The following is a 72,089-nucleotide window of genomic DNA, read 5'->3' on the forward strand; positions in this document are numbered from 1 at the left end:
AACTGATCTACTGTGTACCGACCAGGCTTGTCAGTTAACCCTTCTACTGCTGAATCCCTGGCTTATCTGCACCAACTGATCTACTGTGTATCGACCCGGCTTGTCAATTAACCCTTCTCCTGCTGAATCCCAGGCTTATCTGCATCAACTGATCTACTGTGTACCGACCCGGCTTGTCAATTAACCCTTCTCCTGCTGAATCCCTGGCTTATCTGCATCAACTGATCTACTGTGTACCGACCCAGCTTGTCACTTAACCCTTCTCCTGCTGAATCCCTGGCTTATCTACATCAACTGATCTACTGTGTACCGACCCAGCTTGTCAGTTAACCCTTCTCCTGCTGAATCCCTGGCTTATCTGCACCAACTGATCTACTGATCTACTGTGTACCGACCCGGCTTATCAATTAACCCTTCTCCTGCTGAATCCCTGGCTTATCTAGATAAACTGATCTACTTTGTACCGACCCGGCTTGTCAGTTAACCCTTCTCCTGCTGAATCCCTGGCTTATCTGCACCAACTGATCTACTGTGTACCGACCCGGCTTGTCAATTAACCCTTCTCCTTCTGAATCCCTGGCTTATCTGCATCAACTGATCTACTGTGTACCGACCCGGCTTATCAATTAACCCTTCTTCTGATGAATCCCTGGCTTATCTACATCAACTGATCTACTTTGTACCGACCCGGCTTGTCAGTTAACCCTTCTCCTGCTGAATCCCTGGCTTATCTGCACCAACTGATCTACTGTGTACCGACCCGACTTGTCAATTAACCCTTCTCCTGCTGAATCCCTGGCTTATCTGCATCAACTGCATATAAAACATTATTTTATATGCCATTATTTTGTTTTTCCTGATTGTACATTTACAAGTAACTACTTTTTACCTGTTATTATTCTACTATTTATATGCCTTTATCTTGTTTTTCCTGATTTTATATTTACCAGCAACTACTTTTACCTGTTATTATTCTTGCCTATTTCCATTATCCTTATTACCTCTCCTTCTATTATTCCTTGCCTTCCACGCCCTAATTGGTTATTTTCCTCCATCTTGCTATTGTCTCCCTGCTTATTCTTACCTGTTATCCGCTGTCCTTATTATCTTACTGTTCTGCTATCATTCTTACCTGTTTTCATTGTCCTTATTATCTCACTGTACTGTTGTTCCATGCCCTCCACGCCCTAATTCGTTATTATCTTCCACCTTTTCATTGTCTTCCTGCAATTGTTCTTACCTGTTTTTTACTGTCCCCACTATCTCACTGTTCTGTTACTCTCTCTCCCTACTATGCCTCCCCGCTCTCACTCCATACCCATACTCTCCCCCCGCCATACCTCTCCAGTTCCTCCCCGCCATCCCCCGCGCGCTGCTCATCTTGCTAACCTCATCCCCATTTCCCCCCTCTCCTCTCCCCCCTTCTTCTGTGCCCTCTGGAATGCCAGATCCGTCCGCAACAAGCTGACTGCTATCCACGACCTCTTTCTATCCAACTCCTTTAACCTTCTTGCCGTTACTGAAACCTGGCTCTCCAATTCTGATACTACATCCCCCGCTGCCCTCTCCTATGGTGGCCTCTCCTTCACCCACTCCGCCAGGCCTGGTGCCTGCCCAGCGGTGGAGTTGGCCTCCTCCTCTCCTCCACCTGTACTTTTCGTGTCATTCCCCCTGAACCCTCCCTCTCCTTCTCCTCTTTTGAAGCTCACTCCATCCGCCTCTTCTACCCCATCCACCTCCGCGTCAGTGTCATCTACCGCCCCCCTGGCCCCACCTCCCTCTTCCTTGACAACTTTGCTAGCTGGCTTCCTCACTACCTCTCCTCCGATCTCCCCTCGATCATTCTCGGTGACTTTAACATCCCCATCGACAACCCCACCTACCCTGCTTCCAGCAAACTGCTCACCCTCTCTTCCTCCCTTGGTCTCACCCAATGGACCTCCTCCTCTACCCACTGCCTTGGTCACTCCCTTGATCTTGTCTTCTCCTACCTATGTAATCTCTCCGACTTCTCCATCTCTCCCTTTCCTCTATCCGACCACCATCTCCTCTCCTTCTCTCTCTCCTCTTCTCCTGCTCCCCTCCCCCTGCCCAAACCTACTCTGTCCATACGCAACCTCAACGCTCTTGACCCTGCCTCTCTGTCCTCTTCTCTCGATACCCTCCTTTCTCCCCTTTCCTCCCAGGCCTGCCCCAACCAGGCGGTCTCCCTCTACAATCTCACTCTCACCTCCGCTCTGGACGCGGTCGCCCCTGCCCACTCTGTCCACCCCCGCTGCTCCAAACCCCAACCCTGGCACTCCAAATTTACCCGCTTCCTCCAAAAATGCTCCCGTTCCGCCGAACGTCACTGGAGAAAATCCCGCTCCCTGGCTGACTTCCTCCACTTTAAATTCATCCTTTCATCCTACAGCTCTGCACTCTCACTCGCTAAACAATCTTTCTTTAAATCCCTCATCTCTTCCCAGTCCTCTAACCACCACCGCCTCTTTGCCATCTTCAGCACTCTCCCTGCCCCCTCCCCTTCCCCCCCTCCCTCCTCCCTGACTGCCTCCGATTTCGCCTCCTTCTTCTCCTCTAAAATCGAGGCCATCCGACTTGAAACCTCCTCCTCCACTCTCTCTTCCACCCCTCCCACTCTTCTGTCCTCCCCCCCCAACCACCTTCCCCTCCACCCCTTCCATCCCACCACCGGCGAGAAAGTCCACTCTCTCATTTCATCCTCCCCCCAATACCTGTCCCCTGGATCCCATCCCCTCCCACCTTCTTCACTCCCTTTCCCCCACCACCTGCTCCCACCTTGCTCACCTCTTTAATCTCTCCCTCTCCACTGGCATCTTCCCCTTCTCCTTCAAACATGCTCTCATATCCCCCATTCTTAAGAAACCTAATCTCGACCCCACTTCTCTCTCGAACTATCGCCCCATATCTCTTCTCCCTTTTGCCTCCAAAATTCTCGAGAGGCTCATCTGCAGCCGTTTCACCTCCTACCTTTCTGAATACTTCCTCCTTGATCCTCTCCAGTCTGGTTTCCACCCCCTCCCCTCCACTGAAACTGCCCTGGCTAAAGTCACCAATGACCTCCTCTCTGCTGAAGCCAGGGGCCACTTCTCCCTTCTCATCCTCCCTGACCTCTCTGCAGCCTTTGACACCGTTGACCACCCCCTCCTCCCTCACACCCTCCAATCTTTCGGCCTCTCTGGCCCAGTCCTGTCCTGGTTCACCTCTTACCTTACTCACCGATCCTTCTCTGTCACCACCTCTGGGTCTCTCCCCCCCCATCCACCCTTCCAGTCGGGGTCCCTTAGGGCTCTGTTCTGGGACCCTTACTCTTCTCTCTATACACCTCCTCCCTGGGTGAACTCATCAGCTCCTTCGGCTTCAACTACCACCTTAACGGTGATGACACTCAACTATACCTCTCCTCTCCTGATCTCTCTCCCTCCCTCCTCTCTAGGGTGTCCGCCTGCCTCTCTGCCATCTCCTCCTGGATGTCCTCTCGATTCCTCAAACTTAACCTTGCCAAAACTGAGCTCATAGTTTTTCCTCCCTCTCATACCCCATCCCCTTCTGACCTCTCCATCACTGTCGACAACACCTCTATCTCCCCTGTCCCCCAACTTCGCTGCCTTGGTGTCATCCTCGACTCCTCTCTCTCCTTTGGCCCCCACATCCTCTCTCTTGCTAAATCCTGCCGCTTCCAGCTGCGGAACATCGCTCGCATCCGGCCCTTCCTCTCCCAAGATGCCACCAAATGCCTTATCCACTCTCTGATCATCTCCCGCCTGGACTACTGCAACCTCCTCCTCACTGGCCTCCCCCACTCTCATCTCGATCCCCTTCAATCCATCCTTAATGCTGCAGCTAGGCTTATTTTCCTCTCTCGCCGTTCCTCTTTTGTCTCCCCCCTCTACCTAGCCCTTCACTGGCTCCCATTCCCCTTCAGAATCCTCTTTAAGCTCCTCACACTCACCTACAAGGCCCTCGCCAACTCCACTGCGCCCTACATCTCCACCCTCCTCTCTATTCATGCTCCATCCCGCCCCCTCCGTTCTGCCTCTGACCGTCCCCTCTCTTCCCCCCTTATAACCTCCTCCCACGCGTGTATCCAAGACTTCGCCCGTGCTGCCCCCCTCCACTGGAACAAGCTCCCTCCCTCCATCAGAACTTCCCCTAATCTGTCCAGTTTCAAACGGGCCCTAAAAACCCACCTTTTTCTTAAAGCCTTTCTGTCTCCCACTTAACTTCCTACCTTATCTTCTGCCTCTGTCCCCCTACTCTCCCTCTCTCCCCTCTGTCTCTCTGTCTGTCCACCCCTCCCCTTAGATTGTACGCTCCTCTGAGCAGGGCCATCTCTCCTCCTGTTTCCACCACTTCTAACTCTGCTCTCCAACTATTTAGCCCTCCTCCTCGAGGGTCCTCCACCCCACGTCCACTCTCGCTCCCTCCTCCCCCCTGGGGGTCTCCCTTGTTTGCGGATCCTCCCTCCCCCTTCCCCGCCCTCTCTAGCTGTGCATTGAGCTTACTGAGTTGCTGTGTTTACTGTACTGTGCTGTCTCCCATTGTATTGTAATTTTGTTTGTCTCTGTACGGCGCTGCGGACGCCTTGTGGCGCCTTATAAATAAATATTATTAATAATAATAATAATCTCCCAGCAATCTCCGCTTTTGCTGGGGAGAGGTGGCTAAGTGGTTAGCACTTCTGCCTCGCAGTGCTGGGTTCATAAGTTAAATTCCCAACCATGGCCTTATCTGTGTGGAGTTTGTATGTTCTCCCTTTGTTTGCGTGGGTTTCCTCCGGGTGCTCCAGTTTCCTCCCACAGTCCAAAAACATACAGGTAGGTTAATTGGCTGTTATCAAAATTGACCCTTGTCTCTCTCTGTCTGTCTGTGTGTGTTAGGAAATTTAGACTGTAAGCTCCAATGGGGCAGGGACTGATGTGAGTGAGTTCTCTGTACAGAGCTGCGTAATTAGTGGCGCTATATAAATAACTGATGATGATGATGATGATGAGATGCCAGAGGATCAGTGGAGCCAGTCCAGTGTATATGCTGGCTCAAAGGGAGAGAAAAAAAGCGCCAAAACAGGGGTGCAGTCAGTGTGTGTGAGGAGAAATCTGGGTGTGTGAAGAAGGAGCTGAGGAAGGAAAACAGCAAAGTTGTAAGAGGAGAGAAAACAGCTGAATTAGAGAGAGGCAGTAATGAGAGATAGATACTGTGAGGAGAGAGAAAAAAACAGAAGTCTGAAGCTGTTATTTGGGAGTGTTAGACAACAGCCACTGAAGGGGAGTTCAGATGAGGTGCTATGGAGTGGAGGAGTTGCAGACAAATTTGGTTGGTTATTTAACTTATTTGCTGTTGGACTGAGATACTATTCTCAGTGTGAAGGGTTTAGGAATAGTGTGGGGAGTCCTGAAGATGTGGATTTGTTTTACACACTTTTGCTACAGCTGGACTGAGATATCTTATTCAAAGGCAATAGAGATTAAGCAGGGCCATCATAACAACATTATAGGCCCCCGGGCCAAGCAGTGCACTTGGGCCCCTACCTACACAACCACACACAGGAATAAAAATGTAAATTATCAATAAAATTAAATTTATATTTATTGGTACCTGCAACAAAAATCAGTGTTTAAACAGTGTTTAAATATTAAAAAAAAACATGCCGTAAAGCTGTGCCTTGATACATGGGTAAAAAGATTTTATTTTTCTATTGGGCCCTGCCTATGCTTGTGGGACCCCTGGGCAACTGCCCAGCGTGTCCATGGGAAAAGATGGCCCTGCGATTAGGGAAAGAGGGTGGTTAGGTTTTACATACCGAGTTTGACCTGCTTAAAGTGATTATAGATATATGTTTACCTATCATATTGCTACAGCTGTCAGAAGTTGTAGGAGTACAGGAAAAATAAAGTTGCTTTACAGAGAGAATTGAGCTTGCTTCCCACCATTTTGTGTGCATACAATTCAGCCCATGAGGGGCAGCCATTTTGAGATTACTGAGAAAGTTGTGCTATCTGCTATGCAAATCTGTAGCTGCATTTATTTAAGAGTTGTGTTACCTGCTGTGTGTTATTACACATCATTTATTCAAGTGACTGTGTTTAATTCAAGTTGCTCATCTGCATAGTGTGAGAGTGTCCAACTGTGTTATTGTTTCTAGGTAAGAACGATAACTGGATCACCATGAATGTAAGAAGTCTCTATTCAAAGTAGAGATGGGCGGGCTCGTTTCCCCGAGAACCGAACCCACCCGAACTTTGCCTATCCGACTAACGAGCAGAGCAGGCTCAGTACTCTCCCGCCCGCTCGGATTCCAAATCAAGGCCGAACGTCATCGTAACTTCGTCGGATCTCGGGGCTCGGTTCTCGCGATAATTGAAATCCATAAATACCTGCCTCCACAGTAATCCATCGCCATTTGACAGAGGTACAGAGCAGGGTGTAGTCACAGGCTGATTAGAGCAGGGACAGAGAATATACCTTATTCTTCATCCAATTCTGATAACAATTCTGATAACAATTGATAGAGAAGAGAGGAGGATAGAGGAGTCTTTTTTTTCAATATTTGGCACTCCAAGTGCTTTGGGGTGTCCCCCAATTCTTTTGCATTAATATTTCTGGCTGTCAAAAGTTCTATTTTTCAGCAGTCTAAAAAAATAATATTTAGCACTCCAAGTACTATTGGGGTGTCCCCCATTCTTTTGCATTAATATTTCTGGCTGTCAAAAGTACTGTTTTTCAGCAGTCTCAAAAAATAATATTTAGCACTCCCAAGTGCTTTTGGGGTGTCCCCCATTCTTTTGCATTAATATTTCTGGCTGTCAAAAGTACTATTTTTCAGCAGTCTAAAAAAATAATATTTAGCACTCCGAAGTGCTTTTGGGGTGTCCCCCATTCTTTTGCATTAATTTTTCTGGCTGTCAAAAGTCATATTTGTCAGCAGTATCTAAAACAATTTGTAGCACTACAAGTGCTTTGGGCTCATAATGGATTCAAAGCAGTCCACATATAAGCAGAATCAACAACCAGGTTCTGTCACCAGTCCTGATGGTTGTGTTCCCAATATGTCATCTGGGAAAGGCGATGTCAAACTACACAGTGTTATGAAATCAGTCAAAAAAACACACACCAAAAAACATTTACCGTGTTGAAGCGAAAAAGAAGTGTAACTGAGGAAAAGTTAAGTGCCGATAAAAAAAAAATTGCCAACATGCCATTCTACACACGCAGTGGCAAAGAGAGAATGAGGCCTTCACCTTTGTCTATTAGTGGCAGATCAAAAAATGTTACCGAGCCTACAAGTGGTGCACAACTACTGTTATGCGTCAAAGCCGAGCTGTAAGATAACAGTAAGGCGTTAGAGGATAATGTTTGCTCTGAATCAGAAATGACACCAATCCCTGTGGAGAGTCCATCCAACAGTGGGATGTCTAATCGTGAGCATTCTGTTAGTGTACCCATAAAGAAGGGCCCTTTCAGCAGTTCTGCTGATGTGTGCCTGAACAGCCTGAGTGTAGCCGATGATACACAAATTGAGGATGCCACTTTGGAATTAGAAGAGGATGAGGGGGAGATTTGTGTAGGCGACAAGGGCGCTAATGATGATGTTGATGATTATGATGCAGACAGATACCAAATTGCCTTTCTCAATTTCTATTTATATTCTAAATTATATAACGGCTGAATAGTTTTCTATTTTACTCCTAGTGGAGAGGGGATCTGATGCAGACAGATACCAAACTGCCTTTGTCCATTTCTTTGTATATTCTAATTCTACAGTCTATGCAGGCTGCTTTTGTTCTATTTTACTACAAGTGTATGGGGGGGGCTGATGTAGACAAATACCAAACTGCCTTTGTCCATTTCTTTTTATATTCTAGTTCTATAGTCTATGTAGGCTGCTTTTGTTCTATTTTACTACAAGTAGATGGGGGGGGGGCTGATGCAGACAGATACCAAACTGCCTTTGTCCATTTCTTTTTATATTCTAGTTCTATAGTCTATGCAGGCTGCTTTTGTTCTATTTTACTACAAGTGGATGGGGGGGGGGGCTGATGCAGACACATACCAAACTGCCTTTGTCCATTTCTTGTTATATTCTAATTCTACAGTCTATGCAGGCTGCTTTTTTCAATTCAACTACAAGTGGAGGGCGGGGGGTCATAGACAGCCACCAAACTACCTTGGTCCATTTATTTTTTATATTGTTCAGTCTATCCAGGCTGCTTTTTTTTATTCAACTACAAGTTGAATAAAATCAGATTCTAGCTGTCATTTTGTAGAATGCACTAAATGAATGACAAATTTAATCTGATTGGTTGCTATAGGCAACATCTTCACTTTTTCAAACCCACAGCTCGATAAATGTACCCATAAGTGAGAGATAAAGGTAGTAGCACAAGGAAATTAAAGGAGTTGCTTTGCTACTGGTAACCTTCTAATATTGAAGTAATCGTTGCCTTTATTAATGTATGTAGAATTGTTTTATGCGCTGTCACTATTTCATGTCAAACCTATATTTTTGCTATAAATAAAGAAAAGTAGTTGCTGCCCAATCCTCAACTAAGAAATGTGCCAGGGTGGTTTCTACTCCATTCTTGTTTCCCGCTAAAGTGTTTTCATGTTTTTAGTTATAGTGGTGGGCGAGGGTCCCTGTGGGGTTCAAGGTCCCAGAGACTGCCCAGAAGAGAAGCCACATGGCAAGATTTGGGTTGAGGCAGTGTTCTGAATAAGAGAGGTGAGAGGAAATCTTACATCCATGATATTTATATACATCAACTCCCAGAGGAGCCTGGAAATGGTATGCTACATCTTACTTGTCTACTTTTGGCAAGTTGTATCCGGGAGAGGAGCGTGGCTAGAGGTCGGGAGGGGGCAGGGTGCGAACAAACGTGCCATTTTGGCCCCGCCCCGCGACAAATATGCCATTTTGTCACTGGGGGTGGGGTCGAAATGACGTGATTCACGTCATTTTAGCCCCGCAATTACGGGATGCGGGAGACTTGCAAGTTCTCTCGGGAGTCCGTGAGACCGAACCGAATTTCTGGAGTCTCCCGGACATTCCGGGAGAGTTGGCAAGTATGTGTTACATTTAGAAAAAAAGAAATATAATTGAATCAGAAAACCATTCCTGTCACATGTCTGAGAACATTTTACTGCCCCCCCCCAAAAAGATTAAGACAAAAAAGGTGCATGAGACACCAATATGTCAATAGCCATATTTTAGTTTCTAAAATGTTAGCACTTTCTGATAAAAAAAAAAATAGTCTAAAAACATTAAAAATTAATAACTGCTTATTCTCTGTTTCCCATTGACTCCATGTTAATAAAAATATATAATAGTTAAAAGTAAATTTAAGGCCAAATACTGCAGCATGCATACATTACATTACCCTCTGCACTAATTCTCGTCCAGGCATGTTTGATTCTCTTTGATGCCCTTGGATATGACAATCATTATTCTCAGGTCTCTATGCATTGGGTACATTTGTATTCAAACAGCAGATATGTGCCTGTATCTCATACTTGCCAACTCTCCCGGAATGTCCGGGAGACTCTCGCATTTTGCGAGAGTCTCCTGGACTCCCGGGTGAGTGTGGCAATCTCCCAAATTCTGCCCACTTCACTAGGAAGTGCCCCACTTCCTAGTGAAGTGGGCAGAATTAGGTCCCAAACGCCGCAATTCCCGGTGAATCGCGGCATTTGGCCCCGCCCCCCGCTGTCAAATGACGCGTCATGATGTCACAGATTTTTGGCGCCCCGCCCCCTCACACCCACCTCCACTGGCAGGCTCCCGGAAAAGAGCTGAAGAAAGTTGGTAAGTATGCTGTATCTAAGTGCAATGAAAATAAAAAATCAGCTTAGACTATATAGTTCTCTGAGGATAAAGTTCCCGTTTAGCCTCTTCATTGACCCTAAATGGCAAAAAAAAAAGCTTTGAAGTGCATCACTAGTACATGCTCAATGAGAAAAGGCCCAAGGATTTGAAATTGGATTTTATATAAGAACGTAATCCTTTGTAAAGAAATCATCAGAATACCAGCATTACCACATCTTCTAGTGAGGGCAGACTTCTAAGAATTGATATCACACTGGATGATGAAGGAACGGCCAAAGTACAGATAATAGAGAACAGTTTATATCATTGCACAGATAAGATTGTCCACTTAAAGACATATTTTACTTAGATTACCTTTTGTGTTTATATAAAGAATGAGAACATTTTCCAAACATGTGTCATGATATGTTACAAGGGCTAAAATTCATAAATCTGTCCTAATAGTAGAAACAAGCCGTAGCTAATTAAAAGGGTAAAAAGGAACACAATAGTATTCTATTCTGTATAAAGCCCATTTTTAAATCCATAGACCAAAATTAATAATAAGATGATTTGCAAACATTGTTATTCCTCTTTTTTTCTGCTAGTGGTTAACTGTTTACTGGGCAGCATGGTGGCACAGTGGTTAACATTGCTGTCTCACAGCGCTGGGGTCATGAGTTCTTACTCTTTTCTTTTACAGATTCCAGTGCTGGTGGCAGCGAATCGGAAATGATTTGCTTCCAGCCGGTCAGTGGTCGAAGCGGTGAGCCAATCAGGGTCCACCACCGGCGGTTTCAATTTTTGACAATTAGGGTTCGCTCTGTCACCACTCTGCACCCACGCGACGGCTACTATATACTCGTCCCGTGCAGGGCAGTTTCAGACCGAAGGCGGAGAGAGACCTGCGTGGAGCTCTGGAGAACAGTCTGCGCCGTGATCAAGATAGAAGCCGGCGGGATTAAACAAGAAGAGCAGAAAAGACAACAGAGAGCGCCAATGTGACTGGATCACATATAAATAACTTATGGTATGAATTTATTTAAAGGAAATAGCGCGGGGCGCTTATTTATATAAATTGCCAATGCACTCATTTTTAAGTGCATTGTGTATATTTTGAGATAGGAAATCGTTATTTCTGAGACCAGGGTAGAAAATGTATTTTTTCTGTTTAGCCTCTCTAGAGGAAATGCATTATGTCTAATGTATATATCTGATACAATGAGCCTTTGTTTACAAAGCCTTGTGTATTGTGATGTGGGTAAATGGTTTGTTTTTGGGTTGTTGCTGCTCTGTTGGAATGTGTATTTGGTGACTGAAGTATTCATGTCAGTCAGACCTTTTGACTTGCTAGTGGGTCTCCTGCCTCTGAAATAAGATCCAGGATATCACAGCAAGGTTTTGAAGAATTTCATACTAAGTGTAAATATTAGTGGATTTGCAGTGCATGTAAATCCATGTTTGTGTAAACAGGTTATATCCTGATGCTAAAAATAGCCTGTGTTTAAATTGTTTAAAAGGCACTAGCTTGTATTGGAAACTTGTTCTTCTGATTTCAACATCTGACCTGATCACTGGTACCTCCAACCAGCGTAAGAGCAAATAAGCATCTTGCTTCAAAGACCTGCTTGAAAACACCTTCAGTATTGCTGTATTCCTGTGACCTGCAGATTCGAACCCTAAATCTAATCCATAGGCAGTCCATCCTGTCACAGTCGAGAACAAGAAAAAAGTTGATGGAAGAGGTAGAAGAAGAAAGAAATCAGCAACAGAGAGTGCAGAGTTGGGGAGCTACGGAATCAAGAAAGAAGACTGCTGAAGACTCCATCAAGAAGAAGCAGCAGGGGGAAGCAAAAGAGCCATCAATCACGGTTCTCCCTTGCTGTCGACCACAGCTGCTAGAGTCAGGTGAGGCCCATTGGGCATTACCTCTTCCAGGCCCACGCCTACACTCTATCTTTCTCTACACTTTGGGCACAAGGTCCTTTGCATTCTTCAAGCACTAGGCCCATGTTGCAGCAGTAGGCATAAGGCCCTGCAAAATTACGACTCTTAGGGAATTGTGTTTTCTCTGTGGGCGCATTAGTGTAAATTTTGGATTAGCCTGTGCCAGCAATTTAAAGTCAGGATTAGCTTGTGGTGCAAGTTAAAAGTCAGAGTAAGCCTGTGGGCCCATTTAATTCAGGCTGGGGCTGTGAGTTCAGATTGGGCCAGTAGCAGTTAGTAGGTACCCTGTCAGTGTGAGATTGCACCCGGTCTGTCCCCACTATACCTGATTGCATTACACTGTACTGTATTGTGTGTATTTGATTAAGTATTTTTCCTTCCAGGATTCAGAAGTCAGGTCCCCATTAAAGATATCCATATTCCCTGTCTGCATTTTGCGATTGGTGTTTGTGAACTGTGGGGTTTGAGCTAGGGTGTTACAGGATATCTAGTGCTAGAGTTATAGTTGCGCGGCTTCTGGTCACATAGTTTGGTTTTTCGGACCAGTGCGCTGTTTTGTGTTATTGTAGCTAGCACTAGTGTGGGATGTACATACTATCCTGGTAGACAGTATTGTGGGTGGGCTGTTTTGTGTCACCCCTGTTTCTAGACACCGATCCCAGGAGTGCAGACGACCATCAAGAGGAGGCGGCGGTTACCTGGTGAGTATCACCTCTCTGTTCTCCCGAATATTAGTAGTTCTGTACTCAGGCCTAGATCAAATCGAGGTGCCAGTGATAGAGGTAGAGTGCAGGGTATTTACTCCAGGCCCGCACTATGTAAACCCCCTTTCCTTCTACTCTGTTTCCATATCCTTCATTATTTTAGTGTGGTTTCTTCCTAGACTGAAGAGGTGTGGAGCCATGCTGAGGAGTCCGTACAAAGGCTAGGTGGACTAGCCGCGATGAAGGTAAGATCTTTGGGTGCGTCTGTCCGTTCCCCGCAGACGTTACAATTTGGTGTAGCCGGCATGATAGCTATGGCCCACTGGGTGAACATTTCATGGTACGAGGGGCCTAGCCTTGTCATCAAGCTGGGAGAGGTGGAAGCGTTCCTGAAGCAAGGCTTGGAGTGGCAAAGGTAACTGAAAAAGGATGGACATGCCCGGCAGACAAAGTTGTAAGAACCGCGGTGCTGGACGTGTGAGCTATCAGGACACTTAGCATGCGACTGCCCACAAGATGAGGAATTGACCACACACATAGGTGAACAAATTGGATGAGACCTAATCTGTCAACTGTTAAAATATTCAGGACATGGCTACAATATTTATCCAGTCAGTTTCGGCCAATTGCCCGTTATTGCTACAGATATTGCAGCATGTGTGGCTAGGTGCAGATTCAATTCTTTTCTATCTACCATTGATAGAAAGAGGTAATTATAAATATAATCTAAATATAAGCAATCTCTTTATGTTATAGATATGTTATATTTCATAGTAAACTGCAAATGCAGGAAAAGCAAATATACTGGGCCTAATTCATTAAGGAAAATAAAACAAAAAATTGAGCACCTTGGCAAAACCATGTTGTAATGGAGGGGGATATAAATTCAAATTGTGGGGGCAGATTTATAATTGGGGTAGGGCATGTCCTAGATCAATTTTAAATGTCAATGTAAAAATAAACCTATCAAGTATTTGTGTGCTACATGAAAAAACAGCCGGTATTTAACTGAAAAATAGTAAACTAATTTGCACCCCGTGCATTGTAACATGGTTTTGTCCAGGAGAAAACTTACTCATTTTTTTGCCTTACTTTCCTTAATGAATCAGGCCCACTGTATACAAGTGAATGTCTCTAACAGAGGGAGGGGGGACAGGAAAAAGGTGTGTGAATGTCTGAACTTGTAAAAAAGTGTATATTTTTACCTCAGATATTAGATGTCCTTATTGAGGCATGTAATAAAAAGTAGATATTTCCTTAAAGCCTGGTGGAGATCATTAACAGAGAGGTGTATTCTGGGTCTTCTGGGCTGTGGCATGTCAGAAAGACATTGATAGACAGCATCTTAAGCTGGGTACACACTACAGAAATTTCAACCAACCTTTTATGCCGAGCGATTGTACATGCAATCGATGTTCCGATCGCTCGGTCCATGGACTGCATACACACTAGCCTTGTTTAGGACGATAAAGGGATGAGCGGACGTCCCTTTAGCGACTTTTTACAGCCATGTTGTCGCGAGCAATGACTGTAATTTTGTACTCACTGTTGTGGATCGGTCGGAAGTTTATACACACTACACAGCGGAAACGAGATTGGAACGAAAATATTAAACGGTACGACCAACCAAATGAGGCGACAATCGTCCATTTGGGCAGATTTTCGACCATCGTGTCACTGCACACACTGACCCGACTTTTGAACGAGCGGTCGTATGTCGGCTGATTTAGCCGATTATTGGATGAAAACTGTGTAGTGTGTACCCAGCTTTAGTCAGTTCCATATTTCCTCAAACTAACGTTGCTGTTAATAGGTGCTATCCAGGTCTCCTATGAAAGTAAATTACATTTCCTGCCTTGCGTAGGTGTATTATGGAGCAATAGCAGCCAAGTCACCTGACAAAGGGAATAATCATCATCATCAGCTATTTATACAGCGCCAATAATTTAGCAGCACTGTACAGAGAACTCACATCAGTCCCTGCGCTGTTGGAGCTTACAGTCTAAATTCCATAACATACACACACATAGACAAAGAGAGAGAGACATTAGTGTCCATTTGATAGCAGGCAATTAACTAACTAGTATGTTATTTTTGGAGTCTGGGAGGAAACTGGAGCACATGTAGGAAACTCACGCAAACACGAGGAGACCATACAAACTCCACACAGATAAGGCCATGGTCAGGAATTGAACTCATGAGCCCAGTGCTGTGAGACAGAAGTGGTAAGCTAACCACTAATACCACTTTCATACTGCCGCCCCTGCAATATATTCATTCTCTCTCTCTCTCTCTCCCTCTCTCCCTCTCTCCCTCTCTCCCTCTCTCCCTCTCTCCCTCTCCCTCTAACCCTCTCTCCCTCTCCCTCTCCCTCTCTTCCTCCCTCCCTCTCTCCCTCCCTCCCCAAATTGTCTCACTAGAAAGGTAAGTGTATTGTACTATGTCATCTCCAAGATGGGATATTGAACTGTGGTATATACCAGTTCTAGAACAGTGGAGATCATATCGATATTTCTGATATTTTTACCTCTACTCAGCTATTAAAGTATACTATCCATGCCTCTCATGCTGTGTTACAGTTATTGCACTCTTATACATTGACCAGGCTCAAGAGACGTGGTGAACATACTTCTGAGCTAGCTATTTGGTCACTGACTTGTGTTTAACTGCAAAACACTGGGTCTCCACTACTAAAACTCAGAGGTTGAACATAAAAGAGTTTTCATTTTTAGCAATTAAAGATAACACTGACTTAAAGAAAACAACAATTAGCCACTGCCTCACTAATTAACCCCTTTGACTAATCTTGCCTGATGTTCCTATTTGTGTTCTCAGGTTTTGGTACTGAGCAGTCCGACCATGTACCATTTTCGAGGTAGTTGACCACTCTTCTTTTCCTGCCAGTTCCAAACATGGCTGGCAATAGAAGATGCACAAATTATGTTCTGACCTGGACACCAGGGGGTAAATTTATTAAACTGCGTGTTTGAATAAGTGGAGATGTTGTCTATAGCAACCAATCAGATTCTTGCTCTCATTTTGTAGAATGTACTAAATAAATGATAACCAGAATCTGATTGGTTGCTATAGGCTGCCTCTCCCCTTTTTCAAACACGCAGCTTGATAACTTTACCCCCAGGACTCTGATGGCCGCCATCCTGAGCAGAGGTCTCATAACGAGACAGAAGGGACACAACACTTATTCTCAACGTCTGAACGTCATCAAACTACATGTGAGTGTATACCCTTCTTTATAGTAACGACAGCATTGGCAGTACGACACTATTTGTACTTATATTTATTTCCATGGTACTAGCTCACTAAAATAATGGGGCACACAAAGTAAGCATCACCGCTCATTGGGACGTTCAGGGAGAAGTACCGGCATTGTCCTGGCATTCTAAACCGGCACTACACCAAACTTTCACTTTATCCTCGGACTATTATATTATAACAGGATCCGCTATGTATTCAGTGATTCTGGACATATGGCTTCTCTACAATCGGGAAAGAATATTGAATACAATGTACATTTCTCTGTTCTGCTCCATTGTGTTTTGTTTACCATTAGATTACATTGTATCCAATTTGTAAAGGAATAGTGTGTACAGTTACTATATAGATGGCTTTTTTTACTATTTCCTTTGTTACATCTATGTCAGTGTACAAGCACGTGTATATGGTTTTACTCAAAGTTGTCTTTTACCAGCATCACCACAGCCACTATATAAATTATATTATATTAACAACTGACTTGTGAATTGTAGCCCTTGATTTACTATTGTTTACATTGATTGGGCAGGAAATCTCTCTTATCAGCTGCTCACATGTCACCATCACCTATTTATATAGCGTCGCTAATTTAGCAGCGCTATACAGAGAACTCATTCACATCAGTCTTTGCCCCTTTGAAGCTTACAGTCTAAATTCCATAACATACACACATACACACAGACTAAGGTCAAATTTAATCACAGACAAATAACCTACCAGTAAGTTTTTGGAGTGTGAGAGGAAACCGGAGCACTCGGAGGAAACCCACGCAAACACAGGGAGAACTCTCACACTCATAACTCCAGTACTGTGAGGCAGAAGTGCTAACCACTGAGCCACCATACCAGAGAGCAGATTACCCCTGATAGATAATTGTAATTGTGTGCAACCTCTATACAGCCCTGGAGCAAGCCTGTACAGAGGTTACACAATTACAATTATCTAATTTTATACATCATCTTTAATTTTATGCCACCAGGATATCTAAATTTACAACTATTTAACATGCCCATAGGTAATACTACAAAGTGCTGCTGTGGTCTTTGGTTTTTCATTGCTTAATAATGCATTAATGTGTTAGCTAGATTAAGCATTTGCTTTCCCAGGAGAATATCTCTGTGGAACATTCATAACTGCTTCCAAGTCATGAAAGGATTTAACACTGACATAGGAGGAGGAATGCTAATTGTCTAACTGCAATTAAGGAAAGAGGAGCTGTTGTTAATCCTAATATAAAGAGACATTAAGTAAACATTTTTGGAATTAAACAACATGTTTTGTTAGGCCTAAATACACATTACATGAAAGTATTTATTGCCATTTGCTAAACGCAGCACAAGTATATATTTTTCACGCTTTCGTAATCAGGAGCTTTTAAGATAGTGTCTTCCTAGAATGCGCATAAATATGCATAAGATTTATTTATATTACTTTGCTACCCGTGTGAATATATCAGGTTTATCTGGCCCAATTCTACCCTCTTCATGCTGGCTGGACACCCAGGGGTGCCTTACTATGCCAGGGACGCCTACCCAGTACCTTCTAGGGTTCTTATTGTCACTCAGGCAAATGCAGTTAGAAAAGTACAACAGTACATTAATTGTAATAAAAACAATCACTGGAATATTATATATAAACAGTAAATAAATGCCAGTCAGGTTTATCACATTGTATAATAACCAAAAAAAGTGATTAACACCTGAGCGCTCCTTAAAGCTGCTGCCCGGGAGATGTATCTGGATTGTCACTCACTTACAATCCTTCAAATATTTTTTATTGCATACAGGTTTATCACATTATCTGTCCCTTACTCCACTAGCTTAAGCTTTCTTTCACCTGGCTGTCCTGACATGCAGAATCCAAGACCCATGGAGTTCACTGAGCTGCAGATGTACCAGCAGGATTCTCGGTACAGCAGAAGCTTAGACTTCAACGCTGGAGTTCTTCCTGGGATCAAAGAAAAACAAACACAACCTTCCCTGTCTCTCACTCTGTCCTCTATACCTTGGAGTTTAATCCGGCTCCAGGTGATGGGATAGGGTTGGCCTTAGATAGTGGGATCCTCTGAGAGTGACTGTCTGTCAAAAGGGGTTGTTACAGGGTTGTCCCGTCTCATCCCAATACCTCCCTTGGTCCCCTCCTGGGATGACACCAAGGGGTCTGGTATAATACAAACCGAGAAAATGGGGATATACTCAGGTTAATTAAGGGGAGAGGCCAATATGATTAAATGACACTTCCAGTATTAATCCCTTACAAGATTTTTCAGCCAGAACTAGCTTCCAGCTGATCAGGACTTTCTGAAGAGAAAGGAGGGGGGAAATGGATGTAGCTACAGCCCCCTGATCTCTATCCTGGATCTGGACCCCACCTGATCCTTACAAGTAACCCACCTGGCTTCAATTTGAGAACAATGCATAACAGCATCACTGCAATAACAATAAACACATTTTTGGGTAACATAGAATGTGTATATAGTCATGTCCACAATGTCCCCTTATTCCCATGTAATGAGACACTGCATTTACACTCTGGTGAGTTGGGGAACACTGACAGGGCCATAAAAAGTGTTGTTATTCTCCACATTTTGTGAGAAACGAGGGACAGCCTGTTTAAGGGGATATCAAACTTGTTTAGTCACAACCTTTGATGTATGTAATGGCATAAATACCAGAGAAAACAATAGATAGTCCAAATTCAGCAGCTCCTACCCAATTACCCACCTCCAACAGTAAATGGAGAACATGACATGCTCAGTCACGGCAGTGGCATTTGAGACTGGGCCCACGTTGTGCCTCTTTTATTCTCTGGCTACTATCGGCCTGCCGGTGTCTGGGATTTTTGGACATTCCTTTACTTCATGTCACATGACTAAGTGTGATCCAAGACATTGGCTTTTTTTTCTTCCTCTGAACTGGCATGTAAACAAGCATCAGTCATATATAGTTGCCTACTCTCCCGGAATATCCGGGAAACCCCTGAATTTTTGACAGACCTCACAGGGGAGTAGGTGAGTCAACCTGGAGGTGACTTACTGTAGTATGACGAGGGTGGGGACTTGTCACAATGACGCATATCACACCATCAAGCTCAGCCACCACAGTGATTAGATCAGTGATAATGCCATTTGTGGCATCATACACTTTGTCCCTCCCACTCCATAATGTAAATGGCCCGTGACCACTTTTCATAACTTCTCCCAAAAGAAAGGTATGAAAAATAGGTATGGTCAAAAAACACTCTGGCAAAGGCATGTAGCGTGTGGGTTACAGCCAGACAGGAGGGAGGTATTTGTGTGTGTGTTCTATGTGTGTATGTGATGGGTGGGATGACTGAAGGGAGCGTTAGGGCTGAATGTTGCATTGTTTGTTTTAGGATTATTCTTATATATACATTATGAGAGCCGATCCTCCCATGATGCATAGTGAGAAACTAGTGTCAGGGCGCAGTCAGAGGGACAGCAACAATACGATTCTCACATCGCCTCCTGTAGCATTTTCCATATAAAATGTAAATACAATCATTCCCCACATCCATTATTTAGGAATTTTTAAACCCAATGGTAATCCTTTTTTGCTGCAGTAGTCCAAATGGAAATGACTAATAGTTATTCAAAACAGACGGCGGCAACGTCAGCTGGAGGAGTCAATACACCAACAGCCAATCAGATCTGTCTTTGTATTGCTGCTGGTATTATCATCATCATCACCACATTTGTCCTCTGGTTCCAGTAAGGATGCAGCTCCTAAGAACCATATATGTAGATATGTCTAAGCCTCAATAGGTCCCATCTTCAGGGGGCTTGCTACACTTACAAGTACATAACCTTACCGTACCCAGCATAAGCTTGTCCGCCCCTATCTCTAGTTGTAAAAGGCCAGTCTAAGTCTAAGCTAAAATACAAATACTTTATTTTGTTATGAGTGAGCAGTACAGAAATGTGTATTTTTTTACCCCACAAATGGACATATGTCTAACTGTAAATAAGGCTCTAAATGAAGTATAACTTGGAAAATCTGAGACAGAAAGCAATTTAAACCACTGATAAGTGATGTGAATAACATTGATTATCTTGTTACCATGGCACCTGTTAAGAGTAGGATATATTAGGCAGGAAGTGAACAGTCAGTTCTTGAAGTTGATGTGTTGGAAGCAGGAAAAATGGACAAGCATAAGGATCTGGACGACTTTGACAAGGGCCAAATTGTGATGGCTAGATGACTGGGTCAATGCATCTCCAAAACGGTAGGTCTTGTGGTGTGTTCCCAGTATGCAGTGGTTAGTATCTACCAAAAGTGGTCCAAGAAAGGACAACTGGTGAATTGACGACAGGATCTTGAATGCCCATGGATCATTGATACACGTGGGGAGGGAAGGCTAGCCTATCTGGTCCAATCCCACAGAAGAGCTAGTATAGCAAAAATTGCTGAAAAGCTAATGTTGGCTATGAGAGAAAGGTATGGGACTGCATAGCAAAATACTGGTCAGGGTGCACATGCAGACCTCCATCCACTGCCAAAGGAGCAAAGAAAAAAGGTGGCCTGGTCAGATGTATCATGTTTTCTTTTACATCATGTGGATGGCCACCTGACGGGTATCTGGGGAAGAGATGGTACCAGGATGTACTATGGGATGAAGGCAAGTTGTCAGCGGCAGTGTGATGCTCTGGGCAGTGTTTTGCTGGAAAACCTTGGGTCCTGGCATTCATGTGGATATTAAGTTGGCACGCACCAGCTACCTAAACTTTGTTGCCGACCAAGTACACTCACTCCTTCATGGCAACGGTATTCCCTAATGGCAGTGGCCTCTTTCAGCAGGATAATGCACCCTGCCACACTACAAAAATTGTTCAGAAATGGTTTGAGGAACATAACAAAGAGTTGATTGGCCTCAAAATTCCCCAGATCTCACTCCAATCAAGCATCTGTGGAAGGTCCTGAAAAAGAAGTTTGATCCATGGAGGCCCCACCTCGAAACTTACAGGAATTAAATCTGCTAATATGTTGGTGGCAGATACCACTGGACACCTTAATACCTTGACGGTCCGGAGCTGTTTTGTTGGCACGAGGGGGAAATACACAATATTCGGTGTGAATGTAATTTTATATATATATATATATATATATATATATATATATATATATATATATATATATAATATATATATATATATATATATATAATATATATATATATATATATATATAATATATATAGGGCAGCACAGTGGTTAAGTGGTTAACACTTCTGCCTCACAGCGCTGGGGTCATGAGTTCAATTCCCGACCATGGCCTTATCTGTGTGGAGTTCGTATGTTCTCCCTGTGTTTGCGTGGGTTTCCTCCGGGTGCTCCGCTTTCCTCCCACACTCCAAAAACATACTAGTACAGTGGTTCCCAGACTTTTGCAGTTCGCGCCACCCTTACAGTCTCCATAATTTTTTCAAGTCACCCCTCCAAAATAATTACTGAGCAGTCCTGTTTTAGTTGGGTCAAAAAATTGTAATAAGTATTTAGGTCAGGACAGAAATACTTATTTAGTTGTATGCAAAAATGCCCCCTCTGCCCCCAGACACTCTGCCCCCTCACACTCTGCCCCAGACACTCTGTCCCCTCTGCCCCCAGACACTCTGCCCTCTCATGCTGCCCCCTCTGCCCTCTCTCACGCTGTGCCCCTCCTCTGCCCTCTCTCACGCTGTCCCCCTCCTCTCTCACGCTGTGTCCCCCTCCTCTCACGCTGTGTCCCCGTCCACTGTCCCTCTCATGCTGTGTCCCCCTCCACTGTCCCTCTCACGCTGTGTCCCCCTCCACTGCCCCTCTCACGCTGTGTCCCCCTCCACTGCCCCTCTCACGCTGTGTCCCCCTCCACTGCCCCTCTCACACTGTCCTCCTCCTCCTCTGTCCCTCTCACGCTGTCCTCCTCCTCTGTCCCTCTCACGCTGTCCCCCTCTGCCGCGCGTCAGCCATAGAAAAAACAAACACAAAAACTTACCAATCCGCGCGGCGCCGGGACCCAGCATCCTCCTCTCCTGCAGTGACAGCTGCGTGAGAGAGGAGGATGCTGGGTCCCGGCGCCGCGCGTATTGGCAATTTTTTGTGTTGTTTGGTTTTTTCTATGGCTGACCCGCAGCACCCCTGGGAGCCGCGGTGCACACTTTGGGAACCGCCGTACTAGTAGGTTAATTGGCTGCTATCAAAATTGACCCTAGTCTCTCTCTCTCTCTGTCTGTGTGTGTGTGTTAGGAAATTTAGACTGTAAGCTCCAATGGGGCAGGGACTGATGTGAATGAGTGCTCTGTACAGCGCTGTGGAATCAGTGGCGCTATATAAATAAATGGTGATGATGATGATGTGTGTTTATATATATGTATATATGTGTAGATGTCACTCATCGGACCGTGAGTGCCTCTTCTCCTGTTATTAGGAACCGTGGCCGTCCGCCATCCTGATGGTCTGCACATGCGCAGCCTCTATGAACCCTTCAGACCTGTTGCTTTTAGTTAATTGACTGATCAGGCAACACTCCCTATTTAAAGCACCTGTGGTCATTACCTCGTTGTCTGATCTTGGAGTCTCATTCCCTGTGAGTCTCTGAAGGTGTTCCTGTGTTTCTCCTCGTGTCTTCAGTTCCAGCTGATTCCTCTCTATTGCATTGCCGGTTTCCAGACCGCTTCAACTCTCCAGTGTTTCATCGTGTCTTCAGTTCCAGCTGATTCCTGACTATTGCATCGCCGGTTTCCAGACCGCTTCAACTCTCCTGTGTTTCATCGTGTCTTCAGTTTCTGCATGAATCATCATTGCTCCACTCATGTCAAGTTTTCTGCCTGTGTGCTACACAGACACGGAGTACCGCTACCACTCTCCTGTGGCCTCTACTCGTGTCGGCGTTCAGCCGCTCAGCTATCCCTGTGTTTCTCTCATGACAGCCTGCTCAACTGAATCGCAGTATGCTTACCTTCTATTGACTTTACTAGTTTATTGCATATCCGCTTGGACGGAGTCCTCTATCTTAAGAAGATATTGATGCTATTGACTTTGTCTTATTTGACCTGGATCTCAGTAGTGACTTTGTATCTCTCAAGCAGCGCTTGTCATTTGTTATTGTATTGTATATACCATTTGGGATCAAGTTCCTTGTGCTCTCCGTGTTACCTTCTATGTTCCACTCATCTATGCTAGTGCCTATCCTCACCTATAGCAGTGGTACAACTTGCTGAACGCAGACCACTGACTCCCAGTTTCCTATTGGCACCAGTTACTAGTTTCCTCTCTATAAGCAGTGATACAACTTGCTGTACGCAGACCACTGACTTCCCCGTTACCTACTTGCACCTGGAACCAGTCCCATCACTATAAGCAGTGGTACAACTTGCTGTACGCAGACCACTGACTTCACTACCTCCTATCTACTCCTGGACAATTCCTCTCACTATAGCGGTGGTACAACTTGCTGTACGCAGACCACTGACTTTCCTCATGTCTTCACGTCCATCAAGATCCTTGTGTTTATATTGTCTAATCCATAACCAGTTGCTGTTAGTCATAGACTTTCCTTTAACATCCTCTCACCATCTGCTGATTCTCCTGTTCCGTTAGTCACCCTGCTATCAGAGGACCACTGTGTGTATACACGACTCTGGTAAGACTACATCTGGTGATATCCTGGGCAAAGACTCCTAGTGCCCGTGACAGTAGAGCCCAAAAGTTGACTTATTTTGTAATGGAATAAATACTTTAACAATCTGAAAAGTCCTGTGAGTGCCTCCTAATTACACTTTACTATACTATTATATATATATATATATATATATATGTATGTGTGTATAGCAGATTCCGTAGCACTTTGCAATTGGAAACAAACAGTAATAAAACAATACTGGGTAATACATACATACGTAGAGGTAAGAAGGCCCTACTTACAAGCTTATAATCTATGGGACAATAGTTTGATATACAAGGGTAAGTGCTACATCATATTGAATATTTGTTTCGTTGGAATGCAAAGGTTACAAAGTATTTAGTGGGCTGTATGCTCAGTCACACAGCAATGTTGGTCAGAGGGTTTTTGTCTTGTGTTAGCTGTGTAGAGGGTGGTAATAGGGTAAGCTAGGGAGATTAAGAGGGTGTTAGAGGAATATCATAAGATTGTCTGAAGAGGTGGATTTTCAGAGTACGCTTGAAGTTTTGAAGACTAGAGGAAAGTTTTGTGGTGCGAGGGAGTGAATTCCATAAAGTGGTTGCAGCCCGAAAAAGTCCTGTAACCAAGAATGGGAGGAAGTGATGAGAGTAGAAGAGAGACGCAGATCTTGTGTAGAACGAATGTGTCGAGTTGGGAGATATTTTGAGACAAGTGAGGAGATGTATGTCGGTGCAATTTTGTTGATGGCCTTGTATGTTAGTAGAAGAATTTTAAATTGGATTCGTTGAAAAACAGGCGACTAATGTAGAGACTGACAGAGTGACTCAGCTGATGTAAAACGATTTGCAAGGAAAATCAATCTAGCCGCTGCGTGCAAAATAGATTATAGGGGTTGTTCTGATTTTGGGAAGACCGGTAAAGAGGGAATTAAATAGTCAATGCTAAAGATGATGAGTGCATGAATTAAAGTTTTGGCTGTCTCTTGTGTGAGATATATACGTATTCTGGAAATGTTTTTTAGATGTATGCAGCTTGATGCAAATAAAGAGTTGATGTGGGGAACAAAGGATAGTTGCGAGTCAAGGATTACTCCTAGGCAGCGAGCTTGCAGGGTGGGATTGCTGTCAACAGAAATAGAAATGTCAAACAGTAAGCTTCTATTGTTGGGTGGGAATATTATTAATTCTGTTTTTGAAAGATTGAGTTTGAGTTGGCGAGAGGACATCCAAAATGAAATGGCAGAAAGACAGTCAGTAACGCGAGACAACACAGATGGTGAGAGATCAGAAGAGGATAGATAAATTTGTGTGTCATCCGCATAGAGATGATACTGAAATCCAAAGGAGCTTATTAGTTTTCCTAGAGAAGTGGTGTAGATAGAGCATAGCAGAGGACCTAGGACTGAGCCTTGCGGTACTCCAACCGATAAAGGAAGCGGAGTGGACGTTGTTCTAGAGAAATTTACACTGAAAGAGCGATTAGATAGGCAGGATGAGGACCAGCATAGGACAGTGTCTTGAAGACCTAGGGATTGTAGCGTCTGTAGAGGAGAGAGTGGTCAACAGTGTCAAATGCAGCAGAAAGATCCAGAAGAATTAGAAGCGAGTAATCACCTTTATTTATAGCTGTGATCAGATCATTGACAACCTTGCTCAGCGCAGTCTCTGTGGAGTGTTGAGAGCGAAATCCTGATTGATGAGGATCCAATATGTTGTTTGCAGAAAGGAAGTGTATGAGGTGAGTGTAGGCAATTCGCTTGAGAAGTTTGGAGGGGCATGGGAGCTGGGAGATGGGGCGGTAATTTGAGAGAGAGTTTGGGTCAGAATTTTTTTTTATTTTTTTTTTAGAATAGGAGTAATTACTGCACGTTTGAATAGTAATGGAAAGATACCAGTAGAGAGAGATAGATTACAGATTTCAGTTAGAGGTGGAATGAGCACATGAGACAAGGACCTAACAATTTGTGAGGGTATGGAATCAAGAGGACAGGAGGTAGAGTAGGAAGATAAGGAGAGAGTAGAAACTTCCTCTTCATTTGTGGGATCACATGAAGAGAGGGTGTCAGAGGGTGCTGGGAAGGAATTTAGCTGATTGCTTGTCAAGGGAGATGACACCATTTCAATTCTGATTTTATCAATCTTGTCCTTGAAATAGGAAGCAAGATCCTGGGCACTGATGTTAGTTGGAGGATTTGGGGTGGGAGGATTGAGAAGAGATTTAAATGTGTTAAAAAGGCATTTGGAGTTAGAAGCCTGAGCATAGATGAGCGATTGGAAGTATTCTTGTTTAGCAGTGTTCAGAGCACTTCGAAAAAAATGGTAGATAGCAGTATATGCGCTGAAATCATTAGAGATACAAAATTTACGCCAGTGACGTTCAACTTTACGGAAACGTTTTTGTAGTTTTCATATTACTTTAGTGTGCCACGGGTGACAACAAAGTCTATGCGGAGTTTGAAGAGTCGCTGGTGCCACTTGATGAGGGGCAGTTGCTAGGGTTTAGTGAATATGAGGAACTGCCATATCAGGGGAGAGAAGGTGTTGGAAAGAGGTGTAAAACTGTTGAAAATCAAAAGAGTTAATATTCCTGTGTGTATGAGAAGGCTTGGAAGATTTTGACAGCAGGGAGGTTAAAGAACTGGGAGTGAGCGAGTAACTAATAAGGTGATGATCCGAGAGGGAGAAAGGAGTGTTAAGGAAATTAGAAATTGAGCATAGTCTAGAGAAAACAAGATCAAGACAGTGGCCATCCTGATGAGTAGCAGATTTAATCCACTGGGAGAGGTCAAGTGAGGAGGTTAGAGAGAGTAGTTTGGAAGCAGCATTGGAACGTGGATTAGCAATAGGCAGGGCCGGTGCTAGGGTCCACGGCGCCCTAGGCATTTTTAAAAAAGCGGCACCCCCCCCTGCAAAAATCGCCCCCCCGCCCCCCGTAAAAATCGCTGCCCTCCTCCCTCCTCTCCTTACCTTGTCTCACCACCGCCGCCTCTCTGCTCCGTCTCCTCCCCTCCACTCACTGACACTAGTAAGTGGAGGGGAGGAGACGGAGCAGAGAGGCGGCGGTGGTGACAAAATAGCCTCTTCCCCCCCTCCCCATGCATCTGAATGCTGTGCGGCGGCCATGACAGGTATGGTCAGCGGTCGCCGCACAGTTTTAAAGTATTTTAGAATTCTGTGGCGCCCTCCAGGCGCCCTCCAGAGCCCGGCGCCCTAGGCAAGTGCCTAACCTTGCCTAATGGGAGCGCCGGGCCTGGCAATAGGGATGTTGAAATCACCCATGATGATGGTGGGGATATCAGTAGATAAGAAGTGAGGGAGCCATGCAGAGAAGTGTTCAAAAAATTGTTGGTGAGGTCCAGGAGGGCGATAGATGACAGCAACACACATAGAAAATGGGTTAAAAATCCTAACAGCATGTACTTAAAAAGATGTGAATGTGAGTGATGGGACATTTAGGAGAACTGTGAATGTGCTCTGTGGGGAGAGAAGTAGTCCAACCCCCCTCCTTGTCTGCCTCCCGGTCTGGGGGTGTGGGTGAAATGGAGACCACCATGTGAGAGGGCTGCAGGTGAGGCAGTGTCTGATTGTGTGAGCCATGTTTCTGTTATTGCCATAAGGTTGAGGTTATTTGAGAGGAAGTGTATGGAGGTAAGATTGTTACAAACAGAGCGTGCATTCCAAAGGGCACATTTAAAGGACTTTGGAAGAGATGGGAGACAGGTGATGCGTTTGAGGTTTGCTGGATTTTGGTAGTGTTCAGATATATGCGTGTGTGGGAGAAGTGAGGGGGACTTGGATTAGGTGATATATCACCAACTAATAGAAGCAGGGAGGAAGAAAGATAAGAAAGATGATTGTAAGATGTGTGTCCTTTAGTTTCTGGCGACAGGGTGAGGCTGTTATAACTATTGAATTTAAACAGTTCATGAGTGTTAAGTAGAGATGAGGAAAGTAATGAAGGAGCAATGTGGACAGAGGTGTGTGTTGCAGGAAGGGTGAAGAAGGATATAGTTCTAAAGATAATGCCATGAAGGGAAAGCAAGAAAAATAATTTTTCAAACATCGGTATTTGGAAGGAAAAGCAGCAAATACAGGAATTAAAAAGATTTACCTAGTTGTAATGCCCTGTGCAATCAGAAGTAGCAGAGTAAAAGCTGCAGCAGATGTTTAGTAAAGTAAGTAAGTTTAGTAAATCTAGCCCTTAGTGTACAAAACACAAGTCTGCACCCACATACGCCTCCCCCAGACTGAATGGTAAGTTATAATGAGGTTGATTTCAAAATAAGTTACATTTGTGCTAAATAGACTGCTGATCAGAGAAGGGAGGGGGGGGGGGACTATTGGGCTTACACAGGCTATATGAGAGCCAGGCCATTGTCATAAAATTGGTTCAATGAGCAGCAACTAAACACAGGTTAAGCAAGTAACAAAGTCCTATTGCATACTTTTAAAAATACAGGCACAGTTGCAGAGATGAGAGTAAGAGAGGATGAGATGAAATGTTCAATTATTGCACCTACTTTAAAAAATACAGGCACAGTTGCAGAGATGACAAAAAGTCACTGTATTAATGGTAAACAACAGATATTTGTTCCAGGTCTTCTGCCTTGTATACGCTAACAGCAGGAAGATTGTTTAGCTCTGTGGGGAAAAGCTTACCAGAGTATGTTTCCCAGCAGACTAATTAAGAGTTGCACCTGTGTGGGGTCTGTAAAAGGTTACAGCCCTGATCATTCTGCTCTCTCAGACCTGGGGAGGAGGCTGGGTGCCTCCTGAGAGAACCTGCTAAGGGTGAGCAAATAATCTTTGTTTGGTGTTTGAGTCTGGGACACAAGGTCTCAGACTTGAGAGAGGGCCTATAAGGAATGTTTAGTTAGCGCCGGACAGGCAAGACTTTTGTTTATGTTTTGTTTACTTGCACATGCTCAATAAAACTGGCTGAGGTCAGTTGTACCAGAAATCCTGCATTTTCACAATTTATTGCTGCTGTTCAAAGCCATCTACCCCAGGTGATGGTACCTGTGCCCCTCATTATGTCATTATATATATACAAGTTAACCCGTGCATGATACTCATGCATTCTAGTCAAATCAAGCTACTTAAGGTGTTAAAAATGTTCTTGTCATGCATTTGGGCCATAGCCCAGGCCTCAACCACCAACCACTCCCCACTGTCACCCCCGGCAACCACCAACCACTCCCAACTGTCACTTCTCCTTCACGAAATATATATATTTTTTTTTTTAAAATCTTTATAAACACTTAACTTAACAAATTAAATTAACAAATTAAAAACATCTTAGTATACCAAATTTCAGCCCTTTCTGAATTTTTTTTCCCACACACACTAAGAATTTAGTAGGTCAGTGTATAACTCCGCCCAGCAGGTGGCGCTGCAGCTTGGTTTTATTTTTTCCACACACACACAGACAGACTAACACACGTCACTAGATATTTATATTATAGATATATATATATATATATACATATATACATATGTATATATATATACATATATATATATATATATATATATATATATATACAAGTTAACCAGTGCATGATACTCATGCATTCTAGTCAAATCAAGCTACTTAAGGTGTTAAAAAGGTTCTTGTCGTGCATTTGGGGCTAGGCCAGGCCTCCTCAGGGGAAGAGCGTTACTTCCCGAAGCAAGCACCCTTTTTTAACGTGGTTTTGTCCACATGTCACCACCTCATCATTTTTCTCCATCACCTCATCCTTCATCTTTATCGCCACATCTATCCAGATGTCTATCCAGACACAGGGATCTCTCTCAGCGGTCCTGAGTATCACACTCCTCTCGCTCTGTCACCCCCAGCAACCACCAACCACTCCCCACTGTCACCCCCAGGAACCACCAACCACTCCCAACTGTCACCCCCGGGAACCACCAACCACTCCCCACTGTCACCCCCGGCAACCACCAACCACTCCCCACTGTCACCCCCGGCAACCACCAACCACTCCCAACTGTCACTTCTCCTTCAAGAAATATATATATATTTTTTTAAAATCTTTATAAACACTTTTAACAATTAACAAATTAAAAATATCTTAGTATACCAAATTTCAGCCCTTTCTGAGTTTTTTTTTCCACACACACTAAGAATTTAGTAGGTCAGTGTATAACTCCGCCCAGCAGGTGGCGCTGCAGCAAATTTCAGCCCTTTCTGAGTTTTTTTCCCCCACACACTAAGAATTTAGTAGGTCAGTGTATAACTTCGCCAAGCAGGTGGCGCTGTAGCTTGGTTGTTTTTTTTTCCACACACAGACACACGCCACTAGGCTTTTATATAGTAGATGTGCATGTATATCATCATGATCATTGTCATTTATATAGCTCCACAGATTCTGCAGCGCTGTACATATATATATATGCATACACATATATATATATATATATATATATATATATATATATATATATATAGGGTTATTTTTCGTACCCATGGCGATGCTGGTGACATGGGGACATCCACTACGGCTTGAAGAAACACAGTTTCTACATTAACATAGAATTTTTTTCTCCACTCTGAGGTTAGCGAGACAGTGGAGTTCTATACCAAGGAAGGTTTTAAAGTCCAATTCATTCATTGGCTTTAAAACTGGATTGGATGCCTTTCTTAAATTGTATCCATGGGGTGATTGATCCAGGAATTCATCCAATTACTGCTTATGGAGTATATTTTTTCCCCACATGAGGATAAATTGGCAACTGCCCTGCTGGGGTTTTGTTCTGCCTTTGTGTGGATCAACTTTTATTTTTTGAATTTCTAATAGATTGAACTTGATGAACTTTTCCAGCCTTGAAATGTATAACATAATTTGCTGATAATGGGCCAAGGTAACACACAGACACAGAAGCACATACCAAGCAAAGTTTCATATGTATTATTCTAAGACATTATGTTGGTGATGTCTGTTTCCTTCTTCCTTCTTCCAAATTGTATCATTGCTGTGTGTGGAGTTGAGCTGCTTAATCATCATCAATTAACACAATGTTTTGCTTATCACGATCTGCTTCTCTTACCCAATTTTAAGCTGGGTACACACAACAGAATTTTCCACCAACTTTTTATGCCGATCGATTTTACATGCGATCAATGTTCCGATCGCTCGGTCCATGGACTGCATACACACTAGTCTTGTTTAGGACGATAAAGGGAAGAGCAGATGTCCCTTTAGCGACTTTTTACAGCCATGTTGTCATGAGCAAAGACTGTAATTTCATACTCACTGTCGTGGATCGGTCGGAAGTTTATACACACTACACAGCGGAAACGAGATTGGAACGAAAATATTAAACGGTACGACCAACCAAATGAGGCAACAATCGTCCATTTGGGCAGACTTTCGACCATCGTGACACTGCACACACTGACCCGACTTTTGAACGAGCGGTCGTATGTCGGCTGAATGAGCCAATTATTGGATGAAAACCGTGTAGTGTGTACCCAGATTTAGTAACCTGAGCTAAATAAAATAATTATATTTGATAATAAAATGGCTGAATTGTTGTTCTGAGGGGTGTCTGCAGGCAGCCAAGAAAGAAACACCTTTGCAGTTTAGGAAAAGACCTAACTTGTCACTGCCCCTGAGATGTCAGCAGGACTCATATGAAGACAGATAAGTTTCTTTTGCTTTGCTATGTTCAAGTTATTTAATTGAGATATCAAACTGTGTTATTAAAACCTCTGACTGGGACTGTAATACAGTATTGCTATTGAGAGGTGTTATAGCACTGGCACCCAAATCTGCTGTATTTAAAGTTATCTACAAGCTGATTGAAACTGCCTAAAATGGATGCTGATGAGATAATTGGAAGTCGTTTAACCCTACAGTTGCTGGACGAGAGTTGATACATCACTATGATAGTTGATACACTGTAGTATTATATTAAGATTTTTTGGTATAAAGTTAGGCCGTGCCATACTTACATCAACTTAGAGATGTTGTACATCAGCGAATTACTGTGAACAGATAAACAGGAAGCAGATTGTCCCTTTGATGCATTGTTACGTGACTTTTTGTGTTAATACTAACATAAGTGCCTTTATCCGAGATCGTTTACTTTGTTTTAAGTTTTAAGTACAGAAATGTGAATTATTTATTTCTAGCTAATAAATTGTTTTTCTGTCCCCCAGCGCCACGTCATTGGTCAGATGCCGTTTTAACTATCTGGGATACAAAATCTGTTCACACTAGTAAGCTCAAACCCAATGATGTCTGTTAAACGCCAACAGGCTGATTCCACCACATTGTTCTAAACCCTAGATACCTTAAAATAATGACTCACATAATGAACCTGAAATAAACCACATGGACACAGTAATACATTTTGGTGAACTAAGGTCACAGTTTATTAATTAATTAGAAATTGTAGAAAATGGTGGCAACGAAAGCGGATGCACGCAGGCTACCAGTCAAAAGAATTTCATCAGAATACTTTAAAGGGGGGGGGCAGCCGTCAGAAATACCCCGGCGCAAAACTTACGGCATCGGAAATACTCCACCCCCTCTGGCCTCACGGGTACGCTTACTAAAACGATACCCAGGGCACACTGCAAAGGTGACCCCCTAAAGAGACAGGATCGAAGGGAGGATGACTCCTGCGGTCATCCAAACTAACTGCGCCCTGTATTAACCGCTTCCTGCACTGCTTACCCCCCTACTGTGCCTTAACTGAATGCAGAAAGAGAAGAATGGTTAGAACACATAAGACATACTACATAAACCACATTGTTCCATGAGTAGAAAGGAGGAACAACACCTCTTCACACAGAATTATGAGCAGGGCCTGATCAACCACTAGGCTGACCAGGCTGCAGCCTGGGGCGCTGGGTCCCGGGGGCGCGGCGCTGCGGGTATTTATTTTTTATTTTTTATTTTTTTCTTATGGGGGAGGCGTCTGGGGGAGGCGGGGGGGTGGAGGGCTCGACGATAAAAAGCATTGGCGGTCAGTGGTTAGCAACACACAGCCAATCGCTAGGCTGCCTGTTGCTGTGCAGCAGACAGGAAGCAGGACGTCTTCACTTCCTATCTGCTGCTCTGAGGAGAGGAGTGAGGAAACTGCCCTGCATATCTATAGGGAGGGGGGGGGGACTGCCCTGCATATCTATAAGGAGGGGGGGAACTGCCCTGCATATCTATAGGGAGGGGGAACTGCCCTGCATATCTATAGGAAGGGGGGGGAACTGCCCTGCATATCTATAGGGAGGGGGGGGGGAACTGCCCTGCATATCTATAGGGAGGGGGGGACTACCCTGCATATCTATAGGGAGGGAGGGGGGGACTGTCATGCATATGTATAGGGAGGGAGAGGGGGACTGTCATACAAATCTATAGGGTGGGAGGGGGGTGGGGCTGCCATGAAAATCTATAGGGAGGGAGAGAGGTTGATATGTATGAAGGAGGGCAGAGGAGGGGGTATGATATATGTGACTGGGGGAGTTTTGATGTGACGGGGGGGATAGCTACAGAGTGGAGGTAAGGAAAATAGCTGCAAGGGGGATGGATGCAGGGTGGGAGGTAAAGAAAATGGCTGCAGCAGGGGTTAAGGAAAATGGCTGTAGGGGGGGGTTGTGGTTAAGGAAAATGGCTGCAGGGGGTATTTAAAAAATAGAGCAGCTTTGGGGGGCAGAATCTCATGATTGTGTGGTGGTCACATGGGTGGTCTCAGCAATCACTAGAATACTAAATATTAGTGAGATGGGGCTGGTAGAGGTTTGTATTTGATTGACAACAAATATTCAGATATTGCTTATATATGCCTGTCCAATGGGGTACTTTTAGCTGGCCATAATGGAGTGTTTTGTTTTAACTAAAGGGCCTAATCATTCAGGGTTTGCATTATAATACATTTTTGCATTTTCAAAACAGGACGCCAACTTTCCAGAAGCCAGCGAGAGGATAACAAAGTTGCAAGAGAGAAGAGCAAGAACAGGTAAGAGACAATGGCACAATCTGTCTAAATTTGAATACTGGAGAATACACCTGAACATTCATATTCAAGAGTGTTCCTATACACCTATATATTCGGAGGGGGGGGGGGGGGGGGGCGCTGCGGCCGTATTAGCCTAGGGCGGCCAGAACCCTTAATCAGGCCCTGATTATGAGCACGTCTCCAGACTCCACCCCAGCCACCTCATTGGTCATGAAAAACTTAACAATTTAACTCTTTAGGGTAAACAATAGGTGTGCCTGACACAAGCCCGGCGTTTAACTACGCTCCTCTCTATTCAGGTCGTCGCTTTTCCTTGTGACACAGAGGACGACATACGCCTGGTCCGCTAATGATGGAAGCCGCTGGTTTATTTTCCATATATAACCAAAAGTGAAGTAAACTTATACTTTCTATTCTGAACAGATTTCCTGTGATGTTTTGAGCAGACAACAAAGCAACTTAAGAGGATACCTTCCTATGTCAACAGAATGAAATCATCCTTTGAAATGGCAGCCAAGGACAATTTAAACCAATGTGTGTGTGCAAATAAATGAAAATGTTGGCCGGCCGCTCTAAAACAAACAATATATAAATCTCTGTGTCAGCATATACATAAAGGAGTGGGTTTTTTTGTGCACAAATTAGCTATATTGGGATAAGGTCACCTGCCAACATCAAATATACATTCATGGTGTCACATTTAAAACCGTCCCTTAACCGCCATTTTAAATGTGACACCCTGAATATACATTTGTTTCACATGCTAGGTATTCAGCTACAGGAAATGTCTTGACGTTGGCAGGTGAGCTTATTCCAACATAGCCATATTGTGTACAAAATTGTCCTTTATGTATATCATACTTGCCAACTCTTGGCATTAGCTTTCCGGGAGGTCCGGGAGGGGGCAGGTGGGCGTGTGGGGGCGAGGCTCGGAGAATCACATTAATGGCCCCGTCCCCTAAACTGTCATAGCCATTTTGACCTTTAATAGCAGGGGGCGGGGCCACAACGACGCAGTAATTTCGTCAATAAGCCCCCCCCCCACACATTTTACCTTACCAAGCTGCAGGGATCCTGCTCTCCTGGGAGTCCGGGAGGACTCCCAGAAATTCGGGAGTCTCCTGGACATTCCGGGAGAATAGGCAACTATGATGTATATACTAACCCATAGTGATTTATATATTGGTTGGTACACAGCGCCGGACAACATTTTCTTTCAGAATGAAATGATCCATCACCATTCACCAGTTATTACGAAGAACAGAGCAAAGCTAATTATCAGTTGCAATGGGGCAGCTCCCATGCACTAAGTGAAAGAAAAATTTGCCTAACCAAGTTAGCTGTCATGATACTGGCATATTTAGCTGAGGTGCAATTACAGATAGAGATCATTTCTAGTGTACTGAAGCAAATCGAAAGTATTCAAATAAGGTTGTAGGAAGTTGACATAAGCCAGGATGGCACGGGCAGTCATATGGCAACTGGATTTGCAAACAAATGTATTATTGTTAGACTTCAGGTGGGTTTACTTTGCACACAAAGCAACAGGTCAGGAGTAAGCCAAGTCATACACTGTAGACCCAACAGGTTACAAGAGCATAGGAAAAAGTTAATTAATGAAGTTCCTATATATAGGCCCAATCAGGAAACAGGAACCAAGATGGATACTTCTGCGATAATACTGGTCATCTAGGTTAACTTCAAGGACAATTGGTGGCCTCTAGTGGCTGGAGGTGGAAATGTCAGAAGATATTCCTGGCATTAGCATTGCCTCTATATGGATGGGCATTTTCATATTCATTTGGCACTTATATACTGTACATATTAAACAACTTATGGAAGCCTGCCTGAGGATGAACACTGTTTTGGACCACTTTTCTCATGCGTAGAAAGAATGTAAAATGTTTTATATCCAGCTGAAATACATTTAAAAAGAAAAATGGAATGCACCGTGCATTTTAGAAAGAAGCTTTCATTTTCAACATGTTTAAATTACAATGATTTGGATTTCTTGTATGGCCTCATAGACTGTATCACTGAAAAATTAAAAATAGATTATGGAAAGTTTTACCAAGTGGATAAAGCAATGAAGCACAAAGCTCTTTAAAATCCCTTTTCATTGTTCCAGTGTCTTGTTAGTGCTCCATAATATATATCACACACATGTCTCAACTGCCCCTGTACACAAGTTATGGCTGTAATCTGGTCTGTTCCATGATTGTCTCGTGTAGCCGGTGTATTGTAGCACAAGGAGTATGTTTGTTAGTTAAGTATTTGAGAGGATGACTTTACCCACATAGCAATACCCCAAAGCTTTATTACATCATGTTTAAAGTTTGTAGAGGTCTAAGATACAAATCACAGAGAACGCTCTCTTTATCATCATCATCATCACCATTTCTTTATATGGCGCCACCGATTCTGCAGCGATGTACAGAGAACTCATTCACATCAGTCCCTGCCCCATTGGAGCTTACAGTTTAAATTCCCTAACATACACACAGACACAGACAGACAGAGAGAGAGAGAGAGAGAGAGAGACTAGGGTCAATTTTGATAGCAGCCAATTAACCTAATAGTATGTTTTTGGAGTGTGGGAGGAAACCGGAGCACCCGGAGGAAACCCACGCAAACACAGGGAGAACATACAGATAAGGCCATGGTCAGGAATTGAACTCATGACTCCAGTGCTGTGAGGCCGAAGTGCTAACCATTTAGCCACCGTGCTCTCTTTCCAAGGTCCATATCAGCTTGCTAGTTAATTCCCTTACTAAGCTCTATCATCATCAACATTTATTTATATAGTGCCAGCAAATTCGGTAGGACTTTACAATTGGGAACAAACCGAGTAAAAAAACAATACTGGGTAATACAGACAGAGAGGTAAGAGCGCCCTACTCGCAAGCTTACAATCTATAGAACAATGGGAAGTTAAGTGCCACATATTGCATATTGGTCCAGCCAGATTGCAAGATGAAAAGTACTTAATGGGCTATATGATCCAGTTAAATGGCAATGTTGGTCAAAGGGTTATTGTCTTGTGTGAACTGTGTAGAGGGTGGTAATAGGGTAACCTAGGGCGGTGAAGAGTGTAGTTAAGGTAAACTGACCTTGACCTTGATAAACTTGTCTGAAGAGGGGGATTTTTAGAGAACTCTTGGGGGTTTGAAGATTAGAGGAGAGTCTTATTGTGCAAGGGAGGGAATTCCACAAAATGGGTGCAGGCTGTAAAATGTCTTGATACCAAATGGGAGCAGGTAATGAGTGTGGATGAGAGATGCAGATCTTGTGCAGAGAGGAGGTGTTGAGTTGGAAGAAATTTTGAGACAAGCGAAGACATGTATGTTGGTGCCGTTTTGTTGATGGCTTAGGATGTTATTACCCTATTTGTATGCCAAATAGCAAGGCATATCACATTTTTAATTTAACCCATTTTGGTGTTATTGTAACTAGTTTCAACATTCAAATTACTTATATTTCAAATTATACACTTCCCTCCAATTTTGATTTTTTTCTCCAGGCTCTTGTTAGGCGTCCTTATTCTGAATTTGGCATGCAGTACCTCTGTGCCACCAGAGGTGCTGTTGTTCTACCTGGACAGTTTCTCCTTGCCTGCAAGGGGTTAAACCCTCAATGTCTGATCTGGATCGTGATTACCTGCGTCTGGCCTTGTTAAGACTGCCTTTTCCTATAGACTAGTGCCAGTTCATTTGTCTTTGGTGCTGCTGGTCTCTCTGTGAAACTCCTGTTTGGAACCTGACTTCTCCTTTGCATTTGACTCCTGCTTTTTTCCCTCATCCTGCACCATTTCTTATGACTCAGACCCTGGCTACGATTGACCTTGCTCCTATCTACTCCATGGGATTGTTGTGGATCTTTCAGCTTCTGACCCTGGCTTCCCTGACCTTCCTTCTATCTGATTCTCCCATGGAGCACCCTTATTGTGCCTGGTTGTCAGCTCATCTGCTAATCCTGGTAACCAGCATTACCAAGTGCTTTGTTCCTGTATGCACATATATCTTACCAGCATTACCAAGTGCTTTGTCCCTGACTGCACATATATCTTACCAGCATTACCAAGTGCTTTGTCCCTGACTGCAAATATATGTTACCAGCATTATCTGTTGTACATATGGACTTGTGATAGCTATATTACTATTGGCTTAATTTGGTTATAACCTGTGTGACCGGTGTTCAAAATAAAAACACTCTGTTTGCATGTACAACTATTCTCTGTAGTTTTCACACTGGGAGTCCCTAAAACGAATTTGGTTAGGCCTTCTTCCTCCCATCATTTGTAATCTTATACTGCTTCAAATTTTAAACTTGACATTGTTTAAGAATGATTTTGTATTTTATTCTCTGGGTACAGCCATCCTCTCAAATCATTAGCTAACAAACATTCTGTTTATCACTTCATAGACTGAGCAGGAAATGTCTGTCCTACACTGATGAGTACCAGTTAGGGTAAAATAGACTGTCAGTTTGTAGGTGAGTTTCTGACTTCTCTGTCCGCGCCATACTCAGAGGGAAAAGCATTGTAATATTATTGCAGGGTAAGCTTTTTTTGAAAATACATTTTTATTATCAAGTTTAGGCATAAGCAATCAGGTCCAGCAAAGCGAAAGAAAGTGGGGCTGTTTGATGGATGCTGAATGAAGTTATAAAATGCTACATTACACACTACGCCCTGTATCACATTCCATCACATTGCTAAGAAAACCAATTAAAACTTTATCAAACCATTTCACTATCTAATTAAATGAATTTGTGCCAAAACAAGAGATTCCTAAATTAGGATGGGTGGTTTGTCATTTAACAATGTGATAAAATACATTATTGTAATTAATAAAAAGGTAAATCAAGATATCCAGCATTTCTCATTATCTGGGCTTTTTGCCAGTAAGATATTCATGGTCCAAAGGACAATACTTCCCACGTCAGCACTGAGGAACTGGGTATGTAAGGTAACTAGATTTATTCATGTAAAATGTAAATGTTTATCTATATGAATCAGCATCAATCACCTAGAAAAGGATTTTTAAAGGTTAGATGGCAAAAATGAGCTAATTACTTTTATTAAATAAAAGTGTGTGAAATTGTAAATTTGTGTTTTATATGGATAGAGAGAAGTTTTAAAAAACAGAAAACAAATGTTCAGACCTCAATGTTTACCAGCAATAAGAATATCTTAGTGCATTAGGAGTACAACAATAGTTGTTTAGGATGCTTTTCCTGATGAAGAAAATAAATGTTCTGTAATGCAAATGCTTTATAGTCAGATCACATGGTCACCAGGATACGTGGCTTTATGTTCATATCTTACCTCAAAACATCACATGGCCATCAGGATATGTGGTATTATGTTCATATCTTATCTCAAGATATCACATGGCCATCAGGATACGTGGCTTTATATTCAGATCTTACTTCATAACATCACATGACCATCAGGATATACGTGGCTTTATATTCACATCTTACCTCATAACATCACATGACCATCAGGATATACGTGGCTTTATGTTAATATCTTACCTCATAAGATCACATGGCCACCAGGATACATGTCTTTATGTTCATATCTTACCTCATAAGATCACATGGCCACCAGGATATGTGGATTTATATTTAGATCTTACCTCATAACATGACATAACCATAAGGATACGTACTATATGTTCATATCTTACCTCAAAACATAATATGGTTGCCAGGATACGTGGTATAATGTTCATATCTTACCTCATAACATCACATGGTCGCCAGGAAACGTGGCTTTATGTTCATATCTTACCTCAAAACATAATATGGTTGCCAGGAAACGTGGCTTTATGTTCATATCTTACCTCAAAACATAATATGGTCGCCAGGATACGTGGTATAATGTTCATATCTTACCTCATGAGATCACTTGACCACCAGGATATGTGGATTTATATTCAGATCTTACCTCATAGCATCACATGACCATAAGGATACGTGGTATTATGTTCATATCTTACCTCATAACATCACATGGTCGCCAGGATATGTGGCTGCATGTTCTGATCTTATCTGGTGACACCTTTCAGATTATTAGCGGACGCCATGGTCATTTGCTTTTGGCATGATTCATGCTTGATTGCTAAAGCAACAAAGGTGTCGTATTAACTTTACACTGCAAGTTTTAATACCATCCATACATGCTTCAAAATGTATTCATTAACACGAATATAACTTTATGTTCTTACTGCGGGTTACATATACTTCTAATTTATGTGGGATGGGGGGGGGGGGGGGGGTTTCCTGATGACAATATATAGACCCAGTGGCAGCTTTCATGTATATTTACATCTATCCCACTCTGTTCTTTTTAGCACATATAAGTGCTTAAATGTCTTTTGAAAGGTGTTTTCCCTTACCTATCCAGTCCTGTATGACTAGCGGTCTAATAGAATAATATACCTGAATGAAGCAAGAGGTGATTTTTAAATTTGTGCTAATGACTTTTCTTCTATCATCTGGTGGAGAAATAAGCCAATATTACAGCTTTTTCTAACCCATCTACTGTTGAGCCGGAGACATCAGATGACAAGTATCAATTCAGTTTGGAAGTAGTCTGAGCTCTCACATCCCTCGCACTGCCCTGTTCACTGCACTCAAACTACTATTAGTTGTTTTGTTTTTATTTTGTTGAAATAATGTTGCAGTTTCCAGAAACATAACCCTTTACGGTTGCACTCAAGCTGACGAGTTTAAATGTTGTTTTTCAGCTAAAAGTCAGCACCAAATAAAGAAAACCATCTTACTATCAAATGGGGCATACAAATATTAAACAAATGCACCTGAAAATTACAATAAAAAATGGAAGCTGTCCTGCTATACACCTTGTACATTGCTCAAGAGTGCCAGAATGGAAAACATGCTTCCTGTGTCCCGGGACTGGCACAGACATAATCCTCTCTGCCAGCCCGAGGAGATATGTACACTAAACTACACTATAACTGAGACATGGACAGGGGCAAACGCAGGATTTGTAGAGGGGGGTTTCCACACCACCAGTGGTCGTGACCAGCGTTCATGGGGGCGTGGCTATAATTTTAGGCAGTGCTTGGCTGCTCTCCAACTCTTCCTATCCCCATAATATACATGGCCAATGCTGCTTGCACTACTGTCAGGTGCACGCAGTGCCATGTGAAGCAGGAGCAGGGACCAGCCACCTCAATAATACAGAGCCCCAGGCTTGGAGGGGGGTTTCCAGGCACTAGGGAAGCCCACCTTGGTTTGCCTATGATGGAAATGGGTCATAACAAGAACAAATGTGAGTATTCATATACATTTTTGCTGACAAGTAGGACACTTTGTAACACTATCAGACTCAGGACTGTGTATTCCATTAAAAAAAGTAAATGGTGAGAAAATTATTCTACCAGCGACTAACAAACTTCCATAAAGGACAGTATATCAGTACGTCCAAATATAATGTGTAATCTTGACAGCAGTAATCATTTGATGTATTGTATGAATACAGCTAGGAGACATCCTGTGAATCTGACCCCAGCAGAAAGTCCACTTTCCACCTTTCTTGTAGCAAGAATATACAACAGGAAATTTACCAACTACAAAATACACAGTTACACAGGACAGCTCATTGTGCACCAATAAGCCTAATTAGTTGCCTCCACATTCCAGTTTATGCAGCTGCCCCTGTATAAATTCAGACTGTGCCTAATTTTCTCGGATTGCGATGGGATTTATATTTTTGGTAAATAAAAAACTAAATGCTGACAATGTCTAGCGAATACACCAATTTACAGTAGGCGTTATTTGCATGTGTCAGTGCTGAGGATATTTATGATGTTCCTAGTCCTGCAGTTGCTGAACTGAGCTACATAGTAAAAGCAAACATAAGTCTACACTAAACTTTTTCCGTTGTCTTAGTAAATAAGTCAAAATATCTGCGTAGGTTCTGAAGAAAGACACAGGGGTAGAGTTACTAAAAAGGAAAAGTGGAGGTGTTGCCAATAGCAACCAATCAGAATCTAGCTATCATTTATCCAGTACATTATAGAAAATGATAGCTAGATTTTGATTGGCTGTTATGGGCAACACTTCTTTTTGCAGGCTCTCCGTAACCAGGGATGTTCAGACCCGGTTTACAGTGTATCCGTTGAGATTTGACTTGTCTGTCAATATTAATTTACTTTATTTTAAAGATTCCTGTGTGTGGAGGCTGTAATCTGTTATAATGGCAACAATACACTAAATGGATTCAGTTATTTTTCATTTTATAATTCATATTCAATTTTCAATATAGCAAAACAAGCAGCCCAATTCACTGGCTGTCTTCTTGACATGATGGAATGAAGATGAATAATAGCTTTGCAATGCATGACTTACCACCTCTGCCGTGCTGTTTAGTATGGATCAATACTATTGTGTGATGTCCATTATGCAGCCCGAACTGTATCTTGCTAAAACCACTTTACACTGTCAACTGTGGGAATCTTAACAGTATTTTTCCTCAGTAAAATGCATTGAAATATATTTTTGTGATAAATTTACACAGTTTAAAATCAATCTCTTTTCTATGATCATTGCAAGGTATTATTTCTTTAATTTCATTTGGCATACATTAAGAGTTAATTATTTTTATTATCATCATTTATTTATAAGGCGCTACACAAAAACGGCAGCGTACATTTGGGGTAGAGAAGAACAACTACAAATGACACAATGAACAAACCGTCAGAGGAGTGAACGTACAAGGGTAAAGAAAGCCTGTGCCCAGGAACATGGGTACAAGTATAAGATAGGAGTTAGGCAAAAGTCCATTTGCACCATAATCAGGGGCAAACACAGGATTTGTAGAGGAGGGTTTCCACACCACGCCGCCAGTGTGCGTGACCAGTATGCATGGGGGCGTGGCTATAATTTTAGACAGTGCTTGGCTGCTCTCCAACTCTTCCTATCCCCATAATATACATGGGCAATGCTGCGTGCACTACTGTTAGTGCATGCAGAGCCGTGTGAAGCGGGGGCAGGGTCCAGCCACCTCAATAATACAGTGCCTTAGGCTTGGAGGGGGGTTTCCAGGCACTAGGAAACTCCCCCTCGGTTTGCCTATGGTATTTGTCACTGTGCATGCGAACAACATGAGCCTGTATTTTGAGTTAAGGTATCTTATACTTACCTCTACTTGCGCTTGGAGAGGCAAGTTAGTGGTGTTCGTGTGTAAGATCAGAACAGTAGCGGTGTGAAGATACAAGTGAACAATGCCCCTTAGAAATGCTTCTGATTCTGACTTAGACATACCTCCCAATTGTCCCGATATCAGTGGGACCCTCTGGGGGTGTGACCACATTCCTGTCACGCTGTGACCACACCCCCTTTGCTACATGACCACGCCCCCTGTCCTGCTGCCAGACACAGACAAGTATGCTAACACTTATCTTCAAGACACGTCTTATAGGAGGGTCCCATAGGTGCAAGCTTCACAGTTGTTAGATATAAAGTTGCACATATCTTAAGGTACCTGCCACTAAACAAACTGCCACAGAAACATAAGGATATGGAGAAATATATATATATATATATATATATATATATATATATATATATATATAATATATACAGAATCCCCCCAGCGATCAGGTGGTGTCTAGAGAAATTCACATACTTCCCACTTTACTGAAACATTCACAAGGGTACTTACCTGTAGTAGGGTCAGGAAACCAATTTCTCAGTCCAGGCAAAACAAGGTTCTATCGGCGGTGGACATATGAAAACAAAGTACATTCCAATATTGAATTGCCTGTTTAAGTACATCTGTAGCTTCTAACTAATAATATAGCATTCTTAATATATTAGTTGTAGAGAACGTTACAAGATAAGCAGTAATTTTGTCCTCAGTACACCGGCCTTGCTGACGAGTTTCTCCGCCCCTATAATTTGCGGTTACATTAGAAGTTTCTTGCGTTTAGTAAAACTCTTTTTTTAAATTCATTTTAGTTGACATTTATTTATTAACAGTTATTTATATAGTGTCTGCATATTACGCAGCTCTTTACAGAGATTATGAATCCTTCGCATCTATGGGCCGGGGGATGCAGTTATTTTACCCCACTAACAGGCCTGCGATTGCCCAGCTCGGGTGTTGTGCGGAGGGTGTTCATTGATTGCACCTAGTTTTGGACTAAAGAATACAAAGATAAAAGCTAAAAAAAAAATATTTTTAATATATCACTCACAGCTAAGACAGGACAGACGTATTTAAATGAGATATAGGACCAGGGGAAGAACAGTTACAGGGGGGTTCCCTGGTCTTCAGGTGGGCGCACTGCTCTTTCCTCCATCTCTGAGGTTTAGGAGATCGATTATCTTATTGTGCTTACAATGAGGTGCACTCTGCACGCTCCAGTTGCAAGCTTAAAACACACACAAGCCTTATGTAATAAATACATTCCTAATGTCCCCTCACTTTGGTGAGTAATTCAAGATGTAAATGAATCTATAGCGAAGGAATGATTCTAAAGTGGTAATAGGTCGGACTTTGATGTGATGTGTTCACTCCTTGTGCATTTTCCGGAGCATCCGTTAATCCTCAAAATTAGGGGCATTGATTTTTCTTTGGCATTGCCAATTTCTTTGAAGTGGGGGTACAACTTGCAATGCGCTTGGTGGACAAGCAAGCATATGTGCGCGTATAAGGAAGCATTGTAGGTTAGCAGCCTTCTTGTCAGAATTGATTTAGCAGCCACTATAAAGCATACTTGCCAACTCTCCCAGAATTTCGCGTGAGTCTCACGGACTCCCGGGAGAGTGTCGCAATTTCCTGGATCTCCCAATTCAAGTGGGCAGAATTAGGTCCATAACGCCGTGATTCACTGGGAATCGCGGCCTTTGGCCCCGTCCTCGCTGTAAAATGACGCGTTTTGCGTCATTACATCACGGGGGCGGGGCCAAAATGACGCGCTATTCTGAGCCCCGCCCCCTGCACGACCACCTTCCCCGCCAGGCTCCCGGATCATGCTTGCCATAAGTTGGCACGCAGGTTAAAAGCAATACTTTAATCCCAATCTTTAGCATGGTGACTTTGCCTTCAACACACCATAACAAACATCTGGAGTGCCCAATTTAATGCCACAAAGAATTTGTGAAATTATATTAAAATAGTAATTTGTCCCTTAATGCCTCTATAAACTCTCAGATTTGTCCCAAGTGAGTGCAACCAGTTTGTGGGAAAAATTAATAGTCATGACAATTGAATCTATTCACACTTTCAGGCAGAGCCATAAATTCACTATGGACTGGTGACATCACTAATGCACAAACACACAAACCATCTTCAATGATGTAACTAGTTATTGTGAACTGACTGGTTCACCAACAACAGGAGCCAGGCAAGTCTGTCATGAGAATAAACTATTAAAGTGTATCTGTCTCCTCATGACAATATTGCCAGACATTTTATTGGCTATGCCAATATGTAGGCTATCAATTCACAAGCAACTAGTGACAAAATATGTTTTGGGTTTTTGTTATTTGGCTCCAGCTGTAAAAAATTACTTTCTCCAGCTTTGCGAAATATAAAGTTTTATTTAATTTATTTAAAAATAGTGACAAAATACATAAGTTTAGCACAAAAATAGAGGTCAGACATGATATATGAAGCAGACCGTCCCCCAAATGCTACTGTTTATATTAAAGTGTAGACAGCATTGGTTCCCTAATTCCTATTTTGGGCACTCCTGAATATGAGCCACTTAGGTCCCCATAGATTTTTTCCCACAGTGATCAGTTATTTCCTGTTTAAAGGGACGCGACCTCACATGCGTGTCTAACAGCTTTCACATTGCATCAACAGTTTGTGAGGCTTTATATAGCTTGTTATGTTCTCCTGATGAATTAGTTGGTACAATTACAACCCCGCTGTTTTCCTTTCTTTTCATTGTCAAAATTTTCAAAGCACCATCAATTTAAAAGACACTGTTAAGTATATTTAATGAATAAATTATTAAGTGAAAGTAAATAATTTATCCTTGTTAAGTATGAATAGATCTCAGTGGAAAAAAGAAAAATCCCATCAACATGAATGCAACGTACATATTAATACCAGAAAGAAAAAAGCACGGTAATTATATTTGGATATATACATATACAAACACATTCCTTATGAACTGGCTAACCATCATAGTCCAGACACTACACATACAGTATTTAAAGCAGCAGTACCTTTTAAGCAGTATCATTTAATCATTTTTCTGAACTATCCTGCTACAAATCATTATTTACTTTCCAAAAGCTCTCTGGTTGGTAAACAAAAATGGCTGCCATAAACAGACACAGTTAGTCTGATACACAGACATTGGCTCACAGCTCTCAGCATGTCATGTGATAGCAGAAGGGGTTGAAGGAGGAAGTCATAGTGCGGACAAAGCCTCTCTGCTCGCTACATTATGTGCTGTGTGACTGTGGTTGCCATGGTAGAGCAGAATCATAAATCCTGAAGAAAAACCTGAAAAAGCCTGAAAAAAACAGGAAAAATGGTAAAACAAATTCTTATAACCTGTCACAATAATTTGTGTTAAACCAAACACCTGATTATTTGTTGGGATTGCTATTTGTATACATTTTTAATTTTCACACAAGTGAAATGAATGTATGAAAAATCTTCCATAGCTAAAATGTATTCTTATATCCATTTACTAACACTATTTTTTTACAACAAGCTTGGTCTGTTACAGAACTACAAGTCTCAACATAACCAGCACTATTTCTGTCCAGTTTAGAAGCTATGGTTCCAGTTTTCAGTGCCAGACCCATATTATTGGGGGGTGAGTGGAGTCGAGATGTTCTGAGCTGTAAGGACACTGGCATGGGGGGCAGGGAGTAAAAAATACTTTGTTAGCCTTTAAATTTGACAACAACTATGGTTCTTACCATACATATCAGTTGCTAAAATAGACCCAATCAATAATGAGAAATCAGCTGAGAACAAGGTTCTGGAGGTGAAAGTATTTCTACATAGTATTGTACTCATATAAACCAATCCCAGGTAGAATTCAACTAAACTGATTAGAATTCTAGAGAGTGTTTTGCTTCAGATGAAGAATACAGACATTTTCTCATCACTGTATACAGCGCACATGTCAGACTCTGCTGATATTCTTACATTCCCACAGGCATCCACTGCTGTGCAGGACTGTCAGAGACAAAATAACCATTATGTAGCATCACCGACGATGTGATATAAGACTAAGCATGCACTATACAAATGCAGTCATATTTCCTCTAAGGGAATTTCTTCTAATTCATTATATTGTATATATATATATATATATATATATATATATATATATGTATATATATTAGAGATGTTCACTTACCCCTGAGTTCTGGTTTTGGTTTTGGTTTTGGATCACTATTTTTTTCTAACACCCCTATTCTTTTACTAAAATCACATAATTTTGCTCTTTTTTTCCCTACATTATTTTTAACCTCAATAACACTAATTTCAAGTCATTTGCAGTCAATTTTGACCATCTCACACGTCACAATAATATTTTCATACACTTTCGGACAAAGACTGCAGCGACCTGGCTGGATGGTAAGCGACAGAGCAATGACACAAACACACGGCAGTTCATAGCACATCTATAAAACATTGCCACACAGCAGTGGCAGAAAAGAAAAGTGGTGCAAGATGGAATTGTCCTTGAGCCCTCCCAAACACACTTATGTAAGATATTGAAAAGGACATGTACAGTTTAACAAATCAAGCACTAAAGCAACAAGCTGTGCCACTTTTGTGGCTGAAGTGCTTGGTTTGTTTGGGCCCCCACAAAACAAGCTAACAATAGCTTAGCTGCCTTAAGCTTAACAGTGCTGTCAATGAATTCTACATTATTAAACCATGTCTGATCGTGCTGCATCTTTAATCTCCTTCTCCTCTGTGGATACCTCCCTGTCATCCCTGAAGAACTGCCAAACTTATGTAGACACAGGAAAGGATATTACAACTGGAGTCAGACAGACTGTTACACGGAACATGTGGGTAGCATGGAATCTGTCATGTTGGAAAATGCTGCATTGAACAGAGATTTAAACCAATATATAGACGCAGTTGAGGAGGCCGTACTTAAGTTAAAAAGTGACCCACCGTATGAAATCCCAGATTTAAGAGAGCTTGTACACGAGAGATACACTGCGCTTCAGAAGATTAATACAGAGGAGGCACTGAGGCAGGACGATACATTTTAAAGGTTAAAGAACCGCTAAGAGACCTGAGAAAACAAATGGTGTGTCACTGGCCCCTGCAGACTAAGCTTTGCAAGATGATGACGAGGAGATCACCGTCACCCTGAGCACATGGCCCGTACAGTGAAACTGAGAATGTATCATGAAATCAGTTATGGTTCATTTGATCGCTTCATCCGTTCCTTGGATAACTGTGGTAATTCTACAGCTAATACATGGACAGACTGAAGCGGGCGGTCATTTACAAGGAGCCCATCAAAGGTGAGAAAGGGATCCTAGATATCCCCACCATGCTGCGAGCCCTCTTTGTGTGCAACTGTATCTGCAGAACTCTTATTGAAAAGAACATTTGCACTTCTGGGAAGTCCATGTCTCGATTTTTCCTCCTGCCTCTTTGGAGGAGCCTTGTTTGGGACAAATCCTTCCCTTACAACTGGACTTCACTTTGGTTTTACCTGGATGTTGGACAATTTGTGAGGGAGCACCATCTGGAGGGACTTAAACCAGACTTGTGGAAGCCAAAAAATGTTCACAAGCTCATCAGAGCTAAAGACATTATGGAGTCTGTTCCAGGGCTCCCTGCTGCAACAACAAAACACTTGTGGGAGAATTGGGCCTCTAAGAGGCTGACTAATAGACACAAAGACATTGCATTGATGGCTATCCAGGGGGGCCTGCCTCTAAGGACATTCATGCACTCCCGTAACCTGTGCCGATATGTCCACTGCCCCTTCTGCATCACCAGAAGGGAAACAGCACAGAATATTTTTTGGGACTGCCCCACTGCACAGGCAGTGTTGGATGACTTGGAACATGAACTTAAGGACAGAACTTGCCTTTCATACCATTCGGTATTTTATGGATTATTTCCTGGGACCCACACCATTGGGGCAATCCAGGAGGCCCGGCGCCTTATGAACTGCTTTAAGGATGCTATTTGGCATGCCAGGAATTGCCTCATCTTGAAAAGGAAGAAGATGACCATCCAGGACTGTCGCAAGATGATCCACAGCCTGCTAAGAGACTATAACACCATTGACAGTACAATGTGACTGCAGATTTAGACCAAGACTGCCAGCCCTATTATTTCTATTTCAGCAATGACAATTCGCAATGGAGCAATGGAGCTCTCCTGTTTGTGTGTTACCTATATAACACAGCACAATGTGACTGCAGATTTCGAAGACCAAGCCTGCGAGCCCTTTTATTTCTATTTCAGCAATGACAATTAGCAATGGAGCAATGGAGCTCTCCTGAATGTCACTGGAGCCTTTGAGGAACACTGCTACCCCTCCTCTTTCTTTTCTACCTATGATGCTCCCCAACTGCATTAGAGACTGCCGAGAACTGTGCTACCCCTTCTGTGTCCCTCTGTGAAATGGCGCAGGATCGCCGTGGAGGGCGGTACTTATAGAATCCAAAACTTGCGAAATCCTAACATGTAACAATGACATTTTGCCTTGTTTTCAATTCCAAGGGCGCGAAAGTACCGAGCCGGCTCGGCTCTGTACTTGGATCTGCTAGGTTCGGGTGTGTTCGGTATATATACACATATATTTAGTGGATGTGCACTGACCCCGTGTCTTGGTTTTGGATCTGTATTAACTTGGTTTTGGGAAAACGTCCTTACTTGTTCTGGCTTTGGATCTGTTTTTGCTTGCAAAAAGTGCTTAAAAATGCTAAAATCACATAATTTAAACTCAGCAGTTTATAGCACATGTAGGAAACATTGCCACACAGCAGTGGCAGAAAAGAAAAATGGTGCAAGATGGAATTGTCCTTCGGCCCTACCATCCACCCTTATGTTGGATTGACATAATATGATTGATGAGCAACAGACTAGATAAGGTTATAAAGTCGACAATATAATGACATAGACAGTATAATTAGGACAATTGAAATGCAGACAATACTTATTATGTTGACAATTCAAATATGGACAGTATTATCCCTAACTCTAAACCTGTCCCTATCCCTAGACATGTCCCTAACCCTGTCCCTATCCCTGGCCTTATACCTATACCCACACCTGTCCCTATCCCTAGACCTGTCCCTATCCCTGTCCTTAGCCATATCCCTTGCCCTATAATAATACTGTCCACATTTGCATAGTCTACCAAATCATACTGTCCACCAGGTGAATTGGTGACCTAATAATACTGTTGACACCTTAATTGTCAACTGTTGCACAGGCTGATAGACCAAGACCAAACTGTAAAACAGTGCAAGATGGAATTGTCCTTGAGCCCACACACCCATTTGTTAAAAAGGACATGTAAATTTTAACAAACCAAGTCCTTCAGTGACAAGGACTGCCACTTTTGTGACTGAAGTGCTTGGTTTGTTTGGGCCCCCACAAAACAAGATACCAATGGGTTTAAGGCAGCTAAGCTAACAGTGTTGTCAATGAACTCTACAGCGGAAAGTCATGCACCAGTGGAAGCAGTTCTTGCCAGTGATAAAAAGAAGGTCATTGTCATGCCTGGGCATAAGACCAAAAAATCCACTTATTATGTGTGGAATTATTTTTACCCAATCCTGACTATAGTTATCTAGCCATTTGTAGCGTTTGTAAAGCCACAGTCAGTAGTGATAGGGACATTAACCATCTAGGAATCTCATCCATGTTGCGCCATTTGAAGTGAGTTCATGTCAAGATTTTGAGAAAATCAGAAACTTATGCTAAAAAAATAACAACAAGCAGTCCAGCATCAGCTAGCTCCCTTCTCTCAGCTAGATCACAGCACCTGAAATCTACACTGCCAACCACTTCATCATCAATATCCTTACTAGTAATCAGAGTTAGTTCTGCATCCAAGTTGCTAAGGCTAGATGACTCCTTCCATATCCAGGATTCCTCAGAAGAATTCTTGAGCGTTAGTCCCACTTCTGCAGCTGCTCCTGCTGCTGGGGGTGGATGACTACCTGTTAGAAAAACTAAGGGAAGTCATTGCAACATGGCTTATACCACTTGGACTCTCCTGAGGGTATGTCATTTATGATAATGCCACCAATATTGTAAGAGCATTATAGTTGGGCGAATTCCATCACATTCCATGATTTGCTCTCACAATCTATTTGGTGGTACAGAGCTTTTAAAAAAATTACAGGGACATACAGGAGATGCTGTCTTTGGCCCAAAAAATTGCAGGACATCTTTGGCATTCAGCAACAGTATGTAGAAAATTGCAGCAGGTGCAAGAACAATTTATTTTACCCTGCCACCAACTGAAACAAGAGGTGGTAACAAGGTGGAATTCCACACTTTATATACTTCAGAGTATGGAGGAACAGCGAAAAGCCATCCACGTTTACTCAACAAGCCATGATATTGGGAAAGGTGGGGGAATGTTCTTCAGTCCAGTGCAGTGGAGAATACTTTCTGTGTTTTGCAACGTGCTGAAACCATTCAGCCAAGTGATTCCCTTAATTAGACTTTTGGAAAAGCAGCTTGAGAAATTGAAGGAGGAAATAAAACAGAACAATTCCACTAACTATGTAGAACTTGTAGATCAAGTACTTTATTTGCTTTGCCAAGATCCAAGAGTTATCAACATCTTGAAATCGGATCACTACATTTTGGCGACTGTGCTTGATCCTAGGATTAAGAGCTATGTCTTCTCTTTCTTTTCAACTGACCCAGATCTCAAGAGATGCTCCTGGTTAGCAAGTTGACAGCTCAAGTGGAACATGATACAATGATGTCTCCTCATTCAGTTTCTCAGGCATTCCCAAGATACCCAGTCGTAATTTAGATGACTTAGCACAACATTTTGACATCTGGTCTGGTCTAAAAAAATTCCCACAAATCGTGACATCTCTGCCATAACTCCACCTGATCCTACTATCAACATCCAAATAATGGTAAAGGATTATTTTAATGACAACGTACAAATAGACACGTCAGACAGTCCCTTTACATACTGGGAGGAAAAAAGGCAATTTGGAGACCCATGTACAAACTCGCTTTGCAATACCTAAGCTACCCACTCTACAGTGTGTACTCAGAAAGAGTTTTCAGCACAGCGGGAACCATGCCAGCGATAGGAGGCTACTTCCTAAAAATGTGGAAAAAATGATGTCCATCAAAATAAACTACAAATTCCATGAGGAAGGCCTTTACTGGCAATTACATCAGAGTACAGAGACTTCTGTAATGGTGAATTCCATGGGGATGAATTAATATTGTGTGAGGATGGTGTACACACTGATGAGGGTGAAGATGATGACAGTGTAGATTGCAGGTGCTGGGATCTAGCTGAGAAAAGGGAGCTAGCTGATGCTGGACTGCTTGTTGTTATTTTGAGTCAGAATAGAATGTTGTCAATTTTATGTTTTTCTACAGTAAACTTTCCCTTTATTAGAGGTGTTTTTTCTTTACCAATGTAAAAGCTTGTTTTTTGGATTTCAGTTTCCCTGTCTTAAACCCATTATGCCTTTGAGCATAGTCTTTAGTAGATTACGTAGAAGGACTAGTATCATCATGACTGGTGCCTGCAGGTGGTTGGTGCTCCTGCTCTTCTGCTGACCGATCATGATCCATATCAATGAGCACACACAATTTGTCAAAAATTTAAAAAAAAATTACACACTGCAAGTGATTTATGTGTGTTGCACGATAATGAGATTTGAGAGGCACTAGAGGCTGGAGAGTGACAAAAATGATGCTACACCTCCTGTGTCTGTGTGAGCAATGGCACTGGAGAATTTGTCACTGGAGAATGGAGAGTGACAAGAACGATTCTACCCCTCCTGTGTAATGTGTGAGCAATAGCACTGGAGAATTTGGCACTAGAGACTGGAGAATTACAAGAACAATGCTCCCTCTCCTGTGTCTGTGTGAGCAATGTCACTGGAGACTGGAAAGTGAAAAGAACAATTATACCCCTCCTGTGTCTGTGTAAGCAATGGCACTGAGCAATGTCACTGGAGACTAGAGAGTGACAAGAACAATTCTACCCCTCCTGTGTCTATGTGAGCAATGGCACTGGAGAATTTGACACTAGAGACTGGAGAGTGACAAGAACGATGCTACCCCTACTGGGCCTGTGTGCGCAGTGGCACTAAGCAATGTCATTGGAAACTAGAGAGTGACAAGAACAATTCTACCCCTGTGTCTGTGTGAGCAATGGCACTGGGTACTGGAGAGTGACAAGAACGATGTTACCCCTCCTTTGTCTGTGTGAGCAATGTCACTGGAGAATTTTAGAACAGACAGTGTGTGGGGAGAAGGTTAGCTGCGGTGCTCTGCTCATAGAATAGCATTAAGTGAACCAGGGACATAGGAAAGCAATAGAAAGAATCCTGTCATTCTCGTAAAGCAGTTCTGTAGAGAACAGTCAGCTACAATAGTTTGTTGATCAATTGCTTTTAATTTCAATCTTAAATACACTTTACACAGACTAGTAACTGCTGGTTGTTGTTAATGAATTGCATTGCATATATGTAATAGCATTAGAAAGTATATACATACTGAGTTAAATAGATATCATTCTGAACTAAGTATATTCTTTGATAAAAACACAGTACTTTTGCTGTCAGACTATTAGAAGCAGAGACCAAAAAATAAACAGATTATTTTCTTTTAAAATTGAAAAGTTTATTTAATTTTGAAAAAAAACTGGGTGTATGCGTGTGAGATTTAGCAGCAGTTGCACCCCCCCCCCTAAAAAAAAAAGGCTATTATTATATTCTTATCATTTCTATTTTTCAATACTTTTATATTTTAGAAGGGTCATTCAGTGAAATCTATATTTAAAGAAGGCTGTTTGTGAGCATCAGCACACAGCAGCCACCCCAAAAAACGTCATATAATCTAATGTATAATCTAATGTTTTCTATGTTTTCTATATTTCAGTACTTGGAAGTTTTGGAAGTGTCATTCAAAGAAATCTATATTTAGACAGGGAGTTTGTGTGTGAGGGTTTTTTCTGGGCATTTTCCACATTCAGTGACTGCATGCTGCAAAAAAATGTCATCTGCCATGTCACCAACTGAGACAATCCCATGGATAAATTAAACAACAAACAAAATTTAGTGCAAGATGCAAGAAATAAAAATGTTGAAACGCTATGCACACACTAAATTTGAAACTTTACACAGCAGGCATTATAGAGAGTGAAGCGGCAGTAACAATCCAATATCATTAGATGGACAGAGGCATCAGTAAATATTTTGACAAGTAGATACCCAATTATAAAGAGCTACCTAATTTCCTCTCGCTATATAAATACATGAAGTGCTGAGTGACGAAGGTGGCCTGCACCCATACTAAATAAATTCAAGGATTAGGTACACAATACATTGCCAGAGTATTCATCGGTTGCCAAGAGCATGGCTTTCAATACTTTGCCGCTATATGAATAAATGAGGATGCTGAGAGACGGAAGTGGCCTGCATCCATACTACAAAAATTCAAAGATTAGGCACACAATACATCAATATTTGCTGCACATGCCAGGATTTTTGAACAAATAATGTTACTTTATCATCCAAAGAAGTCAAATACTGGATGAAGCACTGATAATTGTATTTCTAACAACTCAAGGGCACACAAGTATATGAGGCGGCTTATGGCTGATGGAAAGTATGCAGGGTCATTCAATGAACATTACCAATTCCATCACATCTATTGACCCACCATGACATGAGTTTCAAGTAATTGCCAGGGAAAATATCTTCTGGTGTAAATGAGAAAATCCTGTCATGAAAGCCAATGAATATAAAATTGCTCTGGAATACAAAGGGGACAAAGTAACAACTGAAATAAATATAAGTAATAGTTCTCTCTGCAGCATGGAATGTTTTACTGAGCAATTATACAAAAGGAGAATGGAGATTAACTTTTGTAAAACAATGTTTTGTTTTGCTTTTAAATCTTTCTGTGCAATATGGGATTTTTGTGTGTTTGCAAGATGACGCTCATTTTAAAATTTTCATAATGTTCTACTATTAAACCAGATGACCACAACAATTTTAATATCTTCCAAATGACAAGGAAATTAATTGCAGACACTGAGCCATATTTATCAAAAGCTGAAGATCTCTATTCCCTGGGAAATAAAGTAATTAATATGACTATAACAGAGGTACTTGCACTGCTCCTACACCTGTTCTATTAAGCAGAGTGGCTTAGTGGTTAGCACTTCTGCCTCACAGCACTGGGGTCGTGTGTTCAATTCCCAACCATGGCCTTATCTGTGTGGAGTTTGTATGTTCTCCCTGGGTTTGCGTGGGTTTCCTCTGGGTGCTTAGGTTTCCTTCCACACTCCAAAAACATACTAATAGGTTAATTGGCTGCTATCAAATTGACCCTAGTCTGTCTGTGTGTGTGTGTATGTTAGGGAATTTAGACTGTAAGCTCCTATGGGGCAGGGACTGATTGCGTCCTCTGTACAGTGCTGCAAAATTAGTGGCGCTATATAAATATATAGCCCTCCCCTTGCCGAAGTTAGGGAGGGTCCCTTTATATCCTTGACCTCTACAGCCAAAAGGCCCCTTAAGAGGCAAGAGTCTTTAGAATCACCTCCACCGCAAGGCTCAGGAGTTCCTCTTTACCCCGAGATTAGCCGCAGCTTCCCCTGGGGAACTGGTTCTTCAACTCCTCCCAAAAGTTGGGAGCCTCATATAACTTGGGGAGAGGGACACTCATAAGGGTCTATACACAAACCTCGCAAACAAACGTGAATACAGAAATATACAATCAAAAAAAGGTGAAAAAAGTGCTTGGTGCTAAGAGCTGCATGTTGAATAAATAAATAAATAGTTGCCATAAGGCCCCAGGCTTACAGGGCAAAGGAAAACAATGGTGCTGCCTAAAAAGTAAAGGTGCAAAGTGCCTTACTCTGAGCACAGGTGCCTTTCCCTCCACCATGTGCATTTTCGGGCACCCCCGGCTCAGACAACACTGGGGGACACGTAGCACCACGGGCTTCAGGCAGCCGGCGTCTGGGCCAGAGGACCAGATGGTGGCTCATTGCCTACATGGGGCACCTTTCAGCCCCACTGTGTACATGTGCATCTACAGAAGCATACACACGCTTGAAATAGCTAACCAAACCGTCGTAAATCGTGTGATCTGCACGATAATTGCGTAGGTGCGTACCCAGCTATACTCTGACCAAAGAATTACAGATTAATGTGAGGTGTAAAATATAGTACAGTAATTAAATTGACTTATACTAGTGAGCCAACTGTAACATGGAGCGTATAAGATCAGCCGGTGTATAATCAAAAGTTATAGAATGAGCGCAAAAGTGTACTCCGTTCACCCCATAATGCTTAGGGACTAGAAAGCCTCAAAGAAAGAAGATTAGCATTAAATGAATTGAAAGGAACAGAATTGAAACGCAAGCTGGATACTCCCACAGGTATTCTTCCCTGACAGGCGTCAGATCTGGGGCAGCCATCAGTTTCAGCTGTTCAAGAGCTCTCAAAAATAGTATGTAAGAGATATATTACCAGGGTAGGGAAATGGCCAGCTGTAAATACTTCTATTACAATGCTACTGAATCATTTATAACCAGGTTACGTAAAACACTAAAAGCTATTTTCTGTTTTCTATTATTCTGGTGATTGTTTCAGCCATTTAATCAGTAAAGACTTGACCTCTCAATACCTCTTATACTGTCTGAAACTTTGAAATTTAAGTAGTTGCTTTTTTTGTTTTTTTTCAGTAGTGAGACGTATTTTAAAAGGGTTGTCCAGTTTTGGCAGCCCAACCTTACTAAAATCTTTCCACACAGCAAATAGGAAGACTTCCCAGGATTTTACAGAAAAGAATGGAAGGCTGCTGCAGTACCACTTGTGACCAACAGGAGGTACAATGCTAAACATTTCTAGCAATGTTTATTTATTAGACGCCTGTGAACATGTGAAGTGCATTGCTGGCTATTTTAGGGTCTTTTAGAGATAGAGAGATTATAAATATAGTACAGTCTGCCCTGAGAGGTGTTCAAGTCATGCACCTCCATTGTACACATGGCTGCTGAGTGAAGGGTCACATATAAAGTACCTGGACCTGTCTGTCTGTGTGTACTGGAACTCTCTTTATGGTGGACCGACTGGCCTAAATACCCAGTTAGGATCTATTACCGATTAGTAGTGGACTATGAAGGATAATGAAGGTTTGTGTTTTTATTGTATGATATGTATGATGTATGTATCTATGTATGTATGTATGATATGTATGCTATGCATAAACAGTATCAAAAATATAGTCAGGGTCTGCGGGGCTACTGGGGACATAACTGCCCTCTACCATAGGGGAGCAGGGCAAAGCCCGGCAAACTACTGAAACTGCTGAGAGCCGAGATGTCTGGGATGAGCTACACAAAGAGGATGCAGAGAAGTCAGGGGTTGATAAGTAGCATTATACGAGGTAAGTACTTTACTGCAATGCTGGGGACTCTGAGAGAACCGAAGGGGGTGGGTGGGTCGTGTTCACTCATTCAGTAATTGGCACCACAATAATAACAGTCAGGAACATTCATTCCATCAAGTCAATTGAAGAAATATTCCTGTCAGCACAATATTGTTATGATAAGTTTATTCTCACCTGAGCCTCATGGCTTATTTTCAAGGTGAATCCTATATTTTCCTGGTACTATTCCCAGCTGAAACAACTTTTTTTTAACCCACATCCATATTCCTACCTGCACTTTACCCCATGAATTACCCGTCCCTAATTCCCCTCCCTTACTAACTTAATTTCACTAATTTCCCCTTTCGATGCCATAAAACACCATCTGATACTAAGAATTTGTGAAACTTCTCTTGTATTTTTTTGTGACCAGTTACTTGGGGTCTCCTGTTGTTGTGCAGTACTCAAGGGCTGGCTGGGATTTGGGACAGGGGGCATCTGCTCCAAGGGCCTGTCCCATAGTAGGCTACCTTGGGCCGGGTCACCTGCATTTTTTTCCATTTAAAATGTTCATGTTTTGCCCACACCAGGCTAAAATTTGCCAGCTCACTCCTGGCGGTACCCCACTTGCTGTCACCTCCCCTTCTGCCAATCCTATGGAGTGGGTGTGGCATCTGTCCTCTGAATACTCAGGGATGTGGTGTGAAGTGGTCACTAGAGGCGGTGCAGAACAATATGAAATAAATATTGGGCGCCCGGCCGTCTCAGGTCGAATAAAGAAATATACTAATTTAACTCCTTCTCCTCCAGCACAGGTCATAATGGTTGTAATAAACTTCTGTTCCTTTAATGCCAACTCCTCCAGCACACACTTAGCAGCAGCGAAACAGTTCTGGCAGTTCACATACCCAGTGTTACGGGTTAAATTGTTACTCAGCAAACAGTTAGAGTAAAGATAAGTACAGGCTCACAGTAAGCTCGGGCTGGAGGTTCTTGCACTCTTTTTGTGCACACCATCCCCTACATCATTCTCCTCTACAACTGCAGACACACGCTGCCTTCATGCAGCGACCCCACTTCACGTTTTGGGGTACTTTCCAAGGGGGCTTTCCTCCTGCTGCTCTATGGTAATTCCCAAATATCCAGGGACCTTCCATCATATCCGTCCTGATGCCAACAACTTCCTAAGGGAACACTTCCAAAATGTTTCATAAAACACAGATCTCAGGGATTCTCCCACTGCAGACTTGCAGACTTTCACTATTTCCCAGCACTTCCCTTATTGTAGGGTTCAGTCGTGCTGATGTCCAAAACTTCCCTCTCTTTAATAGAGGCCTAATATCATCCTGTAGCAACTGTCACACACTCACCCCCTGCAAGGGTATCTCGCTGCCATTGCATGCCACGCTCTCCAGACAACATCCAAAGGCTCCTCTCTTACTTTTAGGACCTTTGTGTGGGGACTCTCCCACTCTTGTCCAGACTTCTGTCTCAGCCTCCAGGCACTCATTCACACTGGTGTCTCTTCCTGGGGTACCCCTGAAGGTGGGGGTCTCCCTGTCACTGTTCTCTCTCTACAGGGTTCTCTTCAGTTGGGGCTGCATATTTCTTCTAAAGGGGTCATTAAGTTGCACCTCATGGTACTGACGCTCATCCCCGATTTCTGCCCCTCGGTCTCTCAGGATTTTACAGGGGAAGGACAACACTGTGCAATGTACAGTTAGGACATTGATTAGCTATGAGTAAGGACGATACAAGCAACAATCCTGTATAATGGCTGCCATAGCCTATCATTGTAAATATGTAGATGGAGCAACAGGGGCCTTATTGTAAACTTAGACTTTCAATGATGGATTCTGAATAACTATTTTTACTTTAGATAGACATAGATATATACATGTCTCATAATCTACAGTGGCCAGAACAAGTATGTGAACTCTTTGGATTTAACTGGATTTCTACATAAATTGGTCATAAAATGTCATCTGATCGTCATCTAAGTCACAGGAATAGGCAAACACAGTCTGCTTAACCTAATACCACACAAAGTACAGTACTCTTCTTCTCCATATTGAATACAACTATTTAACATTCAAAGTATAGGTTAGAAAAAGTATGTGATCCCCAGGCTAATGACTTCTAAAAAACTAATTAGTGTCAGGATTTGGCTAACCTGAAGTCCAAACAATGAGACATGGTTGGAAGTGTTGCTTAGAGTTGCCCGGCACACACAAATTTGAGGTTTGCTATTCACAGGAAGCCTGATGTGAATCATTGAACAAATGAGATCTCAGAAGACTTAAGATGAAGAATTGTTGACTTCCATGGTAAGGCAAATTTTCTATGAATGGAGAAAGTGTGACACAGTTGCCATCCTGCAAAGATGACTGCAAGAGCACAGCATAGATATGCTCAAAGAGTTTAACGATAAAACTAGAGTGTCAGCTAAAGTCTAACACAAAACTCTGCAACTTGTAAACATCTGTTCACAAGTCTACAATAGGTAAAACATTGATCAAGAATGGTGTTCATGGTAGGATGTTCTTTATAAAGCCCAGAACATTGTACAGCCAGCGCCTCCTTAAATTAGCAGCTTAACCAACCAAGCAATTTAAGCTCTGGATAAAGGCGGGATTACGGGTGATTTCGGACCTGGTGGTTAATCAAACTTGGGCTTCTATGTCAGAACTCCATCATAAATTTGAACCGTTTCGTCCTCTCTTTTTTGAGTACTTCCAGGTTCGACACTTTGCCATGTCTCTGCCCCCCCAGGAGGCTCTCTGGGCCCCGACCTCCTTTGAGTACATGTGTTTACACTCACCTCTCACCAAAGGGATGATCTCCCTGATCTATAATTGGCTCATAGATTATACTTTTGATACTCCAGGCCGACATGAGCGGGATTGGGAAAATGACTTGGGCCCTCCTCCAGACGATCTATGCTGGGAAGAGGTCAGGGAGGGATTGCCAAGAGCTTGATCTCCACACTAATTAAGGAAACTGCCTATAAAGTGTACTATAGGTGGTACTATACTCCTGATAAGTTGTCTCGAATGTTTCTTACGGCCACTCCGAGCTGCTGGCGGGAATGTGGCCAGAGAGGTACGATGCTACATATATGGTGGACCTGCCCTCGCATAGTTCCTTTCTGGAACATGGTTCTTACACTCATAAACTCTGTATCAGAACAACAGATAAGTAAGGATCCCTGGTCATTCCTTCTCTCTCGCCCTATACCTGACAAGAGCGCGCCTTCCAACAAGCTAATCTCCCACATTCTGGCAGCTGCTAAATCCCTAATAGCAAAGCACTGGAAAGACCCTAGAGCTCCCTCTATGCAGGAGTTACGGTCATACATAAGACATGTCGCAAGCATGGAGAGTATAACGTGCTACCTCCATGACAAATCATATAACTTTGATAAGGTGTGGGCCCGTGGTACTTTATAGAAAGCCGTAGCTGCTTATCCAATACGGCAGATGGAACATAGCTTTTGGGCCGCCTCTGGACCCCCCCAGGCTGGATATGGTGCGCGGCTGGTGAGTAATGCCTGTATGTTTCTGCTTTTTTGGGCAGTCATTGTAACTATGTGTCTAAGCCTTTCCTAGCAATGTTCCAATTTTGCGTGCCTATTTACTCATTAGCAATATTGTTGATAATATTTGTGCCTTTCTACCCCCCCCTCCCTCTCCTCCCTTCCCTTCTCACCCTCCCCTCCGATATAAAAGTATAAAACTAAAGTATAAAAAAGGATGCACCTTGAATATTAAGTTCTTTCTTGTCAAAATTGTTGTCTGTACTGTTCCTGTTGTCTCCTCTTTAAATAAAAAGTTTAAAAAAAAAATAAATTAGCAGCTTAACAGCACGAATGATAGTGGGGAGCTTGAAACTGACGTCATTGCAGGCTGCTGGGATGTCCATACATCGGAACTGTTCGAAGTCTCCTTTTCATGCTGTTACTATTACCACGCTGTCGTGCATGTCACCTTCGGTCTAATCCTGTTGGGCTATTCCATGTCGGCGTTGTCAGCTTCATGATAAGGTATCCAACCCATTAGGACACCACGCATGAAGCCACCGCTGTCCCAAAAAATTAATGCTGCACGTCCGAAGTTCGGTAAAGATCATCTGGATATTCCACAGTGCTACTTGCAAATTGTTCTATGGACAGTTGAAACGAAAGCTGAGTTGTTTGAGAGGAACACTCAACACTATGTGTGGAGAAATAAAGGCACAGCCCACCAGCATCATAACCTACATACTGAATGTAGCAGCTAGAGCAGACACTGGATATAATCCTCAAAGGCACAGTCTATAAATGACAGGAACTGAAGCCTTACATATGCATTGTGTGCAACAGAAGCTGGACACTGGGAAATGAACACTGGACTCTACAGAAGGAGTACACAGTATGATGGTCAGCAAATCAGGGTCAGAAACCAGGAGATCCATCAGTAACTGGTCACAGGAATGCAGAGTGTGAGACCAGGAACAGCAAACAATTGATGACCAGTCTGATGGAAAATGCAGACGATAAAGGCCAGGCACAGGTGTTCAGGATCCAAGACAAATGATCACGGCTTAACCCCTTGCAGCCCTAAAACCGATATAGTCAAAGCAGCATCTAGAGAGGAGATGAGATACTGCAGGCAGAGGCAGATCGTGACAGTATGTGAGGTTGAGGAGTTTGAACTGGATTATGTAGGAGATGGGGAGCCAATATATTGACAGGCAGAGAGGGGTAGCTTATGTAGACTGGCAGGAGTGGAAGATAGCGTTGAGGATAGACTGAAGCAGCTGTGCTGAGGATAGACTGAAGCAGCAGCATTGAGGATAGACTGAAGCAGCAGTGTTGAGGATAGACTGATTCAGCAGCACTGAGGATAGACTGATTCAGCAGCACTGAGGATAGACTGATTCAGCAGCACTGAGGATAGACTGATTCAGCAGCACTGAGGATAGACTGATTCAGCAGCACTGAGGATAGACTGATTCAGCAGCGATGAGGATAGACTGATTCAGCAGCACTGAGGATAGACTGAAGCAGCAGTGTTGAGGATAGACTGATTCAGCAGCACTGAGGATTATTATTATTATTATTAATATTTATTTATAAGGCGCCACAAGGCATCCGCAGCGCCGTACACAGACAAACAAAATTACAATACAATGGGAGACAGCACAGTACAGTAAACACAGCAACTCAGTAAGCTCAATGCACAGCTAGAGAGGGCGGGGAAGGGGGAGGGAGGATCCGCAAACGACGGGGCCCAAGAAGGAGGGCGCGGAAGACAGGGAGACCCCCAGGGGGGAGGAGGGAGCGAGAGTGGACGTGGGGTGGAGGACCCTCGAGGAGGAGGGCTAAGTAGCTGGAGAGCAGAGTTAGAAGTGGTGGAAACAGGAGGAGAGATGGCCCTGCTCAGAGGAGCGTACAATCTAAGGGGAGGGGTGGACAGACAGAGAGATGCAGGGGAGAGAGGGAGAGTAGGGGGACGGAGGCATAGACTGATTCAGCAGCACTGAGGATAGACTGATTCAGCAGCACTGAGGATAGACTGATTCAGCAGCACTGAGGATAGACTGATTCAGCAGCAATGAGGATAGACTGATTCAGCAGCACTGAGGATAGACTGAAGCAGCAGTGCTGAGGATAGACTGATTCAGCAGCACTGAGGATAGACTGATTCAGCAGCACTGAGGATAGACTGATTCAGCAGCGATGAGGATAGACTGATTCAGCAGCACTGAGGATAGACTGATTCAGCAGCGATGAGGATAGACTGATTCAGCAGCACTGAGGATAGACTGAAGCAGCAGTGTTGAGGATAGACTGATTCAGCAGCACTGAGGATAGACTGATTCAGCAGCGATGAGGATAGACTGATTCAGCAGCACTGAGGATAGACTGAAGCAGCAGTGTTGAGGATAGACTGATTCAGCAGCACTGAGGATAGACTGATTCAGCAGCACTGAGGATAGACTGAAGCAGCAGCGTTGAGGATAGACTGATTCAGCAGCACTGAGGATAGACTGATTCAGCCGCGATGAGGATAGACTGATTCAGCAGCACTGAGGATAGACTGATTCAGCAGCGATGAGGATAGACTGATTCAGCAGCACTGAGGATAGACTGAAGCAGCAGTGTTGAGGATAGACTGATTCAGCAGCACTGAGGATAGACTGATTCAGCAGCACTGAGGATAGACTGATTCAGCAGCACTGAGGATAGACTGATTCAGCAGCGCTGAGGATAGACTGATTCAGCAGCGCTGAGGATAGACTGATTCAGCAGCGCTGAGGATGGACTGATTCAGCAGCGCTGAAGATAGACTGATTCAGCAGCACTGAGGATAAACTGATTCAGCAGCGCTGAGGATAGACTGATTCAGCAGCGCTGATGATAGACTGAAGGAACAGTGCTGAAGATAGACTGATTCAGCAGCGCCAGTATATTGACAGACAGAGAGGGGTAACTGAAGTAGACTGGCGGGAGAGGAAGATAGCGTTGAGGATAGAGTGAAGCAGCAGTGCTGAGGATAGCCTGAAGCAGCTTTGCTGAGGATAGACTGAGGCAGGAGCATTGTGAATAGACTGAGGCGGCAAAGTTGAGGATAGACTGAGGCAGCTGCGTTGAGCATAGACTGAGGCGGCAGTGTTGAGGATAGACCGAAGCAGAAAGGAAGGCCAGAAAGGAGGAGGTTAGTAGTCTAGGGGAGAGATAATGAGGGAGTGAATGAGAGTTTTGGTTGCATGGTGAGAAAGGACCAGATCCTGGAGATACGAAGGTGGAAGCACCAGGATTGGGAGAGGACTGTACAGTCCATAATAAATTATTTTTGCAAGTAATAATAATGATGTATATCCCTCTTTTATCTTTTCAGTGTCAGTGCAGGAGGTTACAATATGCCTATAGCTCATGTCATGCACACTATGATGGAATAGTGGCCCCCTCTAGAATAATGCAGATTAGTAATTACTTAAACACAAATTACATATTTTTATTTTTAAAATCAAAATATTTGTAAATAAAAGTTGATGATTTATTAGCCCAGGTTTTAACCATCCTCAGTTGTGCAGAAAATAAATTTGATGACGGGTCGCAAATAACACTAAACTACTGTAAGCCATAGCAACCAGCCAGATAATAGCTTTTATTTATGTACCTTGCAATGGTTTGGTCAACAATAACATCCGAAAGGGTAACAATGGAATTATATGGTGATATTAATGTGGACCAGTTATATTGATGGATTAGAGAATACAAGTATTGATCAATGCAGACAGAAGCTGATACAAGACTGAAGGGTAAGGCACTAATTGTATTTTGCTATAATGAGAATAGATGCCCTAGAAGCTGAGAGTTAAACAGTTCCAGGTGGTTCAGGCACTTAGTCATAATTGCAGCTGACTGACTACCTGTGAATCGGTGGGAATTTAGCAATAAATAGAATTTTAAGCCCAGAGAAAGAGCTGCAGAGATTAGCACTGACACTGATATTACTACATAATGACGATCTGGCTGAGCAGAATGTGAGAGGAAAAATGGATTGATTAGTCCTTCTTCAAGACAAAGAGTCACATGTTGCATCTCAAACATCATTGTTTATAAAATGTGTGCACCATCCAAAGACTTTAAAGACATATTAAGCTTTAGAAAATATGGATAATTCAGTTTCCTACATTCTTGAGCAGGTTTTCTTATTGAAACATCCAAATAGTATATAGTAGGATAAAATATAATTACATTCCCTTTAAAGAATCAATCTCAAGAATATTTATTGCGTTCTTTCCTTTAAATAGCAAGTTAAAAACCTTTTAAGTATGCATCTGATCTGTCATGTTTCTTAGCTATAGTCCTACAAATCATTATCTCCAGTTCAAAATATCTCTGTTTTTCAAACAAAAATTAATGCCAGACACAGGCTCACAGACTGTCACAATGTCATGTGATGGCAGAGGGAGAAGAATGTCACATTCCAGACAGAGCTCAGAGGGGTGTTCCAAAGCCTCTCTGCTCACTTCATCAAGTGACTGTGGTTGCCATGGTAGTCCAGAAACATAATCAATTAATAACAGTCTGGAGGAAAAAAAACCAAGGGGAAATGGTAAATAGCAGCATTCTCCTTATAGCCTGCCACAGTGATTTGTTTTAAAAATAAATAAACACCTGATTTTTCTTTTTTTATGGGATTGCTGCTTTATTAACCTTATACTTTTCTTTTCTAGTTTGGGCTCAAGCATTAAAAGATCAGAATGTCTGACACTGAAACATGGAAAAACACTTCTGTTCTTTTCTACAGAGTGGATGGATACACTTTTCACTTATAATTGACAAAAAATAACACATGCTGTCTTGGGCCGCTTTACAAAGCCTCTAGAGCAGGAGTTTAAATGTAATGTAAGCCAAGGCAATATCTGAACATTTGTGGGACAAGGTGTCAACAAACCAAAGATGTTAAACTGCGCCCTGTCTACTACGTGATATCATTGTTCTGTATCTGCATAATTATTATGTGTGAGATCACTCTACATAACTGGTTTCTTGATGAGCTACACAGACATAACTGATTGGTTAATTCAGGTGAACCAATCAGAGAAGTCCAGTTCTGGGGGTAAATGTATCAAGCTGAGAGTTTTACGCCAGGTTTGAAAAGTGGAGATGTTTCCTATAGCAACCAATCAGATTCTAGCTGTCATTTTTTAGAATGTACTAAATAAATGACAGCTAGAATCTGAATGTTTTTTTAAACCCGCCGGTAAACTCTCAGCTTGATAAATTTACCCCTTGGTGTCAACCACCTGATGCAAAGGCTAGATTATTAAACATGTAGGTTCAGAGGTGTAACTATGGGTGGGCAGAGAGGTTGGAGTCCAGAATGCAGACAATACAAGTTGGGGGGGGGATTAGATGGAGGAGGGGGCAGAAGTAAAAACAAGAAAAAAATATATTGAAAAAATAGCAATGGGGTCTGTGTGATGTGACTTGCTGTTAAGCTGACAATATGATTGTACAATTAAGCTATTATTGTCATTATTTATATTTTTCTGTACAGATAGAAAATGGCACAGTGCCACTCCTATAATATCTTTTCACATGTTATATTTAAGGATGAGCGCACTCGGATTCCTGAAATCCGAGCCCCCCCCGAACATTGCGGATCCGAGTCAGATCCGAGCACTGTCCGGGTATTCCCGCTGATTCCGAAACTTAAAACGAGGCCGCGAGTCATAATCCCGCTGTCAGATCTCGCGATACTCGGAACCTTTAAATTCCCCGCTTGCCGCCGCCATCTTCACTCGGGCATTGATCAGGGAAGAGGGAGGGTGTGTTAGGTGGTCCTCTGTCCTGCTATTTCTCGTGCTGTGCTGTGCTCTGTCCTGCTGAGTCCAGTGGTGCTTTTGCCAGTGCTCTGTCCTGCTGAGTCCAGTGGTGCTTTGGCCAGTGCTCTGTCCTGCTGAGTCCAGTGGTGCTTTGGCCAGTGCTCTGTCCTGCTGAGTCCAGTGGTGCATCAGTCCAGTGCTCTGTCCTTGCTGAGTCCAGCGGTGCTTTTGTCCTGTGCTTTGTTCTGCTAAGTGCATATTTATTTTAAAAGTATTAAAAATTCTTCCATAAAAAGGAAAAAAAAAGAAAAATTCTACAAAAATCCTTTTAAAAAAATATAAAAAAAAAATCAAAAAAGTCATTGCTGAGTCCAGTGGTGCATCAGTCCAGTGCTCTGTCCTGCTGAGTCCAGTGGTGCATCAGTCCAGTGCTCTGTCCTGCTGAGTCCAGTGGTGCATCAGTCCAGTGCTCTGTCCTTGCTGAGTCCAGTGGTGCATCAGTCCAGTGCTCTGTCCTTGCTGAGTCCAGTGGTGCATCAGTCCAGTGCTCTGTCCTTGCTGAGTCCAGTGGTGCATCAGTCCAGTGCTCTGTCCTTGCTGAGTCCAGTGGTGCATCAGTCCAGAAACTGAGAGAAATAATCTCTCAGTGGCTTAACCCACTTAGACTCTCCTGGGGATTTGTGGTGTCAGACAACGCCAGTAACATTGTGCGGGCATTACATATGTGCAATTTCCTTTGTGGCTCCATTATCCCAATTAAAAGGATTTTTACCTGTTGGTGTAATGATGTTATAAACACTACACTTGAAAGCTTGAGTCCACATAGATGTGTATCAGATATTAAACTACATTCACTGTTGCTGCTGTACCCAAAAATAGGTACTGCAATTCCAAACTACGTTCACTGTTGCTGCTGTACCAAAAAATAGGTACTGCAATTCCAAACTACGTTCACTTTTGCTGCTGTACCAAAAAATAGGTACTGCTATTTCAAAATACGTTCACTGTTGCTGCTGTACCAAAAAATCAAATATTGAACCTAAAATCAATATTGTGAGGTGTGAGGTGTTCCGAATAGACTGGAAATTAGTGGAAATGATTGTTATTGAATGTTATTGAGGTTAATAATAGCGTAGAAGTGAAAAATAAACAAAAAACTTGATTTTAACCCTTTTTATGCTTTTTTAAAAATAAATCAGAACCCAAAACCCTAAATCAGAACCAAAACCTTTCGTCAGGTGTTTTGGCAAAACAAATCAGAACCCAAAACCTCAAGCTAATCAGAACCCAAAACACAAAACACTAAAAGTGGCCGGTGCACACCCTTAGTTATATTGTACCATGGCTTGCTTAGTGACATAGCATTCAGATAAACTCTGTGCAGGTTACAAACAATCCCCGTTCAAAATCTGGGAAGATATTTTTTACACCTTTTCTTTTCTTATAGTTTGTTATTATAACAACACTTTTTATACTGTGTTTTCGATTATTGCATTCTTATATTATCTTATATAATCCATATATTTCTTTTGTATTATTAAGTGTATACAGATCATGAGGGTTGGTTAAATTATAGCCACTTGTGTTTTAAAATTTAAGATCCTCGCCCTCTTCCATAGGCAAACCGAGGGGAGTTTCCTAGTGCCTGGAAACCCCCTCCAAGCCTGGGGCACTGTGTAATTGAGGTAGCTGGACCCTGCTCCCGCTTCACACAGCTCTGCTTGAAAAGGGAGAGCTGTGGGCACTTAACAGTAGTGCACGCAGCATTGCCCATGTATATTATGGGGATAGGAAGAGTTGGAGAGCAGCCAAGCAATGTCTAAAATTATTGCCACGCCCCCATGCATGCTGGTCACGCCCACTGGTGGTGTGGTGTGGAAACCCCCCTCTACAAATCCTGTGTTTGCCCCTGCCTTCCTTTCATATCTGCTATAATAGCTATCCCCCACTCTCTGATCATACACATTTTTTATATCTAGAGTTAACCATAACTGGAAACATAGAATGCTGACAACAGGTAATGCCCAACTTGTACATGAAGTCTAATGAATGGTTCGTTCTTGTGCTTATCCCAATATATGTTGTTCATTCAATTATATCTCCTAAAATTAATTTCAAGTAATTATAGATATGGGATCATTTATCCAAGAAAAATTATCCATGAAGTTCCACTTTTTCTGAGATGAGGAATTCCAGAGGTAATTTGTAAACACAAACACCATGTTAATATACTTTAGTATATTTTTAGTCAGTGTTCCAAGAAACTTAAGAATTGAAATTCTTCTTCTCATCCGCCTGTGTACACGGTTTGGGATTAGGGGGAGGGAGCTGCTAGCCGCTACCAGTTCTCGGACAGTGTGTGTCATCACACTGTCCTGCTATTTCCTACTGGCTGCAGAGCGAGCCGAGGACCTCTTCATCTCACGGGATTAGAGTGAGCTTCCCTGCTCACTCTGCAGAAAGTCTCCCCTCTGGATGTCAGCAGCGCCAGCACAGCATAGGAAAGAACAGACAGAGGGCTGGGGGGGTCATGATGTATCTGGGGAATGTCATAATGTGTCTCGGGATGTAATAATGTGCCTGGGGTGTAATGATGTGGCTGGGGGGTGGCGTGATAAATGTAACGTTATATCATAGTGTACGTATTACATACTGCGTGATATGTGTTATGTACTGTGTTCGCTTATTGCTCAGCCTTCCATATTTTATACAGCCTACCTATACATTTTCCAAACAGGTCCCAACATTCCAGGATCCAGACAAGAATCCAGTACCAGGCTGTGAAAGTTGAAATAATAAATAGGAGAGAGCAACACCATTTTAATACTTAATATGTTGTGTCCAAAAAGGCACAGCCACGACCCAACACTATGTGGTCATGTCCCCTTTGGGGCGTGCACACTAGTTGGCGGCACACATTCCTTTTCCTACTCATTTAAATTTTTAATATCCTATTCAATAAATATAAATTTATAAAGAACGGATAGTGAGAATTGTGTTCTGTATATAAAATCACAGGAATTGTACTGTGCAGACAGTCAATATAAAAAAAACATGGGAGTTTCAAAGAGCAAGGGGTAAATGTATCGAGCTGAGAGTTTTCCAGTGGGTTTGAAAAGTGGAGATGTTGCCTATAGCAACCTATTAGATTCTAGCTGTCATTTTGTAGAATGTACTAAATAAATGATAGCTAGAATCTGATTGGTTTTTCAAACCCGCCGGAAAACTCTCAGCTTGATACATTTACCCTCAAATCTTTATAGTCTGGGATTGTCCCTGGAAATTACCGACAATCGGCAGCTCTGAAAACCCAAATGTTCCAGATTCTGGATGTAAAATAAAGTTTTTCTTTTCTGCTTTTGGTTTTAGTTGTTGAGATTCTGTTATATTTTCTGTAAAGTAGTGGTGGTGTTGTCCTGAATGTTTATGGTATTTATAAAATTGTCCTTAATAATTATGGTTATTACCTAAGGTTGAATTCCCCCAGTGAATTATTAAACAAACTCATTGATCACTGTACACATGTACGGTAAACAGTTGTATGTCTGACTTAAATATGTAAGACTGGAATATTAAAGGATTACTCCACCTATAAATGAAAATTCCACCCAAGTTCTGTGCTCGCTGCTGCCTGAGGCAGTGTGCAGGATCCAGGTAAGTGTTGGTGGGCACACGCAGTACTTTGGGGGATGTACGGAACCTCACGAACACTGGGCCTCAACTGAATCAACTTTTTAGATAAGGTATAAACTTCAGTATTCCAATCAAAGATGACTTTTCGGTGTTGGGTGTCGTTATCCTTTAAAGATTAGTAAACTAGTAATCTGTACAGTACATTTTGATGAATAAAAGTATTTTGAGCAGGTCTGCATCAGGGGGAGGGGCTAAGCAGACTCTTTACACCAGTGTTTCTCAACTTCAGTCCTCAGGACCCACTAACAGTGCGGGATTGCCAGGTGACCAGTGAAATAATTATACCACCTGCTACACTGTGTCATTCAGTAATGAATACACCTGTGCTCCAGCAAGGAGATTATTATTATTATTATTATTATTAATTTTTATTTATAGGGCGCCACTAGGTGTCCGAAGCGCCGTACAGGGACAAACGAAATTACAATACGAGGAGAGACAGCACAGTACAGTAAACAATAAGCACAGTAACTCCGTGAGCTCAAAGCACAGCTAGGGGCGGGGGAGGGGAGAGGGGAAGGTCTGCATACGACGGAGCCCAAGAGGGAGGGCACGGATGACAGGGAGACCCCCAGAGGGGAGGGGAGGGAGCGAGAGGGGACGGGGGGAAGAGGGTCCTCGGAGGAAGGCTAGGTAGCTGGAGAGCAGAGTTAACAGTGGTGAAGACAGGAGGAGAGATGACCCTGCTCAAAGGAGCGTATAATCTAAGGCGTGGGGTAGACAGACAGAGAGACACGCGTGAGAGAGGGAGGAACGGAGGATAGAGGAAGGGGAATGAAGGGGAAGAGGCAGAAGAAAAGGTAGGAAGTTAAGTGGGAGATATGGAAAAACATGTACTGCTAGGGGGTCCTGAGGACTGGAGTTGAGAAACACTGCTTTACACACTCCCCAACCAATGTGAAGGGGTGTTCCTGTACTACAGGAAACTTACCGTATATACTTGAGTATAAGCCGACCTGAATATAAGCCGAGGATCACAAAAACTGGGCAAACTTATTGACTCGAGTATAAGCCGAGGGGGGGCTTTTTTAGCATAAAAAATGTGCTGGAAAAACTTGGCTTATACATGAGTATACACGGTATTTGTTTAAGACACATTCTCAGGCATCACAGATGTGGCAATATGACTGCAGGTGTACCCAGGTGGCTTTTAAAGTGGATTATATCAATGTATGATTTATATATACTGTACAAATGGCAGGTGTTTTTTGCCATCCTTCTGTCTGTATTTTATATGTTAGCTCAGTGTATAAAAGGCTGTACAGCTGTACACTGGCTGTCTGGTGAAACCCAAAGGTGGATGCTCCTACCACTGAAACACGCTCTTTGTCCTGAAGCATTTGCAGTACGGTCAGTGAGATATAATATAACGTCTATATCTAATTGATCCAACTGAAAGTAGCTCAGGCGCACCTAATTCTGCCTAAGTGTTCCTATCTCATCGCTCCCATTTACTATACCATCACATGCAGCCTCTTACTCTTTCCATCATTTCACAGGTCCCTGTTGAACTACTGTAATTGGAAACTAAGGTTCATGAAATGGAAAGTAAATGGTACAGTGGAGGAATGATAGAGGCTGCTCTTCATTTTAGGTTGTAAATCACTAGCGTACATTTTATTTTATACAAATCAATAACGGAGTCATATAGGTAGACATGCTCAGGAAGTTCTGTGAAGCTGGTGTGGTCGTATTTGTCCATTTACTGCCAGACATATCTTATTGTCCCTAGATTTAGGGGCCTATTTAAAGTCCCTCTATGTTAAGGGGGTAAACGCCAGCAAAGGCTCCTTATACTTGTATCGTCGCTATGCCTGTTCTGTTAACACAAACTGAGGATTGCCACTAAAAAATGAATTATTGTTTAGATAAATATTTCTTCCCCCATCCCTGGGAATGGTACATATAATAGAACTTCTATAATATATATACTGCTATTTTTTCTTTTTATAAATGCCTACTTTTATCATCCTAACTTTTAAGTACTATTAAGTGTTGTGACAAAGTTAGGTGTTTAACTGGCAGTCTACAGAGAAAGCCTGCAAACAGAGTTACACATTGGTACAGTAGCGCACCTAAGTTAAAGAGATACAGGTGGAGGACATATGTGTGACAAAATAATAGTAA

This window comes from Mixophyes fleayi, chromosome 2, assembly GCF_038048845.1.
Source record: "Mixophyes fleayi isolate aMixFle1 chromosome 2, aMixFle1.hap1, whole genome shotgun sequence".
NCBI lineage: Eukaryota > Metazoa > Chordata > Amphibia > Anura > Limnodynastidae > Mixophyes > Mixophyes fleayi.